We start from the raw sequence: 72,089 nt of genomic DNA on the forward strand, positions 1-72,089 counted from the left end.
TAAAACTTATATTTGTGATGGCTACATATAAGATTTATTTTTATTTTTTGCCCTTTTTTAATAGCACATCTCTGTGGTATTAAGATTTCCTCTTCATCCGGTACACTACGGCTGGTACAGTATTTTATCAAATCATGCTGACTAGTTAACAGTTTTTGTTCTTCAGACTGATTAATACTAGATAGCCAAACTTTAGTCATATATTGCCCTTGAACATAGTGTGAAATATTTTTTCACATAGTTTCTTTCATAACTCCTGGATAAAAGCCTGTATGCAGTCAGATTTAAAGTAATGTCTCCCATTTCTTCTATAGGTATTAAAACAGTCTGAGCTTTTTGGATACGTTTATTAGATTTCTGAGATGGAAACTGTTTTGACATAATAAGTTGTTGGTTGCAAATTCCATGTGGTATAATGCAGAATGTAATTTTTCATCTCATCCTTTTAACAGATATTAAGGAATATTGCTTAATGTTCCACTACATTTTATTCAAAAGATGAAAAACGGCAGCAGCCACTCATGCATCAAGCAACAGTCTCACCACATGCAAAATTAAAGACAAAAAAGCAAAAAATATCCCTGCAACCCCACACCATCTGCTAATTATATGTAGTAAATATCAGATTGCACAATATTGGGAAAAGGGCGTATTCCCCTACCCTGAATTTTGTGTGATCTTGAACACGTTGAGCATCTAATTAGTTATCCAAATTTTGTCACCTGAGCAGATGTCAACCAAGTAGAAAGTCAACAATATTAAGTTTCCTCAAAGAGACGGATAGATAGATGCATAAATATGTGCAGATAGATAGATATAGATTTATTTATTTATTGTCATTTGATTGCATGGAAGTCCAACTGGGTAGGTACCTATTTTCAGCAGAAGCCTGGGGAGAAAGGCTTCTGAGAATTACAAAAACATTTTGAGAACAGCAATTTTACAAGCTTCAAAAATAATAAAAAAAATCTATAGTTTAAATAATTACATAAAATTAGACTTATAATGCAACAACATTGGTTACAAAATAAATACAAAGTGTAGGACAATGATTTAATTATTAGAGACATTTTATACAGTTTTAGAAGTTAAAGGTACGTTAGTATAATACATTCAGGAATTGCAATATGACTGTGGGGGGAAAAGAGGGTTATGGCATGTTTAGCTAGAGATTCAGGGAAAAGAAATTGATTGATGCTAGGAAGTGAGTGAAGAAGGGGAAGTAACTTATTCATATTCATGGATATAGTTTATCCAGTGGTTCAGGAGGAGCACAGGCAGATTATTATTATATATGTGTGTGTGTGTGTGTGTGTGTGTGTGTGTGTGTGTGTGTGTGTGTGTGTGTGTGTGTGTGTGTGTGTGTGTGTGTGTTATGTAATTAGTTTTATTTATATTAGTTATCCAAGGTAGTGGAATGCTCATACCTTTCAACATTATTTTAAGAAATCTCTGGATAAAGCCGAAAATAATGGGAAGATGAAATCTCAAAACTAGGGACAGATTTTAAATATTACTCTTATTAACTCAAAAAGTTACCAGAATACATTTTCTGAAGGATATAAAGTCTGAAACTTAAACATCAGTCATTTATTTAATTACTTCAATCCTCAGCAATTTGCCAGAAAACGACAAACTTTAAGAGAAAGAGACCAAAAGTATGATAGAAAAATCTGGACATTCTGCAAAACTCTGGACAGTTGAAAGGTATGCTCTGGACTGGTTTTAGCCACTGACTCATGGTCACTGTTGAATGAGAAAATATGTTAGTTATGTGATGTAGTGAGGAAAATTCAAACATATAATACAATGTTTTACATCCAAGCTGTGAAATTAAACAACAGTTGAAAGACAGACTAATGTAGATATGATGAAATGAAGAAAATAAGTACAGTGCACAGTTTAAAAATGATGATATTCCTTTTGTACAGGACAGTCAATAAAACCATGAGAAGATGGAGCAAGGCAGAAATGCAAGTTAGGTTATATATCTGAAGATTGTTGAATAGAGGGTAACTTATTATAGGCTTACTCTGTGATATTGAATTAAGTGAGTTGTGAGGATTACTTGTTATAGGCTTACTCTGTGGTATTGAAATACGTGAGTTGTGTGTGCAAAACCTTTGTTAAGGAAGAAAACATACCATTAGGGAAGGAAAGGAAGATGAAAAATATTAGTGCTAAAAAAATTGTTAGCTTTGTTCAAGTTATTAGTGGTTGCTTGAAATAGGTACAAATGAATTTCTTTCTGAGAAAGAATTATATTTTTACTGACTTTGCTGTAGACAGACACATTACAGAGATCAGCAGAGAGAAACTCCCATAGTTAAGGAGCCAGGTTATTAAGTTTGACAAGTAATGAGGCAGCTTTGTTGTTTTTTTCGAAGTCGGTAAGATGCGTTTTAGATGGACAGCCTCTGAGGCACTGGAAGAGTATATTCACTGCAACTGGATGTATACACAAAGGAGAGATGTAGAATACCAACTCTTTCTATAATTTGTAGCCATTTACTTCACTGCAGTGTGTTACAGTGATATTTGGTTTTAAGTGAGAGAAGGACGGAGGTATCTGTATATTTTATTTGAAAGGGTACGGATACCTTTGAGATATTTTGTTCAGGCATAGGTGAGTAAAGGAAAGGAATGGCGTATTCTATTTGAGGCTGCAAGGAATTTTTTGTTGATAATGAGTTTGTTCCCTTTTGGCAAGAAATTGTTAGAGATTGAAACATCCAAAGAGGGTGCCATTAATCTTATCTTTTAAATTTGAAATATGTAATGTCACATTTAAGTTGGGGTCAAGAGTGACCCCAAGGTATTTGAGGGAGATAGCAGCTCATGATAACACACACCTGTATCTGACATTCCCCTGAGGACCAATACATCTCACTGGACAGAGTAATCTAATTTCCTGCTTTTCTAAAACTATCTGTGTCCTTTCACTGAGCTTGTCCTTCTATCTGTCATAGAGTACCTCACCCATAATATTACCTGTTCTGATATGTACAAACTAGTAGAAGAGACAAAAACAATGGCAACAACAACAACAACAACAGAAACAAATCAGTTCCTACTATAGAATTTGGCATACTGGTTTGGGACTGTCAGAGAAGTTTTTACACAATCAGGAGTATTGTAACTGCTATTGCAAGTACACAGTTTTTGGAATCCTAGCAAATATAACCAGTCCATTACTAATAATGCCTGCTGTGGTAATGACTCCCATTACTGCAGCCATTATTAATATCATCCCAGCTGGAATATGTGTATTTTGTGTGGTATTGTGACTGGAGATTTGTGAGCAGCAGCCAAAAGAATCATACTGGATATAAAACACTGCAGGTTAAAACCCACAATCATTTTCTTACTACATTGCTGTGTAAGGACATATATGAGCCAAAATATTTTAAATAGATGATCTACTTAAAGGAAGGAAAAGGATTTCTCTTTTTATCACCGAATTAGATAATCTTCTGGATTCATTAACTCTGTGTAGAGCCCACACAGAGTATACCCATGTACATGACCGCTATCAGACCTTGGCAGCATGCAATGCGTATTAACGAGGCACGGTGTGCCTAAGTGACATTTTGCGGCTTGTGCCATTATTGCCAGCCTCAAAACCTTGAAGCCCAACACAGATATTGAGTTCATGTAAAAGAGGACAGATGGTCTGCCCCGTCCCCAAATGAACAGTATACATCATGTCATGCACACCATTCAGCTCAACCACTTAGGGTAACAAATCTGGGCAAAGCCATACAAAATTGTAAGGGGAAAGGGGCTGAAATAGGGATGTTTTTAACTACAGCTATTACAAACTTAAAAATTGCAAAGGACACTGGCTTTCCAGAAAGCAGCTCAGTTGCCACACCCCTAAGGCACAGTACAGATTGTAAGTCAGGTAGTCCTCTCAACCTATCAGGCAAGACATCTGGACAGATGCTTCAATCAGGGCTTGGGGAAAGGGACAGGCATAGGGATACTTTTAAATATTGCTCATACTAACTTGCACAGTGGATGCACCACTGGCTTTGCAGGCAGAGCTGTCAGTGTCAACCACTTAGGCCAAGACATCTGGACAAAGCATGACATAATGTGGGGACAAAGGGCCAAATATAGAGACGTGTTAAATATTGCTGTTATAAATGAATACAATTGATAGAATAACAGGGTTTGTGTTAGCATGCATTTTCTAAAGGACACGAAGTTTGAAACTCAAAGGCATGTGATTATTTACTCACTTTAATCCTCAGATAATCCTAGTGATTTGTCAGAAAACCATACAGTTTATGAGGAGCAGGCCAAAAAGAAAATGCAAAAAGCTTGACATTCTGTGAAAATCTGGACAGTTGAGAGGTATGCTAGGGGCACACTTATTACATATTACTCTTACAAACTTAGAAAGTTGATAGAATGATAGGTTGTGCATTCCCATGATTTGTCAGAAGGGTATGGAGTGTGATCACCATTTTCTGACTTCAGCACTCAATGCTTTAACAAGGATTTGCCAGAAAAAACACAACTGTATGAGAAATAGAGAAAAATATGAGGCAACATCTGGAAATTCTGAAGAAATCTGTACAGTGAAGAGGTATGGCTGTACAAATAGCTAGCATTCTGTCACTGCAACATATGTGCACAGAGGTCAACTTAATGTTAGGACAAATATCCAGGTGCAGGGACCTATTTGACAGAGATGTCACATGGGAATGTGCTTTTAATGTAATACTCTCACCCTGTTAGAGCGAGATATGCGGACAAAGCCATAAAAATGGGGAAGGGGCAAAGGGCCAGAAATTGGGAAGGTTGTCAATATTCCACGTCCAAACTTATGAACTTGATAGAATATATAGGCTGTACATTAGCATGAACTTTCTGAAGAACATGAGGTATGAAACTCAAATGTCAGTCATAAGTTACTGAATGCACTCTGCAATGACATGCCATTGATTTGCCAGGAAAACAACATGTTAGCAGAAAAAGATCACAAATATAAGTAAAAAACTGGACATTTTGCACTGATCAGGACATTTGAGAGGTATGCGATCAAATGTTCGTAGGTCTGAAGCTCAGCAGTCCAGGGATCATGCCAGTGATATACCAGAAAGCCACATGTTTGAAAATGAAAACATCTGAGCCTCCTGGGAATATCTGAGCAGCTGAGAGGTATGATTGTGAAGTATGTGGTCCAAACATAGTACAAGACAGTGTACCTACAGTGGAGAATATTGTGACATCCAATTCCTGCCATTCTGTAATGAATATGAGTTAATTATCTGTAACAGGGCATGGGACTGACATGTAAAATATTCACCCAAGGGAAGCGTGTGCATTGAATATGGACACACAGATCAATTGTAGGAATGAACACAGGGAAAGAGTACAGCTGAAACTGCTGCATGTACAACAGAGGGGATGTAAATATAAAATGGTTGTAACACCAACACCAAGCACATATCTAAAGTATATTGTAAAGTATGGACAGAACAGTGAAAATGTGTTGTCTGACTGTCACACAAGGTGACATAACAATGGGGAGGATGTGTGTGTGTGTGTGAGCTAAGCATCCTTACATAAATAATGCAGAGGATATTTATCAGGGATCTGACATACAATTGAGGAAGGGTGAATTTTGGGAATCTGTGCAAAATGGTATACCTGAATATTATTGTGCTCTCAGCATAGGTCTCCAGCATGGTGGCCACAGGGAAAGGATCATAGCAAACATTGCAAGAACCAACCACAATCACGTAAAATATCTGAATAATACTACCACTAATCACATGCCTCTGACAGAACATGTGTTACGTGGAGTGATAACAGATGAGCTTGCAACACACCCTGGACAAGTAGTATGAGAAATCCGCGATGTATAAGGTTAACCACGCACACTGTCCTGGTACTGTAATATCTGCAGTATGTGTGAGGATGGACAATGCTATACCTGTATATGACAGTATGGGCACTACAGGCTCGTTGTCTTGTGTGCATGGTATATATCTATAGCATAATTCACACTGTCAGAAATTATATACATGCTATTAATGCTGTGAAACAATGATGTATGCAGTATAAGCATAAGGTGATAAGGTGAGCAGGTAGCACACATGCATTTGGTGTAACAAACTTGATTGGTGTTCTGCACCATCAGACAGTCATGTATATTCCACAGACAGAATACCTAGGTATGGACACTAAGCTGTGTGATAGGGCACTGTGACAAAGCTGGTACACTTCAGTTACACATCACTGGAACATGCATAAGGAGGTGCATGGAGAAGGGTGCATTGCACTCAGTTATTAGTGTGATGAACATTGGGAGCCATGAAGTTATTATGCCTTCTGATGTGCATGTCCTTTGCATGGGTCTATATTACAAGATTCAATATTTAGGTGATCGAACACTTAAACATCGAACTTGTAATATCGAATCTCAAAACGGCAAATGCCTCAGGGAAAGATGTCCATTGGCCACAAAAATTTAAAAAATAATTTTACACCCAAACTAAGTGGGGGGGCTTCACCCCCCACACCCCCAGATGTTTTGGGGGGCTTGCTCTCACACACCCCATAACTAAACATACCAACTCCAAGATCGGTCTACAGTAGACAAAATGGCAAAATCCAGGAATGGTCAAGGGAAATCTTTCCCTATGTTAAATCATCCGTTCACTTTTTTTTGCTTTCGATATTACAAGTTTGATGTTTAAGTGTTCGATCACCTAGACATTCAATCATGTACTATAGATACCCTTTACATAACTTGTACTTGTGTTACAATCAATGGAGGAGTCTGCACATTGACCACATGGTGGTCATACCTCACAACCTCTTCACGCAAGAAATCAGGGCAAAGTCTAAAATAATGGGTGGACAAATGCACAAAAATATTGAGAGATTTTAAATATTAATCTTACAAACTTAGAAAGTTGCAGTAGTAATATAGTTTGTGTTAGCATGCATTTTCTGAATCCTATGAAGTCTGAAACTCAAATTTATGTCACTATTTAGTCGTGTCAGTCCTCAGTGATTTACTACAAAATCACAAATTTTAATTGAGACAGACTGAAAATATGAGGCAAAAATGTGATCATTCTGCAAAAATCTGGACAGTTGAGAGGTTTGATGTTGATGGATGTACCACTTATGGTCTACCCCAGGAAACAGGTCACATACCTACTGGTGTGATTATAGAGTTTGATGTCCACATTATACTTGGGTTTTGTGTCTGTTTCCTGATGCAACACATCCATCCATGTGTGTCGTCAATGCAGGTGTTATCATGGCTGTGGCAGCAGTCTCTGGTATGTGTTGATACTGTGTGTATTATACTAATATCGCATTTGTAGTCAATGATTGTCCACACGCTGTAGTCCTTCAGGCAGCTGTTTGGACACAACATGTGTATGTCATCTGTGATGTCTATTACTTAACTTAACACACATGCCACAGCAGAAGTGTGATTTAGTGTGTGTCAAACAACACTTTAGAGCTGATGACATCACCACTGCCTGGGGAAAATTTGGTAATAACAAAAAGGAACTCTGTAAAGTCAGATTCTAGCTCACAACCCCCCCCCCCCCAAAGTAGGCTGTGGTAAGAATTGAACCCCTAACTATCTAAGTGCACCAGCTACAGAACACAGGACTTAAGGCATGCCCCACTGCATAAGCCTGTTTTCTATATGACTGCAGGGGAACTTATAGTAGATGGCATCAACAGGCTTTGTAGAAGGCAAGAGGTTGGGAAGCCTGCATGAAATGGATCTGTAAGCATGTGTAACTATTGAAATAGTGGCCAACAGAAAAGTAACTGCGGGATACGCACTTATGCTATTCTGTTGAGACACACACACAACGAGTTGGCTGCAGTGAGAACAGAACCCCTATCTGTCTAAGGACTTAATGGACGCACCACAGCACAAGCCTAATTTATACAAGACTGCAGGTGAACTCATAGTAGATGGCATCAGCAGGCCATGTAGAAGACAAGAGGTTGGAGGCCTGCATAAAATGGATGTGTAGGCATGTATAAGTATCAAAGTACTGCACATCCATGCCACTGGACAAATAACTGTAGGGTATACACGTATGCTCTTCTGTCAAGACACACACACACACACACACACACACACACACACACACACACACACACACACACACACACACACAAAGTTGAATGGAGGGAGAACAGAACTCCTATTTATCTAAGTACACCAACTACAAAACACAGAACTTAATGCACACATGAAATCACAAGCCTGATTTGCATGTGACTGCAGGTGAACTTATAGTAGATGACATCAGCAGGCCATGTGGGAGACAACAGGTTGTAAGACCTGCATAGGCACATAGCCCCATAGGTTCATATAAGGCTAATAGCCTATTAGCAGCAGAGTCTGCAGAAGCCTAGCTGTGTAAAAACACAACTACCCTTATTGAGCATACTTGGATGGTTGTTTTTAGCAGAACGTGCTTGTGAGCAGCACCAGCTGGCCTGTCCTTGAGGGACAAAGGTACCAGCTCAGAGGCGACTGTACAGTCACCAAACCAGCAGTCAAGGTAGCCATTGATCAGGAGTACTGCTACACACACTGTGGACCCTATTTCAGCCTCTGGCTTGGCACCTATATCCCTCATAGAGAGGCCCAATTGGTGCTACTCACAAAATTGCTCTGCTAACAATGACCATCTGCATATGCTTAATAAGGGCACTTGTGCTTTTACACAGCTAGTTGTCTATACCTCATGTATAGTAACAACTATGTACTCCTACATATTACCAATACAATGTCTGAGAGATGCAAGTATACAATGAATCTAGAATAAAGGCTCTCACTCTCAGGTAACAACTTACCAGATATCAAACAGGTTGTCAGCACACCCACTTCACCTCCTCAACAAACAAAATGCACAAGACATAAACCCACATATGCAGAGGTACTCATTAGAAGCTTAACAAAACATCAGAGACTTCACAAATGCAAACCTTCTGCATATAATACAGTCCCAACAGAACCCACTACATATAAAAACAAACATGTCAGTGTCTCAACCATTAAGCCCTTAAGGCAAAAAACACCTCAAAATCAATGTCTTGGTCATAGGTGAATCTATAGTGAGACACAGAGATGCCCCCCTCACCAAGTTGTTCAAGGAGAAAGTCATGGTCAGCTGCATTTCAGGTGCAGGGTCCGCAAAGTCATGCATGCACTCAAGTCTCTCAACAACAAAGTGCAGATGTGTAAAATCTTATCATAATGGTAGATGTCATTGCCTCCACTGTTGCAGTATTCTAACATATGGGATTGCCTGCCATGGAAGACTGATGTCTGGCCGTTGTACCAAAGACTCCCATTTCTTTAAAGGTGCCGGGAACATCATCCAAATGCTTCTTGCATAGCATAGGGCATAAAGGTGATGCACATGTGTACCAAAAACAGAACTGATTTCCCCAGTAGGAACATCAGTCCAAGGAACCCAGGAGGTAATTTGTACATCCAAGAAGACAAAGGGCTAGGGGGTGGAGGGAAGGAGCAAATACTGCAGCAATGAAGACAAGGACATCTACTGTTATGGTAGGATTTTACACAACTGTACTATGCCCTTACATTCAATGCTGCAGTATTCTAACATATGGGAGAGTGCCAAAGCTCAAGAGGAAACTTGGGAGGGGGAAGAGCAGAAGAGTTCCCTAAAACTCCCCTAAGAGCAGCACTAGCAAAACCAGCCCTAGAACTATAGATAACATTCAACTTGTAGTGCTTGGTAAAGATATGCACACATGTGTAGGTAGTGGCTTAAAGAATCAAATTAGTATCTAATCCCTTAGAAAAAAGCACCAGAAGAAGCCACAGCTATAGTAGAATGAGCATTAAGTGAAGAAGGAAGGCTCTTGCCATGAAAAGTGTAACAAAAAGAAATAGCCTTAGAAATCTAAGAACAAATAGTTTGCTTGGATACAGCAGGTCTCAAAGATCTTGGATGAAAATAAAAAAAATTAAATGATCAGATTTTCTATTAACCTTAGTGTTACCCAAATAAACCTTGAGTTGCATATGTACATCCAAAGTATGCAGTACCCTCTCACTCTCAGCTTGTGGAGAGGGGAAAAAAGCAGACAGATTAATAGACTGGTTAAGTGATAGCTAATTGGCCATCTTAGGTATAAAAGAAGGGTTAGTGCACAAGGACACTCTGTTCTTATGAAATATCAAAACAGGAGGACAAGACATACAGGCCTGCAAATCAGACACCCATCTGGCATAAGGAATAGCAAACAAAAGAACAGCTACATCCAAAACCTCAAAGGTAAATCCCAGAATTGCGCAGATGTGGTTGTAAATGCATAGTATATAATGAACCTGTGATATTGCTAATCTGTTTTATTGCCAGATTCACTGAGAACATCTCCTGCCCCAGTCTTTGCTGAATGTACTGCAAGACATCCATCCTTCATGTTCTCACCCAGAAATCACTAAGGAACAGGTCCTCAATGCCCTTTTTAGGGCTAAAAATATGGCCGCTATGGGACTAGATAACATCCTTGGCTGCAATCAAAATTGCTTAAAGCAAGAATTAGCTACATCTCTAAGTACCTTCCTTAACCATAGTCTAAGCACTGGGTTTGTTCCTGCTGATTTGAAAGCTGCCACGGCCATCCCCCTCCACAGAGAGGGTTCCTATGCTGTCACTGGGAACTACAGACCCTAAAGTCTGCCAGCTTTATATAAAAGGCAATGGAGAGAGTTAATTTGGACCTTATCAACAAGGATATAGGTGACCTCCATACAGAAGACCCATTCCAATTGGGCTTTGTCAAAGGTACATCGTGCCTACTAAACTTAGTGAACTTTTTCGAGATAGTCACCAAAACCCTGGATGAAAACAAATCTGTGCATAACACCTACTTAGAACTAGTGAAGGCCTTTGACACCATTCCCCACTCAGATATCATAGATAAACTTACCCAATTGCAAGTAAACCAGTACATAGTCAGGTGGGTAGCAAACTGTCTCACAAATAGAGTAGATCCAGTTAACATAAAGAATCTTCTTCACCCTTCAGAACAGTAACCAGTGGTGTACCACAGAGCTCAGTGCTGGGTTCCCTATTGTTTGGAATCTACATCTCAGATGTACAGGCCAATACAAAAGGCATGTAGTTAGCAAAGTTTGCAGATGACTGCAAACTAGGGGCAATTATTGAATCCCCTAGCAACACTGACACCCTACAAAAAAGTCTTACTCACACCAACCAACACCATGGGTTCAAGTTAAATGGTAAAGAGTACATCATCATCCCCTTCAGCAAGGGAGACTCCCCTGCACAGTACAACATTAACAACACCACCTTGAGTACCCAATCTATGGTAAGAGATCTGGGCATAGAGGTTTACAGCAACTTCTCCTTTGACCACCATGTCTCCACAGTGGTAAGGAAAGCTTTCTACTTGCCTTCAGAAAAACAGATTATAATCCCCATGTACTCCTCCCTCATCAAACCTATTGTATTGTACATTGCACACTTTGGTATGTTCCTTGATAGGCACCTGTAGCAACTGTAGAGACCTCAGATGTGCCTTACAAAGACAATTCAAGGTGTCCAACACCTGTCCTATGCTAATAGACTGAAATCCCTGTCACTATACTCTGTGTCACACAGACTGCTCAGGAGTGATCTCTGCCTAGCATATAGGGCAACTGTGGATCTCACCATGATGGAAATGCTACACATTAGCAAGACAAATGGTACCTGCTGTACCCAAACCAGTGACCTCAATGTAAGAAGCAATAGTAACAGAACTTGCTGGAGATACAGGTTCATCTCCCAGAGGATACCCTTAGTTTGGAATAAGCTTCAAATCCAAATAAAGAAAAGCCATTCTTTTACCCTTTTCAAGTGACATCTGGTTGATTGGATGGGGAATTGCAAATTCACCTCTGGAGTGTCACCTGCCTCCCTTCTTAACAGGGGCAGCAGGTGTTAAGCTAGGCCTACTTATAGCACTATTACAAGGGGGGAAAACTTGGCTAAGCTTGTAAGGGCCTCAGGGCCATTACCCTAGTAACCTCCTATGATCCTATGATAAGAAGAGCTCTCATCCCATTGACATTGATGTGCTCCTTCTGCTGATGAGGGAATAACCCCCTGTGTACCGTTAGGGGGCCAAATGGGCACCCATCTAATGTTTGAAGCTTTGAACAAATCCTGAGAGGAGACAAGGGGATGAAAAGGGATCCCTGGATTCAGAGACAACTGCTGAATCTACCACTGAAGTTCCTGTCTGTAACAAGGAAGAAGTGGAGCTACAAAGTCTAGACAATGTGCATGTTGGAGTCACACTGACTTCAGACAACACTGAAGCTTTCTCATGTGAAGTTTAGACAGAGGGACCATCAAAATAGTGGATGCCATGAAAGACAGAGCTCTCAGAAACTCTCTGGCAATAATGGAAGCCAGAGGAAGAAAATGTGAAAGAAAGAAATGAGAGTTAAGTCCTTTGGAAATGTCAGGGATGCAAACATATGCACCATCTGAATTCTGCAATCCAGGAAACACGATGTTGAGAAAGTGTTAAAGAAGTGTTTTTGAATATTATAGCGAACCCTTGGCTCTGAAGAAGGGAAGCAGTAAACTGAAGATATGGCAAAGGGATGTCTGGAGAGGAAGCCTGAATCAATAGGGTATCTAAGTAAGTAACTATTTGTATCCCTTGAAGCCAGTAAAGCGCAATCACATGAGCAAGGCATTTGGTGAACACACTTGGGGTAGAAAGGCCAAAGGGCAAAGCAGAGAACTGAAAATGCCAGGAAGCAACAGAAAAACACAAAACCTTCATGAAAAGAAAATGGTTTGGAATATGGAGATAAGCATCCTTGAGATCCACTATACCATATAGGCCTGAGGGAGCAAGAGAGGAAAAAAATCTAAAGGGACAACATCCAAAAGGAAGGCACTTCTAAAAAAGTGTTTAGATGAGTGAGGTCTAGATTAGATCTCCAAGTGCCTTATTTTTTGGGCAGTAGAAGCTGTCTGGAGTAGAACCCTTTTCCCCTTTAGGACACAGAACTTCTTGATCATATCCTGAGTCAAGATATTTTGAAAAACATCTGGGAAAAAGTGAAGTTGTTCCTGAGGTGGCTGAAGAATGCCCATAAATGGAGGAAATGATTTCCACAGCATGAAGTACTCCTGATGAATGATTGACAGAACCCAAGCATCCTGAGTGATCTAAAGCCAAACAGGAAGAGAAAAAGCAAGGCAAAGAGAAAGAGGAATGTTGCCGGGAATAAATGGATAGTCATACAACACCTGGATTGTCTGGAAAAGAAGGCTTTGAAGTCCCTGCTATTTGCCACTCTTCTTACCTTTAGTAGAAGGGTGTAATTGCATACCAATAAAGGCAGGCTTAGCAGAGTACTTTCTCTGAAATTTAGGGACAGGAGAAACAAACACATTTAAGCTCCTGTAAGGCATTACCCTTATCCTGAAGGGACTTAAACAAATCAGCAACAGCTTCCCCAACCAAAAATCTGGAATCCAGAGGAGCATCCATCAGCTTAGCTCAATATCATCAGGTAAAGGCTGATGCCTAAGCCAAGAATACCTCCTCATCACTGAACCAAAAACAGCAGCCCTAGAAGAGGTATCTACTTCATCATAACTACATATAATAAGATGATGAATGACTTGAGAGTAAGTCCCTTGCAAGGAAACAACAGATGTTTTACCCTCAGAGTCTGGAAAATCAATAATAAGTTGACAGACCTGAGAAATAAGAGCCAACACATACCTAGACATATGTATTTGATAATTAATAGCCCTAAAAGCTAGGGTAGCAGAAGTGCAAACCTTCTTACCCAGCCCTTCCATTGTTCTGCTGTCCTTGTTCGAAGGAAATAACTTAGGCAAAGAAAGCAAATGAGATGGCTTATCAGGCTACAGACACTACAGATGGATCAGCAGACACTACAGAGGGACCAACAGGACATTTATATAAAAAGTAACACTCCTCAGGCACCCTCTAAAACCAGTCAGACTTCTTGAGAGCAGGGAACATAGAATCAGGTGCATGAGAGGCCTTGGGAAAAGCATCCAGCAAAGCAGCCAAAACAGGAGGAATAGCCACAGGTTTAGGTGATTCCAACAACAGCAACTCCTACTACCTCTTATGGATATCAGAGGCCCACGCACATTCCCACTTAAAAAAATCCATCATCCTAGACAGTGCGCCCCCAAAGGAAATTTCCTCAAATGGAACATCGGGTCTAATATAATCCTCCTCCTCTGACCCATAGTGCAAAGGAGAAGGACTTGAATAGAATAGTACAGAGAATCATCATTAGAATCTGATTTATTCTCAGAAGAATCTTGTTCTCAAGACCATTTAGGAGATGAGTGCACTAAAGCGGAGGATAAGGAACTGAAACACCATGAGGATGCTCTAAGGACATTAAAGCAGTAAATAGCCTCTGATTGAATGCCTGCCACTCATGCTGTGAATCCCTAGGAGTAGAAGAAACATGTTTAATTTGTTGTTTTCTTTTTAAGTGGATGTCCTCACCAAAAAATTAAGAAGGCTCAGACAAAGGATGACTGTTGAGGACAGTAGTAGGAACTTATTCTCCATCTAAAAACTGAGGACCTCTCCTAGGCCCTTCGGAAAAAAAAAAACAACTGTAGTTCCCCTGAACGTGCAAGACAGATGCCTGCAAAGCCTCTGTGAATGTGCTGCCAACTGGATCTTCACTGGCCTCCAACACAGTCGCAGCAGATAAATCCAGCAACACAACCAGACAAGCCTCTGGATTTGTTATGACATCAGGAGAAACACCTGGCAGAGGATGGACAGCAGAAGATTCTGGTTGTACTTTTTTCACCCTCTTCTTCTCTAACAGCTGACTCTTGGGACAGGAGACTCCATCCATTGTATCACTAGCAAGAAGCTTAAGACTCTGGTTCTCAAGATACAAGGAAATGGGAGAATGTCTACTGTGAAGGGTTTGCAGGTCAAATACCTGACAAACTGAGCAAGATGTATGGTCATGAGAACCTCCAAGGCAAAAAAGACACATTATGGCAGCCTTTATTGGAAATCTGTCTCTCACATTGACATTTACCCTTCCTGGATGACGTTAACCCCAAAGAGCACAAAAAACAAGAAAAAACAAAATCTCCAACAGGGCACTTAACTGCAACTGCAAAAAAGTCAGCAAACAGGTGTAGGTAGTCACTGTAGAATGAAAATGAGTTCAACTGGCAGGAAATGGATGCAAGTAAACAGACCAACTTTGAAAAATAAAACTGGATTTGTGGCAAAGAAGTTTTGTTTTTGGTAGCCCTGAATGTCACCTTTATACCCCATACTATGCAAGCAGTATTTCGGGGAAATTTGGCATACCTATAAAGCAACAGGAGTCTTTAGTAGACTGGCCAAATGTTGGGCTTCCATGGCAGAGAATCCCACATATGTTGGAATACTGCAGCAGTGATTGTAAGGACATCCACTGGTACACCTATGTCATACTCCATGTTGGAGTAACTTACTCGGGACGTACCTTACTGGACTATATGAACACAGATATGACTAACCTCTCAGATTATGTGTCCCAGACAGGTATGTCCGTAGCCCTAAGCAGCATTCTGTCATCACCCAAGATGATACCAAAATACAAACAAAAGAATTATTGACTTCAACAACTGGCTTAGCTACTGGTGTCACTCCAGGGGGATCCAGTAGTTGTCAGGCTGGGATGATATTGTCAACAGACCATGCTGCTTTGATCTTCATCTGTCACCTCTTGCCTTTTGATTATCCGGCAAGGTACTTGCCTCACCGATAGTGAATGTTTTAGGCAATGTCATAACAACAAACTTCCTAACATGAAAATATCCTCAAAAGACAAACTCAGGGTTATGCTGCTTAATGCTAGGAGTCTAAATCAGAAACTACACTCAATGGAGATACTTCTTACTTGGAAAACTGTTGATGTTTGTGCAGTCACAGAGACATGGTTTAGGGCCACAGAAAGTACTCTGGCCTTGAAAGGCTATAATCCTTTCCACATGTTCAGCAGCAAAAGGAATATGAAAGAACCAAAGGAGGAAGTGTATACATCATAACTCTCAACTGTACAGATTTCCGCAGAATGTCCAGATTTTTGCCTCATATTTTGATCTGTTCCTCATCAAAACTTTTTTTGACAAATCACTGGGATGATATAAGGATTAAAGTCAATAAAAAATGACAATCATTTGAGTTTCAGACTTCATATCCTTCAGAAAATTTATGACTACACAAATCCTGTTATTCTAGCAACATTCTACGTTTATAAGAGCAATATTTAAAATGTGTCCCTATTTTTGAGCCTTTGTTCCCCTATTTTGTTAAGTTTTGTCCAGATTTCTTGCAGTAAGAGGTTGAGAGGTATGGTAAACATACCTCTCAACCTCTTAGTTCAAAAAATGTGTACAAGGCCTGACAGAATGGGCCCTAGGCATGGGTCACTGTAACTATCCTTCCATCGACTGAGATACATATATGCGCTCAAACATGCTCACCCTAAGGTTCTTGCACTTTGTAAACATGAAGGCTCTGGAAGAGTTAGTCTGCAGACCCACAAGGTCCTCAAATCCCATTGGCCTAGAACTCACCAATATGGGAGAATTTTGCACCAACCCATTTGGGAGACTCTCACTGGTACTATCTGACCATAAATAAGTCATGTGCAATGTAACTATCATACCTGCCCCCCCCACAAGATTCAAAAGGTAGAAAATTCTCTGCAAAGCAAAGTATAGCCTCCTTAACAATGGCATATATCATTTCAAAACTACTGCCACCACTGACAGTAAAGACTCCTATACAGAGGTGTGCACAAATGAACTGTATAAACAGGTTTACAAGTGTATAGCCTTAGCTGTACCAGAACGGATCAAAACTTGCTCATGGAAAAAAGCCACCCTAGTGGACATCTAGCATAAATAGATTATACAAAATGAGAAAAAACAGATGTCCAGAAAGAACAGGTAACAGCCTCAGTAAAAGAACACTTCCATAGCTTGACAAGCAAAGTAGACATCTTGTAAAGTCCTCTAAAATGAATTACAAAACTAATTTAGCATCCATAGCTAAGGATAATCACAAGGCATTATTTAGCTATGGCCATAATGTAAAATGGAAAGCCTGGCATTGCACCAAATTCAGAGTGGACAGTACCACTCATACTGGATCAGAGGACACAGCCAACCTGTTAGCACACAGGTTTGGCAACAATTTCACACCCTTGTCTCCACCAATCATACCCCGCAGCATAACTGTCAACAGTTCTCTACCTATTATCTCCTAATAACTGGCCCTAACTGCACTTACCAATGCCAAAAACACAGCCTCTGTGGGACTGGATAACATCCCAGGCTGCTTACTCAACAGTGTAAAGCAAAAGTTAGCAGAACCACTGGGTACTCTCTTCATCCACAGCCTATGTACTGGATTTTTTCCGGCAGAAGGGAAAACAGCAACTGTAATACCCTTACACAGAAGGGGTCCTGAAACTGACTCAGGATACTATATACCCATAAGCCTGACCAGACTTGTCTGCAAGGCCATGGAGATAATCATCTTGTACCTTATCAACAAGGACATTTGTGACATTCAAACTCTTTACCCACTTTGGGTTTGTCAAGGAAAGATCATGCCTGTTAAACCTAGTGGAATTCTTCAATAGTGTCACCAAAACCCTGGATTAAGGAAAATTATTACATATTGCCTATCTTGACCTGCCCAAGGGCTTTGATACAATCCCCCACTGAGGCATTGCAGATCTCACCCACCTGGGGTTTAACACATATTGTACATCATTAAATGGGTAGCCAACAGGCTCATCAACAGAGTGCATACAGTCATAGGTGAGGATTCAACCTCTACCAGCCAGCAGACCTATTGCCAGTGGTGTCTCACGAGGGTCTGTGCTGGGCCCCCTACTGTTTAGAATGTATTCCTCAGGAAATCAGGGGAACAAAGATGGCCTGTGGCTCAACAAGTTTGCTGATGATGACAAACTGCGGGCAAACACTGAATTCTCAGACAATGTCAACACACTACAAAATATTCCTACACACATAAATGAGTGTTGCCAAAGCCACAGATTTAAAGTTTACCCAGATGAATGTGCTATTATCCCTTTCAGCAAAGAAGTCCATGCTAGTTACACTATTAATAATACTCCACTCTATGTTCTAACCCAATGGTGAGAAATTTGGGAATGCAGGTTGTTGGCAAGTTGGCAACCTAACCTTTGATCATCAAGTGCCCACAGTGGTAATGAGCAACCTTTTCGTTGCACACCTCATAAGTGAGGGCATAACATCCAAGACTAAGGATGTTATCACTCCAATGTACTTGTCCCTCATCAGACCAATCAAAGAGTACAATTTTCCCTTTTGCATGCACATCACCAGACACCTGCAGCAGCTGGAGAGACCTCAAAGGTTTCATACTAAGAAAATCCAGGACCTCCATAACAAGACCTACATGGAAATAATGAAACCCAGTCAATGCACTCTGTATCCTACAGATTGCTGAGAGGGCACTTGTGATTGGCCTACAGAGCAGTCTCAAATCCTGCCTTTAAGGAAATACTGCACCTCCCCAAATCACATGGGACAAGAGTCACTCACTGTAGGGACCTTAACCTAGCCTGCAACATCAGCAGGACATGCTGGAGAGACAGCTATTTCTCCCAGAGATTGCCATACCTTTGGAACAAGCTCCCAGTTTACATGAACCTGAACTCTTCAATGACCCAATTTAAGACTAACTGGGACAATTTCATGGGAAATCATAAATTTACCCAAGGGGTTTCACCTATGTCACTCTAAGACATGGTCAACCAGTGCTGATCATGGCTTCACAAATATGTACTACATATCTTTATCTATAAAACAATGTTACAACTTGGATAGGCTAGACAATGCCTTCGGGCTATTAGTGCAATAACCTCCTATGAACCTATAAATTTAGGGCCATTATGGTAGTAGCCACACATGAACCTATGAACCTATGAAGCTATGAGCCTATGCAGACCTGCCAACATCTTGTCACATACATGGGCTGTTGATGTAATGAACTACAAGTTCAGCTGCAGTCTTGTGAAATTCAGACTGGTGCTCTGGCACTTGCATTAAGTACTGTGTTCTGTAGTCTGTGTACTTAGATAGGTAGGGGTTCTATTCTCACTGCAGTGAACTGTGTGTGTGTGTGTGTGTGTGTGTGTGTGTGTGTGTGTGTGTGTGTGTGTGTGTGTGTGTGTGTGTGTGTGTGTGTGTGTGCTCATGCCTGACATTACAGACACCATTTTACCGCAGCATGTGGAACACTGTTATTACCATATTCTCACCAGACACTGCTGATGACATCAGCTATATCAGATGTCTGGATATGCAGTCATTCCACCAGGGCATGGTCAGACACTGACATGGATGCCAGTCAGATGTCATCTCATCTTAAATCAGAAGGATGACAGTGACATGGCTTTTAGTATATACACATACATCATGGCATGATTTGTAGGCCCTGTGTTATCTTCCTGAGAAAGCCCTGTGGTCTCTCCAGCTGCTGCATGTGTCTGTAGAAGTACATACAAAAGAAAGGATTATACTGTACTACCATTCTGATGTGGTTTGACTCCAGTGCTGTTATACAGTCCTAAGATCTGAATATGATGGTGTGACTTATGATGTGCACCATACATTTGTCTTAGAAGATCATTAAAGAGAAAAGTTAGAAAGTAAAGATAAACTTTGCAGTTTCTGACATCAATACTCTTACAAGAGCTAACACTATAACATTGTGAAAATCTGATGCTATCAACTGTCTAATTTTCAAAGGCCAAAATAAGTCAAATGTAGAATGACCAGTTCAACAACAGACATGCAGATATGCTAAGAACTAAGTTAGCTATGCACCCTGAGCATCATACTTACCTTTTGCATCCCTGACTACAAATATAGGAAACAGGAATATGGCACAGCTATTATCACTTATACTGGGTGCTGTGAGGGGGAGGTGGTGATCAGGAAGCCTAGGCTAACACAGAAGGTCAGTGAGTGTGTGTGAGCAGGAAGAAAAAGAAGTCAGACATTGTAATAAAACAACAAATGGCCAGTGAGACAAACCGAGTAAGTGATGTGTCTGTGTCTGTAAGGGTCTTCCAGGAGAAACCGGTGTGTGAGTGTCTGCATGAACACAGTCAAGCTCTGTGCTACCTCTAAATCTTGGTATGTTGGACACATGTGAGCCATGCATGGTAGAGGTGAGTAGAGGTGGCAGTTCATTTTTCTCATCCCTGTCAATGAGAACTGGCTCTGCCAGGAGTTGCACTGGCATGCCCATGCCCATGGTCAGATGCATTGCTACTACCTGAACTTGAATGATGTCTGCTGGACAAGCTTCCTATAAGGTGATACAGAAGATCATGACCCCATGTCCTGCCATGTCTGGGTATGGGCAACAGAATCACTGATGGAGCTGTGGAACAACTGCCCCTATGGGAGCTTGATCAGTCACTGCCACATTGGCTGACAGCAGATGATGTGGCTGACCTACGGCTATGAGGATGCCATTCCCCTCACAGCAGACATTCCATCACAGAAACTGCTCATTCCATGACAGTCACCCCTCAGTCCATCACAGACACCACTTGTTCCAATGTGCAATTCACCCAATGCAATGAATCAGCAACACAACAGAGGCAGTCACATTTCAGACTGCGCCACATCCAGAAAGTTATGCATTTGTCCGGAGCAGCTATGGGATTGTGTCTGCACCTTTATTTTATGATGGGCCTAAACATACATTTAGTGGCATGTGAGTTAACACCTGCACCAGGTGGAGGAGGTTCAGCAGGGTCTCTCCAAGCACCTCTATCAATCTTCCTATGTAGCAGCGCGCCCACACTTTGGCTGCAGACTGCCTCAACAGACAATGAATCTTCAGTAACCTCACTTCCATGATCAATGTCCTCGCTCTCCACCTGTCCAATATCTGTGGCTTCAGTGGATTGGGTTGGTGTAGGCCTACTGGCTCTGTCCAGTGAAAATCCATGTGATGGTTGTATGTCAATCTCTGTGTCAGATTCAATCTCTGAACCCCCAAATTTGCCTCAGTTTGTCCACCATCATCATCAGAGTCTGCAGATCCACTGTTATTGGGTGACACACGGCCCAAACGCCCACTCACATGATCACCTGTGGTAAAAAGCATGTACCACAGGGACACAATTAATGCCTGTACTACAAATAACAGTGCTGCTACTAACTATAGAAAGTACAGCAATACACACAACAGGCCTCAGATCAAAATCACAAACTAGAATATTTCTTTCAATTGCTCAGCACTACTGACATAAAAAATGTGGCTTTCCATCTGCAGAAGATGTATGGCACTGTACTCCTGATGATCCAGGAAGAGGTTAAGGAAGAGATAAGGGTAACATCATCACAATTAACAGTAACACAAGGGGTATTACATTTACCCATGCATATGTACATTAACTGTACTTTGAACAAGAATGTGACTGACAACTCCAGAGTAAGGTTATAACTGTTGCAATCTTCAATTCCTGACCCAAAACAAGACATGTTGATACATGACTCACTTATTCATTTAAATTGTTTTACTAAGCAACAGTATTCAGTTGTTGAGATATCAAAGCTTATCTGGAAGCTCCTCCTGGGATGTACTTGCTATCTCGGAAGGTGTTGCACCCACAGCCAGGGCATGCTGTACTACACTGTCCTGGGATCTGTCTGAATCTGTCAGATTGGGAAGGAACTCTTCATTGGAGGTTAATGGTAGTTCCCTAGCAGGGCCTACTCTGGTAACCAATTTGGTTACAGACCACTGCAGCTGCTCACCTCCTTCCAGATGATATCATGCCAGTGGTCCTGTGGTGCACCTGTTCATATGTTCTGCCATGGCCACCCACAGAACTGACATCATGAACAATCTGTTGCATATTCACATCCTACGGGCTAGATCTCCTCATCCCCTTTCCAGAAGAAAAGCAACATGTTGCCAGAACCCATTGACTATGACTTGATTTTCAGTATCATTAAAGGGGGAGGTCTCCCTGGATTGACACACCTGAGTGATATACTTGTAGGTGTCCTAAAAAAACAGAGGTATTGTACACATAAGTATCACATAACTACAGAATAACTGTTTCCATATCAAACAGAAAAGGCAGCCAGTCAGTATTACCCACTGGAGAAACATAAAGCAGTCCAGAGATGTGAAATAGTCACAACAGGTAGGATACAAAACAAGGAGAGTAACAAGAGCAACATATCCTTGTTAGTGCCAGAACAGTAAAGTCACTTATGCCCCCCCAAAAGCACAGCCCATTCTTGTTTGTGCCATAGCAGTAACTCACCCCTCCCCCACCCCAAATAAGAACAGGCACATTACCCGTTTTGCTAATAAAATGTCTGAAATGCTAAAAGTGCTATCAAAGGACTGTCCCTGACACATTTGTACATATTTATCAAACAGCATTTCATTTTCATGAATTGTCAGTCATGTGTACCTCTGAAATGGCTTGACAGTCAGGCCCATAACATCAGTACACTTCAAACTAATGCATACAGATAAAAGTGTAAAAGCCTTTGCTTTACACTAGTCTAAAATGCATTCCAGTATATGCAGTATATAGTTGACAAAAGGGGCTCTTACCTGCTGAGGTTCAGTATTCCTCTGTACATAGAGAGCCTTGTAATCGAAAGAGCGCACAGAGCCTTGCGTACTCGTTAGGATGGTGCTCCACCTTGTCTTGTATACACCAAGTTGCTAAATTTCCAAGACACTCAGAAAATCTTGGAAACAGCTAGGAAAACAAAGCAATTTGAGTGGAACAAACATAAACTTTCCTTTTCTCAGGATTTACCTGCACAAATAAAAACAAATAGACAGAAATTGGCCCCTTATTGTGCTGACTTAATAAAAAGAGGTATCAGATTTCAGATGAGATACCCCAACACATTGTCATTTACCTATGATGAGAAAAGACACCTTGCCAGCAGTCAGCAGGAAGCGAAAGTCATTTTTCTCAAGTTATTCAAAGAAATGCCTGATACAATAATACAAGATAAATAACTGCTCATTTAATTGTACGACAGAGATGTCTTCACAGCACTTAATGTACTTGTATCGGATGTTTTCGTTTTGTTATGGTACCAAACACCTATTCAGTCACGCTTAACATGTTTTATGGAATAGGTTGAATTCGACAGATATTCCTTGGATCATCCCAGATTGCTCAGATATATTTATTTTAATTTACTGTATCTCCGATAATAGAAGGTGGAACTGTGTATCTGGAAGACCTGCGACACTTCGGAGATACAGTTAATGAACACTCTTGAGTAATTTTGTCAAGGAGAGGATCAAAGTTGTGATACCTTACAACGTATCAAAAACAACTAATTTAATAATTGGATTGGCCTTATAATATCGCTCTGGTTGCTCTGGTTAATTATTTAAGCTTATCGATTAAATGGGAACCTTTGCTGGCTAGTCGCTTAGTTAAAAAGTGCGACTACATTTACACTCCCACTGACTTCCGGTCTAACTCAGAAAGACTCACATATCGTACTTCTCTAAGCTTGTATTTATTTACAGATTTGCTGATTGTATATACAGAATTTAAAAGTTGTGTTATTAATATAAAAGTGTATAAGTAAAGACTAATTTATCTCAGAGATTTTAGCTGTACAATATATATTGACAACTGAATTAATACTAACATTTCCCTGACTTTTTTCAAACTTATGACTTGTTGTTTAAACATAAATTTAGTTTATTTTTAAAGTCCCACATAAATACTATAATAGATTTTGAAGGTCAGGTGATGTTTCTAAAGTTGGGATGGTGCATCAAGCTACACTTAGTTTATGATTAAATTTTTATCTCTGATTTTTGCTTTGTTATAAATCCTAGTTATAACCTAATTCAAGATGTACAGTAATAACATTTGGTTTTGCATATCAATATGTTATAATGCTAATTATCATAAGTCTAGACATAATAGTCTCAACCAAAATTTCTCAAACTTCATAAAAGGTAAGACACATATAATTTCTATGTATATAGTTTTATAATTATTTACACAGTTTTATTAATATCTTTAAACCTAATATTTTACTGCTAGTTATTTCTTTAATTAATTATATTATACAGGATATATAGTCTATTCAGGAGCAGAGTATATTTGTTGTTATAGGGTCCTAGTATGATGGAAATCTTGTTTTTTTGGATTTGTATATATGTATAGTTTTACTAAAGATGGTAATAGTCCTTTTTAGGACTACAAGTAGGTTTATTGCAGTTATTGTGTTTATTTTGTTAATCATAAATATTTTCTTAATTCATCTATATATTTCTCCCTTAGTATGGGGTGGGTGGGTAGGCACCGGGGTAGTTAGGGAGGAATATTATGAGACAAGTACACCTGTTTCTTTGAGAGGTTTAACTATTCAAGCTTATAACTACAAGGGGACTTGGTTCTTGTACTTATACAATACTTTGATAGTTCCTAATAATCCTTCCAAGCTTTGTCAACCCATACATTATTATTTAAATGACGTTAAATATTGATTCATGGAATGTGAGAGGGCTACATAACAAAAATAAAAAATCCTTATTATTGCATCTATTATTTAAATCCCAGGCTAATTTATGTTTTTTACAAGAAACACATCTTCTTAGGGAAGATTGGCATAAAGAAGAAAATAAGAAATGGATTAAAAAGATAATAGCTGCCGGTAATAGCTCTAAATCAAGAGGTGTGGCTATTATAATCAAAAATAATTTTCAGGGGAATATCATAGATTTGAAATATGATGCAGATGGAAGATGGTGTTATTTTACCTCTTGTCTTCAAAACGTAGATAAGCCTATATTATTTTTGAACCTGTATGGTCCTTGTGAACAACAACATATTTTCTTTCTTAAAATATACAATATTCTCTCCTCATTCAATGATCATTACTTTATTTTAGGGGGGATTGGAATGCTATTATTAATCCTGATGTTGATAGAACTAGTAGTTCATCTTCTTATAATTATCACGCATCCATTGTGTTGGAAGAATTAATGCTTGACCATGACCTTATAGATCCTATTTCATATATAAGATTTTTCCAAAGAAAAGACATTTATACCTACTACTCAAAATGCTATAAAGTTTGGTCTAGATTAGATTTTTTTCTTGTTTCCAATTCTTTGTCACATCTAAAAACTGATTTTTCCATAGAGCCCAGATTTTTCTCAGACCATTCTAGAATATCCCTCAAAATCTGTCTAGATCTAAATATAGCACGTAAAATCACTCATAATAGCTGGACACTCAATAATAATTTACTTCTAAATAAAGACATACATAAGTTAATCAATGAATTAATACAGGAAAGATATCTCAACTTAGATACAGAGAATGGGCCGCATGTAAAGCAAATCTTAGAGGCATGTTGATTAACAAAGCTTCATTTATTAAAAAGCAATATAAGGAAAAAGAATCCCTTCTTAAAATTAAAATTCAAACTTTGGAGAATCAATATAGGTTAACACCTAGCCCTTTGGCTTATAAACAGTTTCTTGAAGCTCAGAAAGAATTGCTTTTATTACATCAACATAATCTGTCTATAATAGAGCAAAGGTATCTAGCTACTTACTCCGAATGGGCACAGGTCCCTTCTAAAGTTCTAGCTAGAATAATTAAAAATAACCAAAATCTTCCTAGAATACCATTCATCCAATATGAAAACAAGATATATAATTCAGATTCGGAAATTATGCAACTCTTTACCTCCTTGTTCTCAAAAATATATTATAAGGGAACTGACCCTAGGCCTGAACAACACATAGATAGTTTCTTATCTTCTATTAAATTTCCTACGCTAAATGAAAAACAAAGAAACATACTTTCTGCCCAATTAAGTCTTCAGGAAATTTCAGAGGTCATAGACAGACTTAAAACTGGCAAATCCCTGGGTCCAGATGGCTTTACAGCGGAGTTTTTCAAGTCCCATAAATTAGTCATATGTCCCTTCCTTCTAAGAATTTTCAATTATATAATATTAAATGGTATATCAGACTTGCATTGGAACATATCCAAAACTATCCTAATTCTGAAAAACAACAAAGATAAAACTGATCCTAACAATTACAGACCTATTTCCTTAATCAATATAGATATAACATTTTAGCCTCCTTATTAGCTAATAGACTGAAAAAGGTCCTTCCATCTTTAATTTCCTTTGACCAAGCAGGTTTTATGTCCCAAAGACATATATGGGACAATACTTTGACTCTTGATTCCCTTAGACATTTCACCAAATCAGATAGGAATCCATTGTATGCGTTGATTCTTGATGCATCAAAGGCATTTGACAGAGTCAACTGGAACTTTCTTTTCCAAACTATGATTCATTTCAATATTCCTAACACTTATATAGATTTGATTAAGGTCATATACAAAAATTCCTCTACTTTTCTATACATAAATAGACACTCATCTAAACCTATAAAGATCACTAATGGCACACAGCAAGGTTGCCCTTTATCCCCTTTACTTTTTAATTTATACGTAGAACCCCTATTATTATATATTATACAGAATACCTTTCATAAGATTCCTAAAGTTTTGAACACAGAAGTGTTTTTATCTGCATTTGCAGATGATCTAGTGATATACTTCCAAACGCCTACCACAGACCTTTCAAAATTAATCAATTCTATTAACAAATTTTCACAGGTGTCGGGATATCAGATAAATACTCAGAAAACACACAATTTTCCTTTAAACCCATTGGCTCACAAACCACATTTATTCCCTGAATCTCCTTTCCAAATCACATATGTCATAAAATATCTAGGGACCCATATTGAGCAGAATAATCTCTCCATCTTTCAAAATAATATGCCTAAATTATGGGCATCAATAATGCTTGATATTCATAGATGGGAGCAGCTAAATCTATCACTTATTTCTAAAGCTGACATAATTAAGATGAACATACTCATCAGACTTTTATTCCAGTTCAATGCCACAGATCAGATAATTCCTAAATGCTTCTTTTCCAAAATTAATAAAGATTTAGCTAGATTTATTTGGTTTCCTAAATCAGTTAGGATTTCATACATCAATTTAATTTTTCCCAAAAGTAAAGGTGGTCTTGGTCTTCCAAATTTTCACCTTTACTATTTGATTATTTCAGCCAATAAATTGTTATCCATTTCAAACTCAAGACCTAAGAGCTGCATTTATCTCCCTATCTGGACAAAGTTATGGTATCAACATATTCTAACCAAGGATATTAATCCAGCTGCTCTCCCTTTTCTTTCTAGGGAGGTCAGAAACTCTTTAAAAATATCTAAATCATTAAAACTTAAAATTAATTCCTTCCAAACATTGTTAAAAATCACCAATCTTGATAACACGGCACAATTATTGCAACCCCTTCATTTAAACCCAAACATTAAGTTAAATAACATGCCTATTAACCTTTCAAACTTCCCTCTCATTAAAAACTTCATAGTCTGGGACCTGTTACAATATAACGATGAATCCTTAACCAAATTACATAAAATTCTTAAAGTAAATGTTATTTATATTCCAATCCTACGCCAATTGAGAGATATACTTACTGTGAATTTTGCTCACATCAAGTCAGATAAACAAGCCTTCAAGAACTTTGACACAGTTATTCATGCCTTAACACTTTCCGAAAAAATGCTATCTAAATCATATAATCTTCTAATTCAGATAATTCATAATTCAGATTGCCTTTTCTCTAAGTACTGGGACAAATACAATGCTCAAATATCTGTAGATCAGAAACTTTCAGCTATTAAAAATACTATAGAATATACTCCCTTTAAGAAACTTGTTTACACACAATTAATGATTAACAATAATGCGTATCTTACTCCTTCCAAACTTAATAAGTTTGATAATAGTAAATCTGCATCATGCTCTTACTGCTCCTCATCCAATGCAGATCTTTTACACATTTTATGGTCCTGTTATCACTCACACAAGCTTTGGACCTCTCTGAAAGTTCAATTACAGGAAATGCGATACCATCAATCCACTTTATGCTGGGAATTGGCAATACTTCATATTCCAACTACTTATCTTCCAAAGTTAGACACACAAGTGATAATTTACATCTGTTTGCTTTTAAAACTTTATATCACTCAAAATTGGCTAGATCGTACCAAATTGAATTGGAATAATTTTAAGAATGTAGTCTTCTCATATATTACAGCCCAAAAAATATTAGTGAAAAGTCCCAAGAAAATTGCTCAATCTAATAAAATTATTGAGAAAGTTCTATATATTATAAACAATGATTAAAATTTAATCTTATCTCTAGATATTATTTCACCTAGTTTGCCCTTATGGATAGTTACTTGTTTTTTTTTTATATATTTTACTTATACTTTTAGCCTCTTGGTTAACATATGTACATAATGTATATAGTTGTTGTTGGTTTATTACATTATTTGAGACAGATTATCTACCCTTGTATAAACTATGTGCCTTAACTGTCTCATACACGATTTTAATGTATATCTCATGTTTGTGGTTGTGTTTGATACACTTTAAAATATAATAAAAAGTTTTTGGAAAAAAAGAAAAAAAAAGTATTCCTCTGTACAGATATATCCTGAAGAAAAAGCATTTTTGCATTCTTCCAAAAATATACAGTTCTCCTCACCATCATTTTGGCTAGATACATGTTTTTTTATAGTAGTATAGATTATTAATGAATTGTACCTGTCTTTATGTATCATAGATGTAAATTACAGCATAGGCAGCTGAATTGCATGCTAATCAACCAGTCCAATACAATGGAGCTATTCAACAAGCTGTTAAGCATCCATGTAGACTCCATGCCAGTTTCTTCTGCAGTTGTCAAAACTTCTGAAGTTCAGACACGAAAAGTCTACACATATAGAATGCTTTAATCCATTTGTATGTGCAAGAGGCTAAAGCCAATGTCATTTCTGCTGCCACTAGGCCTATACCAATAAGGAGAAGAGTTGTCAGGCCACATTTAACACACAACCTACATGACATGGAAATTGTAGAGTGCTACAGGCTAGACAAGGACATAGTACAGGAACTCTGCAACATCTGTCCGCCTGAACTCGGAGCCAGAGCGAACTGCATGGAACCCATCACAGTGGAGACTCAGGTATGTGTAGCCCTTAGAATATTAGCTACAGGCACCTTTCAGAGACCAACAGAGGACATGCTGGAAATGTCAGAGGTATCAGCATCTGGGATCCTCCACTAACTCATGGATGCTATGCTCCAACATGCCAGTGTGCACATATATTTTCCCTGTAGTTCTGAGGAGAGGCCCAAGGAAATGCAACAGTTGTAGCAGGTAGCACACTGCCCTGCAGTACTGGGTGCCATAGATTGCACTCATGTAGAAATGAAGGCAACACCTGGGGAACAGGTTAGGCTCTACATTAACAGAAAGGACAACCACTCTATCAGTTGGCAAGCTGTGTGTAATGCCAAGGCAGTCACATTGAACGTGTGTGCTGGCAAACCTGGCACTTACCACAACTGACATATCTGGCACACCTCCCAACTGTACTATATGTTTGCTAGGGAGATATCCCACAGGGTCATCTACTGGGGGATGCAAGTTTTGCACTGGAACAGTGGCTGATGATATGCATCAGAAATGCACACACACCCATGGAGGAATGTCAAAATGATGCACACAATCTAAACAAAAATGTTATACAGTGTGTATTTTGCCTTCTGAAGTGACAGTTCCAGAGTCTAGATACATGTGGGGGAGCCCTGCAGTACAATCCACAAACATGTACAGAAATCATCACAGTATGTACCATGCTGCACAACATAATCCTGAGTGAACAGCTACAGCAGGCTCAGCAAAGGGAAGGGGCACACATCCCACCACCAATGTCAAGGTCACAACAACCACAGACAGATGGAGTCAGATGGGGAACCCCAGCTGCTGTGGGTATAAGCAGATATAGGCATGGTCAGTATTCTCTTGCATTGGCTAAGAGGAAATGTATAGCACACTCACTCACCACCTAGGGGCAATAAACCTTCCTCTTACTTACATGCATATAGTAACACTGATGCCAGGCAACTCACACAACCTTTACCTCCCCATGTATTGTCTGTGTACTGCTTGCATCAGACAGAGACAGCCCTAGACTAACACTGCGGCACTTGCATTTACAAGGTATGTCCTGAACCCAAAGTGTATTGTTTAATAATATTATGGTATCTCTAAGTATTGACAAGACCCCTATACAAATCATAACTAGCTACCGGCCCGCAAATCTGACCCAAGATGCCCAAACTGCCTGTCTAGACCTCTTCAAATCTATCAAGATTTAACCCTTTACCCTGATCCTGGGTAACTTTAACTACCCAAACATAGACTGGAAGAACTACTCTTGCCAGAACACAAATGCCCAAAAATTCCTCGATTTTGTCAATGCAAATTCTTTGGAACAGCTAGTCGATACCCCCACAAGAGGTGATAAAATCTTGGACTTGGTATTAACCAACATGAGTAACCACAGCATCATCCCTGCAGTATCATCCTCCCTGGTAAGATCCGACTATAAAGTGGTCACATGCAAAGTCACCCCCCCCGCCCCCCCATAGCTAGGGTCAATCAAAAAAAACTTCTCCAAAGCTGATTATAGCCTCCAGAAGGATGGTATAAACAGCTTTACACCCCTCCTCCTCTCTAGGAACTGGCACCAATATCCAAAACTATACCAAATTACTATACGAACATTTATATAGAAGCATGGAATCAAGAATACCTGACAGGACTAAATCATCATCTGCAAGGAAGAGTAAACCAGTCTTGTGGACATCTGCAATAAATAAACTCTTTAACAAAAGAAAAAAATTGTTGTCCAGGACCAAGAAGGAGTAGGCCCCAATTGGAAGTAATCTCTCCTTAGCCTAAACAAGCAAATAAAAGCACTAGTGAATTCCTCCAAAGCAAACTTCGAGTTCAAATTGGCCACATCTACTAGAGACAATCATAAGGCCTTCTTCACATATGTCCATAATCTCAAAGGTAGCACCCAGATCTGTTCAGAACTAGTAGTCAAGGATACCACATATGCAAATGCCATAGATATAGCAAACTTGCTGGCTGACAGATTCAGCAAACATTTCACCTGTCTTTCCCCTCATCAATAAATCATGACATTCCCAGTACTTGTCCCCTTCCCCTTATATCTAGGGGTCAGGTCATCACCGCTTTCTTAAAGGTAAAAAATACAGCCTACATGGGACCTGATAACATCCCAGGCTGCATCCTACATGACCTCAGGCAGGAACTTGCAGCACCATTAAGCGCCCTATTCAACCAAAGCCGAGTACTGGTTTTGCCCCAGCTGAGTGGAGGACAGCCACTGTTATCCCTTCACAAAAAGGTGGAGCATCCACTGATCCAGGAAATTATAGACCCATCAGCCTAACTAGCCTTATCAGCAAGGCCATGTAACAGATTATCATGGACCTCATTAACAAAGATATTGGCGACCTCCAAACACTCAATCCCACACAGTTTGGCTTGGTCAAGGAGAGGCCATGTCTGTTAAATTTGGTCAACTTTTTTGAGACAGTCACCAAAGCCATGGATGAGAGGAAAACAGTGCACACCACCAACCTTGACCTGGCAAAGCCTTCAACACTATTTCCCACTCGGGCATAATAGATAAGCTCTCTCAACTAGGCATCAATCTGTATGTTACCAGATGGGTAGCCAACTAGCTCACTGATAGAACCCACCTAGTCAAAATAGGGGAAGCCACCTCAAGCAGTAGACCTGTATCGAGTGGCATACCCCAGGGTTCAGTCTTGGGGCCTCTGTTATTTGGAAAATACTTTTTTGAGGTGCAGACCCAAACCAGTGGGCTATGGCTGACCAAGTTTGCAGATGACTGAAAAGTTGGGAGCTGTCATCAATTCCCCTAGTGATGTGGGCATCCTCCAAGAGGGTCTCACCCAAACAAATGACTGGTGCCAGAAACATGGCCTCAAGCTGAATACAACAAAATGCATCATCATCCCCTTTGGGGAGAGAGATGTCCCCACACATTATCACATTAATAATGTTCTAAGCATGCAGTTAGTTGTGAGGGATTTAGGCACCCAGATTGATAGCAGCCTGACTTTTGACCACCATGTTGCTTTCATTGTACGGAAAGCTTTGTACATGGCCTACCTCATAATTAAGGGTATCTCATCCAGGGGTAAGGAGGTCATAACATTCCTGTATTCTTCCCTTATAAGGCCCATTATTGAGTACAATGCCCCACTCAGTATATACCTCGCAAAGCACATGCAGCAGCTGGAGAGACAACAGAGGTTCCTCACTAGGAGAATCCAGGGCCACAAAAATCTACCATACACAGATAGGCTAAAAGCCCTATCCCTCTACACTGTTTTATACAGACTCCTCAGAGGTGACCTCTGTCTGGCATACAAGGCGATCTCAGACCCCGCCTTGATGGGACTGCTGCATATCCACAAGTCAAGCTCCACTTGAGTAACCCACACACATGGCCTCAACCTGGTCTGTGACATGAATAGGACTTGCTAGCAGAACAGATTTGTGTCCCAGAGACTCCCCCATCTATGGAATAGACTCCCTCTCAGCATCAAGCAGAGTACCTCTTTACCCCTTTTTAAGGGCAATCTGGATAACTGGATGGGAAATAGCAAATTAATTCCTGGGATTCCACCTGTGTCCTTGCTGGACAGGGGCATCAGTTGCCAATTTGTCTATGCATGGGATAAACTGTTGGTTAGGCTTATAATGGCCTCAGGGCCAATAGCCTAGTAACTTCCTATGATCCTATGATTATATGAACTCCTTGGATTTCATCAGCTGTTACAGTAAGCAAGTACAAGGGTGGACATTACCATAACATGTGACAGCAGAGACTTATTTGACTTATATGTGTCCATTAGTAAGTAGTAGGCCTCAAACATGAAAGATTCATATAGTCATACCTCTCAAAAGTACAGATGATCACTGCATTCCCTCAGTTTAGCATGATACCTTTGTACTGAAAAATCATTGAAGAGAGAAGTTAGAATCTAATGACACAAATATCAGTTTCTGACTTCACAACCTTCACATAATCAAACAACAGGCAGAACGCACAAGAAGTGAAACAAGAGCCGAATATCCTTGTTTGTGTCATAACAGCAAATCCTCTTTGCTTGCAGCAAAACAACAGTCTGTGTTTGTATGTGCCATAAAAGTAACTCAGATTTGCCCCCTCAACAGAACAGTTGTGCCCCTGTATGTGGCATAAGAGTAACTCACCTTTACCCCACCCAAAAAAAGAACAGTCTATACTTGTCTGTGCCATCCGACCTGACCTTCATTTGGTGGCAAATGCATATCATATTTTTGTCAGTTAATATCCTCACACATTTTAAGGCCAATGATATAGCATGGCTTACAGACTGCATATCTCAGAGTGCTGGGCAGATAAATGAAGAATGACAAGGAAGAATACAAAGGTAAGACAGAGCTATAAATATGCCAGGAATAATCATAACAGTTTGTTTGCTCACTAAGTGCACTTAATTCAAAATACAATAACACATGTGAAAATAACAGTTCTATGGTTTGATATCAGTGTGCATTCTGTTGTAGTTGGTCGTGTGAAGAATGACATCAGTTCTTTATTGCAAAGATGTTTGTGTGGCAAAGAGGATAAGGCACCCATCCTGTTTACTGAAGGCACATTGGAGTGAGAGTTAAAATGCAGACCTACGTAGACATATCTCATGTGTACTAACATTTTCTACTGTGTATATGTCATAGATTGTTTTCCTCATTTCATATATATATATATATATATATATATATATATATATCGATCTCGTGATTTACATCAAATGACCAAAACATAACCATTCATAATGTCAACAATGCTACTATGCATGCATCAAGCAACAGCCTCACCACATGCAAAATCAAAGCAACAAAAGAAAAAAGAAAAAACACCCCCGCACCCTCTATCCCCACCCCATGCCACATGCACAACACTTCCTAATTATATATATATATATATTAAATCTGAGATCGCACAATATTGGTGAAAGGGAATACTCCCCTACCCCAAATATTATATGATCTAGCACAACTGTCAACCATCAAATTAGTTATCCAAATTTTGACACCTGAGCAGATGTCAATCGAGTATAATGTCAGCAATATTAAGTTTATGAACTAGAGAAATCATACACTCAGGCATTTGCAGACACAAAGTTAAAAGTGCCTGTTAGTAATGAGACCTTTTTTAATTTCACTAGTACAAAATCTGTGCATCATTTTCATTTGAAAGATGCAAATGAAATCTAAATCTTAATTTTACTTTGTATTCTAAAATCACACAATTTCCACCCACAGGACTACCACAACCCTAATTGCCTATTTAAAACACTGTTCTATTTTTATGTTGCTTTGCCTTCCACACTTGTAATAAAGGGACTCTGCCCCAACCCCATCAGTTATATATGCTAGCTACATGATTGCACAAGTATGATCACATGGAAATAACCAGCAAAATGGAGGCAAGGAGAATCAAACACTTGACTATAGAAAGTGACTGATTCAAAGTTCTTAACCTTAATCCTCTGACAGATTTGTTTATTTTATCTATTTGTCTATCTATCTATCTATCTATCTATCTATCTATCTATCTATCTATCTATCTATCTATCTATCTATCTATCTATCTAATCTATCTATCTATCTATCTATCTATCATCTATCTGTCTATCCATCTATCTACCTACCTATCTATCTATCTGACTTACAGAACAACTCATCAGTCATGCTCTGTGAGTTTCGGTTATTGAATGCAAAAGTTGTAAGACATAAGAAGGATTGCATTTCTACATATTCCATGTTGGGTTTCATCAGGAGACATGAAGAGGGTAACTGGATGCAGCCTCCCAAATTTGTATAATTTATGATGCTTTAAGTATTTTCAGGTATGTTTATGTTATGGCAGTTTTGTGTGCTTTGTACATTGAGGCCCCAGTTCAATGTGCTTATGTTATGTGTCTGCAGTAGGATGTAGGGTTATACTTACAGTTAGACATCAATGATGTAGCAGATAGGTTTGAGTCAAATGGATACGTCCAGATGGTTGCTCAAATAATCAATGTCATGTTCTCATCTATTGCAGTATAGTTTTGGCTGAGCCCTTTAAATGTGCTAATTTAGAAGTGTAGGTATAATTCAATGGTCTGATAGACTTAGACCATGAAACAATCTAGTGTTTGATTCCCACAGCCTCTATTCACCTACATTGTGACTTTGAGCACATCACTTAACAAGACATTGCTACTAGCTTTTCCCTGAAAAGGGGTTCTGTCTCCAGCTGGTACACCTGTTTTTTTGTTTTTTTTTCTTTTTTTGAGAATAGTAAAAGAAGGTCCTTTGAAAGAATCTAACCCAGAAACAGGTAATAAGGTTAGAGTTAATAACAGACAGATTCACACAGGGAAATTTAATTTCAAGTGCCCAGGTGTATAGCAATGTCATGACCTTGGGTCCCAAAGGGTCTGGGAAAGGGAATTATGTAAAACAGCAGGTTGAAGAAATCCTATAGAGAGGGTATCCCTATAAGGGAAGGAATTACTCCTTTAGAGGAAAAGCCAAAAAGATTTACCCCTGCCTGGGTGAAATAATATATTTTGACGTGTTTATGTCTATGGAACTGTAAAGAGAGCTTTTCTCTTGCAAGACCTCCATAAGTATTCTTCATTCATTTTGCCAGCTACTTTACCAGAACCCTTTCTGTAATGAAATACTGCATCTGGATTTAAAGAAATGTAGCTTTTGACTTGAATTGTGGAAGTATTTATAGTAAAAAAAAGCGTAAGTTTCAAACAAGAAAGCTGGATCTAGTTATTACTTTCTTTACTACAAACAAATCAAAATACTACACTATCTATTTATCTATCTACTTGTAGCAATATTTATATCTATATTTATATATATTTCTGAATCTCTGTTTTCTGTCTCTCTCTCTTTCTACACACACACACACACACACACACACACACACACACACACACACACACACACACACACACACACACACACGCACACACACACATGCACACACATGCACACACGCACACACATACACACACATATACAGGCATTAATTACAAATTTTGGAGGGCAGGGGAGCCACTAGCCATAAGGGATACTACACGTGTGCCACAATGTCACCTACAGCAGTATGGAGATCAGGGGTAGGAGGGAGCAATAGATAACAGGGATGCTACACTTGTGCTTTAATGGTAGGTAAACTAATGGAAACAACTCATTGACGGGTACAGGGACCATGATGTTCATGTGTATGTATATGTGTGTTTGTGGGTGGGAGGGGTGTGGGTGGTGTGTGTTTGAATGTGTACTAACATGTTTGGGAGAGTGACTGAAGGGAGATGCATATGGCTACACTATGCTGCCATAGAAATTAACTACCACTGTGTGCAGATCAACACATAGCTGTAGAAACTGTAATTCAGAGTCATGCAAATTAGCCAATAATGAGGTCTTTCCTCATCATGGCAAACATGTCTCTGAACTGCAAAATATTGCAGCATGGAAACAGGACCTTGTATGTTTCCTAGGCCCTTTCATGAATCCCCTGGATCATATTTTTTTTTCTTTTTTTTTTTTTTTTTGTTAATAAAAATGTATATAATGACAGAGGACACTTAAATGAACACATATTGTGTGCCTTTAACTTTAGGCAACTTTGGCTGAAGCTTGCCATATGTTTCAACATACTGTTATAGTGTAAGTGAGGGAAACTCTCACTGAACAAGGAAGACTTTCAAATGGATGTGCCTTTTTTCAAGGATCTGTGGCTAATGTATACATAGTCTGCTTATGTTGGACAATCCATACTTTGATTTTACAGAATCAGAAGTAAAGAATGGGTCCACACATAAGGGCTTGTACACTTCTTCCTTTGCATGCATCATGTAGGGAAGTAAGTCTCCATCTGGAATTGTGGTCATGACTTGTATGAGAACATACCTGAGGCAGCATTTTACTCTGTTTTTTAATATCCCAACCTTATAAACTGCATCATTTGAGTGTAGCAAATCATCTTTTTTACTTCAGATGTTTTATATCAAAAATGTTGTAAAGCTCATACCTTTACATGTGAGTCTATATGCTTGTTATTATTTATTACAGTTTTAGGTGTTTTAATTAATACTTTTTATTGATAATATAAAAACAAAAAGAGATGGAGTGAATGGGAGAGAGTAGCATGGGTGGGAGCCACAAATAAGCAACATGGCATCTCCAAACATTAACAGTCAAGGAAATATTAAATCTTATTCAGCCTTCTAAGTTATTCTATGTAAAACATTGGTCATATTAATGATTGATGAATGATTAATATCTAAGTATAATATAAGGGCAACACTTCAGCTTATTGTGTGGTATCTTGTCACAAAATGTTATATATGAAAGATGCTTGCTAATGTTGGCATGTTTTGTTGCATTGTAACTGTGTTTGTCATGGATGCCTTCCTTTGTTTTGAGGTGGTGTGAGTAATAGAAGCGAGAAAGGTAAGTCTTATTGATTTTTACACCTTTTCACTTTTCTCCAAGTTTGTATAGGCTCAAGGTTGGTATGTATATTTACAGATTGTGAGGGATGGGCATGTTGTTTTGTTCCAGGAAAAAAATGATTTTGCTTAGTATCTCAGGGTGTTATTTTTAGCAGTTAGTAGGGAGTATATGCATGCATGCGTGTGTGTGTGTGTGTGTGTGTGTGTGTGTGTGTGTGTGTGTGTGTGTGTGTGTCTGTTTGTTTCCATTATTTTATCAACATTTCATGTCTTGACTTAGAGGGATACAAGTTTTCATATTAAATCTAAGTATAAGGACATTGTTTTTTTTTTGGCAATTGTAATAAGTTAAACATTATATAAAGTTTAAAAGTTACTAGCATTTGAAATGAAAAAATAAACAGGTTCAAAAATATGTATTTACTAGTAACCCATATAGAAAGCATCATGGACATATCAAAAAGAATTAAACAAATAAGCAGGGGATTAAATAGGAAGGTCAAATATGCTAAATGAGAAATGGCTGATGTCTACAGTATAAATTGGTTATGATAACTAACCTCCCCACCCAAAAACAGTCGTTACATATGTTTTTGAATCTCAAACCTTATTTCAGGTCAGAGTCCCAAATTAAGAGGATTCATGTCATTCATTTTCACATACTATTTAACTTCATAAGTTCATATTGTGAATTATTATTTTACATTTGTTAACCGGGGTAGAGCACTGATGCCATTGGGCATATTTTAGTCTCAGCCCGAGGTAAGCAGAACAGACGAATGACATTATTATGTATTTATTATTTATTATTTATATTATTTGTTATACACAAAAAGAATGACAAACTGCAACATATTTATTATCTGCAGTGTGAGTATCAGAGTGTGCTTAAGGCTATAAAGGCAGTACATAGATGGTAATGTATAGAGAGTAACTGACAAAGGACAGGACAATATACACACATTATATGCAAAGTGATTATCAAAGTTGACACACAAAAACACACACAAAAGTAAAGTCAGGGGAACGCATGTAGAGAAATAACAGTTGCATTTCCTAGAGTCTTGTAATATGCTTTTATTTCTGATGAGAAAATGAGTTATGAAGAACGGTATTTAAGATACGAAAGGAGAGAGTCCCACCATTTGGGACCAATGACTGAGAAGGCATGGCATATGTTGTGAAGCCTAGTTTGTGGAATTTGGAGGAAAATACCTGAGAGGTTAAGATTTATAAGGCTGTATATAGGTGCATCTCTAAACAGTCAAGGACCTGGTGGGGAGAAGATCTTATTTTTGATAAGTCTAGATATCTAAATAATAGAATTCTGCCTGTGTTGGAGAAGAACGGGAAACTTTTTTTCAGGTAGTATTGATATTAATAAATCATATTCAACTTAAAGGATATGCAATTAAATATATCTATATCGGTTTGCTATCATTATGTCGACGTGCATTTGCACAGCTATGAAGTATTCGAACATCAGATGTTCGAATACTTTATATTACGGCAGGTGACATGAGCGAAGGTTTGCATTGTGAATGAACTGTGCATTCGCAATTCTAACTTTCGCTCATGGGAGGGGATCATGGTACAGTGCGGTTAGGGAAATGCATCCCTTTCCTCACTGTAGTGCAATCTCGGAGTTGGAATATTAAGTTAGGGGTGTGGGGGCACAGCCCCTCAGAGGGGTGCAGGGGCGCAGACCCCTGCAAACTGTGTGTTTCGGTTAGGTAGGTAGGTGATTATGGGAAGGGTGGGCGTGCTGTGTATCGCCGTAAATGTTGCAAGCGACATTTTCGACAATACACCCTTGTTTTGAGTTTACTATTATTCGAAAATGTTCATTTTCGATGCATACATTCGAAAATAAAGGCATTATTTATTTTTACTTTCGAATTTATGATAGTAAACCATCTATATCTACCTATATATGAGCCAGAAATTTGTAGGATCATATGCAGCGATTCAGAAAAAAGGCCATGTTTCCGCATTTATTTATTTTGTGTTTCAAAGACACTTTAGCCACAAAAAGGATAGGCATCATCATCGGTAAATTTGTATGTCTCTGAACCACTCAAGTACAGCAAGTGCAGATCGGAATTTTCTGGCATCAGTTAACACTAGTGACAGAAGTACTGTATTGACACATGCACCCCCCTCAGTTCACTCTTCCTCACACATTCACTCAGTCGAACACCACATGCATACACACACACACACACACACACACACACACACACACACACACACACACACACACACACACACACACACACACACACACTCACAAGTGCCACATATTCTGCACCTGTCCCTGTGTTAACATTTCTGATGTATCCTTTTGCTTGCTTTCATAAATCATTAAAGTCAGACATTGGAATTTCACACTTCATATCCTTCAGTAAACCTTTACCTGTATGTGCTGTTAACGTAGGTAACTAAAAGGTTATTCCTGTTGTCTAATGTCCCACCCCCAGCTCACATCACATGTAAGTGCAACTTAGACAAGTAGCTAAAGAGTTCTTCCTGTTGTCAGGTGTTACCCCTGACCCACATTATAAATAAGTGCTATTAAGGCGCACAGCTAAAGAATTCTGTCTGGTAGCTAGTGTTCCCTCGCCCAGTGAGCAGGTCTCATAAATATAATTTTGCCACAGTAAATCCTATATAAATACAGTATTCTCTTTTCATAGACCCATAAATGAGTCTAGGGACAGTCACAGAAGCTTAAAACCTTGAAAACAAAGCATTTGGACTACATTTTGCATCCAGGGAAATACATTTAAAAACATTTAAAATACTTCATTTATCTTACCATTTAAATCAGATGTGTGTGTGTGTGTGTGTGTGTGTGTGTGTGTGTGTGTGTGTGTGTGTGTGTGTGTGTGTGTGTGTGTGTGTTTCTTGATGTGTTTGTTCTGTATCTGAAGTTAAAGCTATTGATTGAAGGCATTTTTATAGCTGCAGTGTTTTATAGTACAATATTTTCAAGCGGTTTATCTGCTCTGCCTAGGTATGTAAATCATTTCTGAGTGGGTTCTTATTTTATTACATTTTAACTATCTCACGTTTCTGAATTTTTTTGTAATTTTACTGTCTCACTTCTGAATTAGTATGACTATGCAAAGTTAGACCTTTGATTCTGCATGACTCCATAGCTGTAGAAGTATCTCGTCATGTTAAGTCTATGTACCCTGAGATTGGATACTCGTGGGTTCAATTCTACCAATAATAAAAAAAATGTCACCGACACTTGATTTTAACTATCAGAATAGTTAAACTTGTTAAAATAATGGCTAACATGTTAAAATAACTGTGCTGATCCTGCATTTTATGATTATGAAGAAGTAATTAAGAATGTACTTTCGCTATTCTTTATGTCTTTTCCCCACTCACGTTGTCAGTATATTGTTGGTTTTTTTTTCATGTGCATTGCTATTTTATATAGCAGTACAGACACCTGGACTAACCACTAAAACATGGGATGTCATCCACCCCAGAGTGTGCTGCAGCAGCAGCTGCACCACTACCAGAGGCACCCAGGATATCTCATACCCTGCCTACCAGAGTTCTTCCACTCCTTCTGCCCTACCTGCACCACCTGTGTCATGTAACCCTGCATCAAAAGATGGAACACTGGTACCTGCCAGTAGCAGTGTAAGTAGTGATGGCAATTATATTACCCATCAGCAACTGACAGAGTTTGTTAGGGAGATACCAGATAGGAGGTTCAGTGCTCACATGTGCCATATAGAGAAAATGCTCCAGTGACTCATTAAATAATTTCCCTACCAAGAGCTACCTCCAGAACCTGAAGCAGGACCCAATAGTGACAGCTCACAGGGTGAGAAGTAATCTTTCACTCTGTCAAGTCTGGCAAAGATTGCATCTCTGAACAGCCACTCCTATCCCCAAACACAGTGCCTCCCCCCCGTGTCTTTTCCAACAACTTTTTCATACAAATTCCTTCCTTACCACAGTCTTCAATCTGTTTGTCTGATGTCTCCTTCAACATTCAGGTGTTCCTCCCTTATTAGGTTATCCAACATCCCGACAGTCATGTCTGTCTTTCCTTGCAACCCACTATCCACCTCACTCAAATCTCTGACTTCCCCAGCATACTTCCTAAACTTTCCTCTTTCAAAAAAATGGCTCCTATCATGCAAAAAAATGATCCCACTCATAGTTCTCAACTTCACAGACCTTTAATTAATGTGCACAATGGTTGACTACTATACATCATAATCAGAAGTACATTTGTGACAAAACATTGAAGATTTCTTTCAGTAAATAATTAAGGATTGTAAGATCAGGTCAGACATCACTATAATTTTTCCAGAATAAATCCTATATAGATAGAGTATTCGCTTTGCATAAGCATATAAATGTGTCTAGAGATTGCCAGAAGTGTGACAGCTTGAAAACAAAGCACTTGGACTACATTTTGCACCTAGGGAAGTATATTTAAACAACATTTAAAATACTGCACTTATCTAACCATTTAAATCAGTTGTGTGTGTTTCCTGCTCTTTTTCTTCTGTATCTGAAGTTAAAATGATTCAATGCATTTTTATAGTTGCAGTGCTTTATGGTACAGTATTTTCAAGTGGTTTATGTGCTCTGTCTAGATAGATATTTAAATAATTTCTGAGTGGGCTCTCATTTTATTACATTTTAACTCTCTCACTCTTCTGAATTTTATTGCATTTTACTGTCTCTGTTCTGAAATTTTTCCCAGCTACCCACCCTTTTCCTGATATGCTTTTAAACTTGGTGGCTTTTGAGTGGCCTCTCATTGGAAGCTCCTCCCAGTCTCATTTTTGTATACCTGGCCCTAGAAGCTCCCACTAGTTTTATCTTCTCTATTCATCTTACTGGGTACTGACAGATGAAACTGGGAAGCCCCTTCACTTAGACTATCTGTGTACACTGAAATTGCTTTAAATTGTGTGTGTTCCTCATCACTGGTCTGTCTGCCTTTGAATCATCTTATAGATACTTAAGCTAGTTGTTAGATTTGTTTCTGGTATTTATTCACTCTTGGTTAACTAAAGTGTGCTTTACATTGAGAAGCTTTGGACTCTAAGTTTGAGTTGGAAAACACACAGGGAGGCTTAAAGTTAGTAATACTTGTTGTAGCTAGTTATTTGTTTAGTTTCTGATACCTTTGCACTTTTGGCTAACTAAAGGGTGTTTTTACATTAATAAAACTGGGACTGAAATTCTAGTGGCAGTAGAAAGGTAGTCTGTTCTGTCCAACTTGACAAACACACAGGGATGTTTAAAGTGAGGATGCTTCATCAGCAAGAAGGCTTTATAGAGACTTAGTTGTTTGGTGTTACTGTACACTTAAGAGCTACTTTTGCTGTGTTTTTACATTAGGAAATTCCAGGATCATCCATTTTGTGGCAGATGGTGTTTACAAAGTCTCTCTGAGTTGGGAAGTACTCCGGGGAGCTCCAAGTGTTGTCATTTATTGGACAGAGGGCCCAGGAATTAGTTTTCAACACTTTTCTGTCTGCTATTCATTAACACATTTGTGCAGTGCTGCTCACTGTGCAGTGGCAGTTAGCAGTGCCCTGTACAGTAGCAAACACTTAGTTTGTAAAATGTATTTATATAGCTAGTAGTTAGGACTTTAACCTATAGCAAGGAAAGGCTTTGCATGAAATGAAGCTTAAGGCAGGTAGTTAGCACATCAAACAGCTCTAATGCCATGTCATAGCACTAGCTATCATCTTAATACTAGACAGTATTCAGGTGACCCCTATAAAACCAAGTCCCTGAATCATGATAGCCCAAGACTAATAAAAGTCTTTACAACATGGATATGCAATTTCATAATTTTTTCTGTGGCCAGCTTGATTGATATGGACATTTTGAGAAAATGTGTCAATTGCCTCATGTTCTTAGACAACCTTTAAATCCTTAAAGAAACTAACACAGTACGTGATAGATGTATGTACATATCTTCATTGGAGGCAAATCCACACTTAAAAAACAAGGTTGTTAAGAGTACACTCACTACATCCTTTACACATACTGCTCACCAGACACAGAAATACCTTCTTACACTGAGGCACTTAAAAGAAACCTTCTCAAACTTCAAAGACCTCCTAAGCAGCCAGTTGGCAACACCAGTTCACAGCAACCACTAAAGCACACAAAACCAAAACCTAACACCACAAACAAGCCTACACCCAACGATCCCCAAGAACAAAGGCCATAAGGCAACCTAATACTTTACTAGTACTCTTATCAAAGGGGATTATATCATGTGATACACAGATGCCCCTCTCACCAGGCTGGACAAGGAGAAGATAATGGTTAGTTGCCTATCACAAGTCACTGCACCACACGTAGCAAAATGATCCAATCATAATCTATGTGGCTGTAAATTACCTGAAATATATGTCACTGGACTATATGAAAACAGACATACATGTATCTCTCTGAATATGCATCACATACAGGTATGTGCCTTACATTGATCAGCATTCAGCCTTCACCAAGGATGGTGCCACAGTATGAACAGAAAATAATTGATTTTAATAACTGTCTTAGTTTCTAGTGTCACTAAAGGAGGATCCAGTATCTATCAGCATGGGAGGACATGGCTAACGGACCATGTTGCTTCCTAAAGATTGTCTGCACCTATCCCTCCTGTGCTTTTGGATAATGGTTTAAATTTTATCTACCTTCTTAGAGCTTTTTAAAACAATGTCAAAATGACAAAACTACCAACTTAGCCAAAACAAACCCTCAAAGGAACCTTAAGATATTACTGCTTATGCTAGGAGGCTAAACAAGAAAATCAACACCCTACAAGCTCTCCTCACTCTGTAGAATTTGGACATTTGTGCTGTTACCAAGACTTGGTTTAAAGCTGTAGAAAGTAGCCCAGCAATGGAAGGCTACAGTGCCTTCCACACATTTAGGCCAACCACAGCACAGATAGGTGCTAAAGGTGGATGTGTCTTGATCTATGTTAGCAACAAATGTATCTCCAGCATGATTAAACAGGATGATGCCCTGGGTTTTATCCTCATCCAAATCTCCATAGACAAGGTTCTTTACCACTTCCTGGCCAGCTACAAGTCACCCCCATGTCCAACAAAGCTCACTAATGTTATTCAGACATAGTGGGGGTACTCACCATCCAAGCAAATACCCTTTTTATGGGAGTCTATAGACTGGGAAATGTACATTGCCTCTAATTCTCAAGCATGTTTCCCATTTTTTTTATCAACAAAAACACCTTGGATCAGATAGTGCAGACTTCATCCACAGGATCAAACATACTGGGTCTAGTAGTCACTAACATAAGAGAGCATTGCACCCCCTCCCCCTGTCATGTCCTCATTGGTGAGTTTCGATGGCAAAGCTATTTTCTTTGAAATTAAAATCAACCAGAAAAATCCAACTAAGCTCAAATTATTCTAAAGCAAACTATAGCCTATTAATTTATAATTTGTCAAAAGACACAGCTCCCTAAACCCTGAGAACACAGTTACTTCTGCAGAATTATTGACAGAAACCCTGTACAGACATGTAAATGGCTGAACTGAAGCTGTCTTAACTACCAGAAGTAAGACCAAATCTAACATCAAAAACAAACCCCACTGGTGGAATCCTTTCTGTAACAAGGTATATAACAAAAAAAGTCATGGTCAAAATCAAAAAGAGAAACTCTCATTGAGATAAGGGTTCTCTGATTCAAATAGTCAAGAAATGGAAGAGTCTAATGAAGTCTAGAAAGGCCAGTTATGAGGTCAGGATAGTCCCCCAGGCTATGGACAATCACAAGGCCTTCTTCAGTGATGTCAGGAACATTAAACATAACACTCATTAGTGTAAAGAACTGGTCATAACCTTCACTGACCAGGGTGACATAATGAATGCACTGGTTGATAAATTTATCTCTAACTTCATCCCCCACTACCCCCTATGACATCCCATCTAGCATATGCCCCCCCCCACCCATCTATCAACATTGAACAAGTCCTGGTGGCACTCACTAAGGCCAAAAATGCTGCTTTAATGGGCCCTGACAATATCCCTAAATAGCCTAAAACATGACTTATCAGGACAACTTCAGGTACTCTTCAACTACAGCCTCAAAACAGGTTATGTACCAAGTGACTGGAGGGCTGCAATGGTCATCCCTCTTCATAATGATGGAGTATTAACCAAAGCTGTGACCTACAGACCCATCAGTTTGACAAGTCTAATATGCAAAGCCATGGAATGAATTATCATGGAAATAATCAACAAGGACATTGGTAATGTACATGCCTGGACCCATCCCACTTTGGCTTTGTTAATGGAAGGTATTGCCTACTTTACCTGGTATACTTCTTCAAGATAGTCATCAAAGATATGGATGAGGGAAAAAGGATGTATACCACCTAGTTTGACTTGGCCAAGGTGTTCAATACAATACCCCACTTAGTTATTATTGTCAACCTCTCAGAATAAGGGATAAATCCTTACATAACTCACTGGATTGTTGTCTGGCTCACAGGTAGGAATCAAGAAATCAGGATTAGTGAGATGACCTCAGCCTGGAGACTGGTCATCAGTGAAGTACCCCAGGGCTCTGTGCTAGGCCCAGTCATGTTTGGCATCTACTTTCAGATGTCAATGCCAATGCCAAATACCTCTGCCTCAGCAGGTTTGCAGATGACTGTAAACTGGGAGCTATCATAGATTCTCCCTACTACACAGGCATCCTGCAAGAGGGTCTAACACAAACAAATTAGAGGTCACTGATTAAAACCCAATGCAAAGAAATGCATTAGAGTGACATTTGGGAAATTATCCACCCAAGGTAATTCTGTCCATCCATCCATCCATCCACAACCCATTTTTTCCATTTTTGCACATGGGGTTGTGGTATCACTTTAACAATGACAATAATCTAGAGCTAAGGTTTACACCACCATGTGGATAACCCTGCCACAGTAGTTTTTCCACACCACACACTCACATGCGCACTCATACCTATGTCAAAATTTGAGTGCCAATCCATCTACTGCATGTCTTTGGAATCTGGGAAGAAACTGAAGCACCAGGAAGAAACCCATGCAAGCACAGGCAGGACATGTAGACTCCACAGAGAAGGCACTCCAGCTGAGAATTGAACCAAGAAACCTCTTGCTTTGAGATGACAGCACTACCAGCTATGCCACTGTGCTGCTCCATCATGTAATGTAATTAGTCCATCAATAAAACACCCTTAAAAGTTGATCCAATATTTAGGGATCTGAGAACATATGTCAACACTAAACTGGCCTTCGACCAACATTTAGCCAAGAGAGTACGAAAATCATTCTGTTTCCCACCTCAAAGCAGGGATATGGCATCCAGGACCAAGGAAGTTATATTTCCGATCTACTCAGCCCTTATCAGGTCCATCATAGAGAACAATGCCCCCCTGGCAAGTACCTAACTAGGCACTTGCAACAGTTAGAATGCCCTCAAAGGTTCCTCACCAGGATAATCCTGGGTATAAATACCCTGTCGTACATTGGTCGCCTTAATACCCTATATCTGTACTCAGTCTCCTACAGGTTAATGACAGCCCAGTCTATGCCTGGCATATACAGCACCTTCAGATCTAGCTCTGATAGATCTCTTACACATCCACAAAACAAACAGCAGCAGAAACACTAAATCCAAGTACCTGCACTTTTCCTGCAAAATAAATAGAACATGCTATAGAGACTGATATATGTATGAAAGGATCCTGCACTATGGAATAAACTTCTTGTCCATATGAAGCAGAATTCATCTGTGACCCTGCTCAAATGAAACCTTGATCACTGGATGGAAAATCACAAATTCACTTCTGGTCTGGCATCTTGTATATGATGGACTAAAGTCAACAGTAATTAATTAATCCCCAAGTAATATACTCTCCACACCTTGCCCTTAGCTATCTTCTTACTAACATACCCCACCATATAGGTGTTCAAGATGTTCAGCGGAATAAATAGGTTGAGTTGCATGGTTAGGCTTATAAATACCCTGGTGGACCCTGGTGGTCATTACCCTAGCATAAGTATGAACTTATGAACCTATATTAAAACAAGCCTATAACTTCATTTTATAATTTACAACCCCCTTTGTTTTTAGAGGTTGCCGGCCTATTCTGGTTGTCAGGTTAGAAGACCAATGTGGTTCTATTTCAAAGAAAAGGTCTTAAGGAAAAAAAAGGGTTACGCCTCATCTTGCTAAGTTATGTCATCTGTCTCAGGGGCTTGGTGTATGCTTCTGGATTATAACTGAAGATGCAAAAACCAAATGGCTGCAGGTACACTGAGGTGCCCAAAACACACAACAACAGCAAAAGTAAATTAAGGCACCAAAGTTACACACTGGAAATCAGTCACTGTACTTTATTGCAGAAGACAAACGGTAAGCGCTTTCACAACTTAATGTTGCTTCATCAGACCACATCACTGCAACTGATGCTTGGTTAAATACTAGGACAATTAGTATGACATCACAATTTAAAGAGATATTACTCCACTAACATAAGAACATATATCGATATCCATAAGAAAAATGCATAAAATATATAGAAAGGTGTGTATTTACACACAATAATATTTAAAAAAGGGGGAATGTCATCCCTGATGGTTATTAAAATATATATATATATATATATATATATATATATATATATATATATATATATATATATATATACACACACACATTTGGTGCACATATAACCATAATAGTACAATAAAAAATATATAAAAAACTCATATTATCTGGTTAACATATAAATCTTTGTCTATTAATACAATTTTACACCTTTATCTGCTTGTTTAATAATAAGAGAATGTAAATCCTGCAATTTATTCTACAGAAGATTGTTGTGGCTATGGGCACTTCGTGTGCAAATAGCTACGCCAATCTATCACTAGTACGATGGGAAGAACAATATGTTTTGTCGGATGTTAACCCATTTTTTGGCTACATTCTCTGGTACGTCCGTTTCGTGGATGATGTTTTTGTCTTGTGGAAAGGGCATGGTGAAAATATCAGTAATTTCATTGATTACCTGCATAGTACTACAGACTTTTTGAAGTTTACTTTTACTTTTTCTGATACATGTGTTGATTTCTTGGATGTGAGTGTCACCCTTACTGATTTAAAGCAGATAAGAACCAGTATTTATCACAAACCCACAAGAACCAATGCCTGTCTTCACAGGTCAAGCATGCACCCGAGACACATACCTAGGAATGTCCTCAAAGGACAAGTCTATAGAACCCTATGCCTACATATTAATGATGAAGAGGCAGTAGTTGCTTTAAATAAGTTACAAGACGAATTTCAAACAAGAGGCTATTCTAGCTCAGAAATCACTAGAGTGATAGCAGATGCATGGAAATTGAGATCTACAAGATGTAAACCATACATGAGCTCTTATAGTGCTGATACAAGTATACCTTATGATACAAGTATTGATAGAAATAAGTTTAGAATAGTGTTTAGATTTGCAAGTGACATCAATAGGTATACGGAAATTATTAAAAAGAATTGGCACTTATTACATGAAATACCAGGTCTGGTTTCCACAGTTGGTGACACCCCAAACTTCAGTTTTAGAAATAATGTGTCTTTAAAGCAGCAGCTCTGTAATAGAGAACATCAGTCTTTTAGAAAAAATCTCTCAAACAGACAGGGCACCTTCCCGTGCAGGAATTGTGCTGCTTGTCAGCATGTCTACACTAAAAATGAGTACATTCATCCTGTGAAATGTTTTAAACTTTATACGAAGAATTACTATGATTGTAAAAGTGTCGATGTTGTTTATTTTGTTTTTGCCAAGCATGCCATGCCTATTATGTAGGCAAAACAAATAGGAGCTTTAAAGAAAGAATGTTAGAACATATAAGGGACATACGGAACCAGAAGCAATCAAATGCTCTAGCTAATCATGTCCTGAATACAGACAGTAGTCATTGTTTTAAATTTTTAATCTTACAACAAATAGTAAGGACAAACAGAGGTGGTGATGTAGAAAACCACACTGAAGAATTAGAACAACGATGGATCACTAAATTACAAGCAGATAGATATCCTGGTTTGAATGGCTGCATCTCATTAGTTCCTTACCTTAAGGCAAGGCGCCTTAAACACTAAAGAGTTTTTTATATATTTTTTATTGTACTATTATGGTTATATGGGCACCAAATGTGTGTGTGTGTGTGTGTGTGTGTGTGTGTATATATATATATATATATATATATATATATATATATATATATATATATATATATATTAATAACCATCAGGGATGACATTCCCCCTTTTTTAAATATTATTGTGTGTAAATACACACCTTTCTATATATTTTATGCATTTTTCTTATGGATATCGATATATGTTCTTATGTTAGTGGAGTAATATCTCTTTAAATTGTGATGTCATACTAATTGTCCTAGTATTTAACTAAGCATCAGTTGTAGTGATGTGGTCTGATGAAGCAACATTAAGTTGTGAAAGCGCTTACCGTTTGTCTTCTGCAATAAAGTACAGTGACTGATTTCCAGTGTGTAACTCTGGTGCCTTAATTTACTTTTGCTTCTGGATTATAACCTGCAGCACCAGAACAGGCCTGGGGCTTCCAACTTTCTGCCCTGGTTGTTTTATGGTACTATGTATTTAGCTGTAATACTAGGTTTTGAATCTAGAGGCTTAATGTTTATCTTGCTCATAAATGGTCGCAGAGGAAATTTTTGTCTAGGTTTATGACTTAATCAAGTGGACAAAAGCAGTTTGTTCAGAAATGGATTTGCCCACCAGTGAGTCAAACAGGAGATGTAGTCCCAAAGGGTTTAAATAACCCCTTCCAATAAGTGATTTCTACACCTCAGTGGTGGCTTAACAGAACCCAACCCAGCCTTCACCAAGTTTAGACTGATAGAAGTTGACTTGGGGCTCTGTCCCTCCCTTAACTTATCACCCCCTTTTAGTAGAGATGGCAGTTGTTTTGCAGTCTCAAAGCTCCTTAGCTTCCTCCCATTTAGAGGTCAGTGGCCTCTTGTGGTTTTTAGGTCAGGGAAACCAATGTGGCTCTACAAATGCAAGTTCTGAAGGATGATTAGGGTTAAGCCTTATTTTGCTGGGTTATGTCATCTGTCCAAGGGGATTGGTGTACACTCCAGGACTATATGCTGCAGTGCAGGAATGGGTCTGTGGATACCAACTGTCTGCTCTGGTTGTTTTATGGTAGTGCATATTAAGCTATAATACGTTATGTTTAACCAGTTTTCAAATTTGGAGTCATAATGTTTATCTTGTTAATAAATGGTTGCAAAGGCAAATTTGATATGGTTTTATGACTCATTCAAGTGAACAAGTAATGCTAAAGACATCTACATTTTCTCGTGATTATTAAAGTTGCAGATGCTATTAGAAGACTTTGATACTTTTTTTTTGTATTTTTACAGATATTATACCAGAAGGACAAGTTTGTCACAGAAACTGTTTTTTTTTTGGATTTAAAGAAAATTTTCAGTTACAAGTTTGCTAAAGGTTCAAGAACAACTATTATATTGCCACACAACCTTGCCATAGATGAATGGGGGAGGACTGGAGGCCAAATCATTGTATGAGAGAGAAAGAATGAAAAAGTATAATAAAGAACACTAGGGTGCTCTTTTCCAGTACCTCAGCAGTGACTGGGATAATGCAGCATAAGGCTTATTCTATTTTGAATCATCTGGCAAGAGCTGTGTTGGACAAGTCAGTTATCACGACTACTGGATTTTTAATAGAAAAAACAGAAGTAAAAACCATAAGACTATTGTTTTTTCAATCTTTTGTTAAATATAAATGAAATGTAGTTATCTGTATAGATGATTCAGTACATGAATAGTATGCCGATTGAATTTATGTATATTTGTCTCAGACATCTAAAAAAAAGTGCTTTTTAGATAAGACCATGCATATAATACAAATGTTAAGTGTGCATTTATGCAGATTAGTTTAGATGTAGAACAAGGGTAGTGCAGATATATATGCAGTTGTATATTCATGCAGATTAGTGATGTTATAACATGAAATATTTTAAAAATGAACTCAAATTTCAACTTACATTTTCAGACAACTGAGTGGCAAAAACAAAGTATTAAATTTCAGTTTATACTTGCATTAGTGTTCAGATGCTACTGGTAAGAAATGGCGTTCTTTTAATGTCAGTTTCAGTTAGTTACAGAATATAACATTCATGCATATCTGTTTCAGATATTCAGTATAACACATTTCTAACAGCATCATTAGACAGTTTCGATAGCATGCATAAGTAATATGCATATTTAATCAGAACAGATTTTGCAGGATTACAGTACAGCTCACATTATAGTCATTTCTTTAAGGGTAAGGTGGCAGAATTATTTGCAGCAAGCTTATCAAAATAAGTTATATAATTACCTAAATAATAAGTAGTAATAGTTATTCAATATACATCAAGCATCTCTAGCTGTTATCAGTAGTTGCTTATAGTACCTCTGTTATTTTTGTTTTTCCTTAGCTTTTACACTCAACACACTCTCTCCCTTCATCGTTCCCTAGGTTTTAACAGCAAAGTGTCTTCCCTTCCAGACTGCTTCTACCTTCTTTACAGATACTGCTCCAACTCCTGGAATAATGCCTGTACTGTGCTGCATAGCAAATTTAAACTAAAATATGTTCCAAGCTCATACCACAAATTATTCTTACTTTGTCTACTGTAAATGCTACCTGCATACCACTAAGACCCCTCTAACACTCACCTCTTTGTTAAAAACCTTGCCTCTTTGTCTCTCTTTGCTATCAATATGTTAGTCACTACCCTAGTGCCAACTCTCTTAGCTAGCTATTCTCTTTTGTTTTCTGTTTGTGGTTTCCTTTTAACTGTTTTAACTGCTCCTTTTAATATTTACAGACCCTGCTGCTCTGTTACTTCTTTCTGATCCAAAGGATCTGGCAGAACCTTTCCCTAAGCTAACAGTCCAGTGCTCAAGCCACTAGCCAGTTACCTTCAAACTGCTGCTTAGCGGCTGTAACAGACTGAAAATTTTAAAATTCCAGCTAAAGGCATACAAATAACACAAACATTTGGCATAACTGATACCTACATTGTTACTAGCAATCACTGATAGTTTTTCACTCACCTCTGCTGGGGCTCTACCCACTTAATTCGCCCTGTTGGCTCACTCCACTCCATTACCCTACCCCCAATTCATACCCACTCCCTCTGTCTGTGCATTTATTCATCCCCAACTCCTCCCACACCCCCTACCATCCAATTGCACTACACCCCACCCACCACACAAATTCCACTTTTAAACTCCTCACCCAACCTAAACAATGCACCCTACCACATCATATCTACTAAACCTAATAGCCCTGCTAACCTCCCTCACTTGTCTTACTTATCCTACACAACTCCCAAACCCATACCACACCTTCACATTACACAACCACTTTCCAACATACTTCCACACCACCCTTCATCTCCATAACTCATGACCTCTAATCTTCTAACCCGACCCTACTATTCAAACACAAAATCCTACCTATCCCACCCTCAGATAACACACCCCTTCAACCTCACACCAACAAATCCACTGCCTACCACCGCTCACTCTCCATCCACATTAAACTACCTTATACTCATTCTCATTCTCCACTGAATTTACTTCTCACTCTCCAGTGACATCCATCCCAATCCCAGGCCCACTACCAACATGCAAACCACTAATTCTTTTCCCACACACCCTTAAACTCCTTAAACTAATTGCCTCACTAGATTCTATACCCAAAGCATTCAAAATAAAATCCCTAACCTCCATGCCTGGCTTGTCCACAACCACCCTGACATAGTAGCTGTCTCAAAAACCTGGCTTAAACCCTTCATACAAGACAACAAAATCTTCCACCAGGCTACCAAATGATTTGCAATGACAGACTTAACAAGAAAGGTGGAGGTGTAGCCATAATCTACTCCTCCTTCTATACCATTACCCCATACACCAATCACATCCCAAACTTTGCCAATGCCAAAATAACTATAGTTCTACTAAAAGTCAATAATCACAAGTCCACATGCATAGCCACCCTCTATATACCCCCAGGCAATAATATCTCAATACTTGAAGATATCCTCTCCTGGTTTTCTATAAACTCTCAAGTCACATCTCACATAGTGAACCTCTTCAACTATACCCAACTAATAAACTTAATAAACTCTCCTACCAGGCCAAACAAAGATCTTAACATCCCATCACAACCTTATCTCAAATGCAGGAATCCTCCCAGACCCTCTCAGTGACTACCTGCCATCCTTTGCTGACTGCCATCTCTCTGCTCTTCAAAAGCAACATCACTACATTCAAACTCATAACCTCTCCTACTTCAACTCTCAGACTTTCTCTGAATGTCTAAAACTTACTGACTGGACCCCCTCTAAGAACCCTGCCCCTCGACAATGCCATCACCTACTTCAGTGAAACTTTCTTAAACCTACTCAACAACCACGTTCCTCTAAGAAACCAAACATGTCAAGGCTAAAGTCTCTCCCTGGCTATCAAAAGAAACTAAACTTTTAGGATTGGTGTGAATAAGGAATATAAACCACTAACAAACTTGTAAAAAATAATTGCAAAAAATGCTGAAAAATGACCACAGGTGGCAAAGCAAATCCAAGGAACAAAGTATAATGCATATAGACAAGTTTTAATTCATAAAAACATAAAAAACAAGTTTTAAATCATAAAAACAAGTAAAAACAAGTATAACGTTTGCTTTTAGAAGCTAATTGATGTTCAGCATGTGACATTTTAAATCATTGCATTTTGCATTAGTTCTGTTTGTCTGATGAAGTCTTGCTCACAGAAGCAAAACGAAAGTGCTTACACTACTTGTTTTTATGAATTAAAACTTGTTTCTGTGGATTATATTTTGTTCCTTGGATTTGTCTTGCCACCTGTGGTCATTTTCCAGCATTTTTTGTGATTAAGGAACATCTCCAAGAGGGTGAAATTAAAGCTTGTGACTGAATTTCTAATAGAGTTTTATGGAAGAGGGATAGTATCTTTGAAGGAAAAAGTTTATATATTTGATAATTATGCTATCTATACCTTTAGATTTATAATTTTTACCCTCTTTTATTGTATCTGTAATGTCTTTGTAGGATATGGGTGGTTGGAGATCTATTTTTATTTTTCTGGTATTTTTTTATATTGGAACATTTTTCATCTAGATTTAATTGATCAGTATGTATATTTTCTTTTTGGAAATGTTCCATATAGTGATTTCTATAGACATCAAGAATGTCACCTATATCCGAGACATTTTCCCCTTTCTTTTCATGAAATATACTTTTAATGTTATTAGCTTTTGATTGTATTTTGATTCTTGTAGATAAATTATGTAGATATTTGGGAGAAGTGGCCAAAGTATTAATTTTAAGTTTTTCTAGAGCTAAACTAGTTTTATGTGTTAGAATTTCATTGCTTAATACTTCTACTTTATTTTTCATCTCCAGTTGATCCATCTTGATTTTTTTTCAGCTTTTACTGACAAAAGTTTGGATTGTAGATGTAATAATTCAGAATCCCATTATCTGATTTTTTATACCAAGTTAGGGTTTTGCCATATATATAAGCTTTTAATGAGTCTCATATCATTATTTTATTTATCTCTGTGGTGTAGTTAATATCTAAGAAGAACTCTAATTCAGATAATGGTCAGGGTTTGAACTCATTAATTTTAGTTATATATGCTAGAATTCTGGAGTTAAAGATCAATGGTTTGTACCCATTTTGAAGTTTTAGTATCACTGAATTGTGGTCTGAAAAGGAGCAGGGAGTGAGTGAGAAATTAATGATTTTAGGGGGTAAGTCATGGGCAGTAAACATTTTATCTATTCTAGTTTGGGTACCAAATCTGTGATCTTGATGGGAAAACAACAAAGATTTGTCTTCTTTAAATTTGAAAGTATCTTCAAGATTATTCTACCCACTTGTTTAAAGCTTTTGATACAGTAGATGTATGGATCAGTCTTTTATTTGTAGTTTCAGAAGTATTACAATATACAATTAAAATCTCCTCCTAATATTAACTTGCCTTTATAGTTATTGGAAATGATATCCAAGTGTTTTTTTTTAACAGTTCCTAATCCAATGTCTGGGAACCAATATAGATTGGCTAGGGTCCATAATCTGTCATTATATTTAACTATTACAAATGCCATAAGGCCTTCTTTATCTTCATACTTATAAATGATTTCTGGGTTAATTACATTTGTTTTCCATAAAATTGTTACCCCTTTTGACTTTGTTTTATAAGTGGACTGTGCCAATATTATATATTCCTTGGGATTCCATTTGTAGTTGTCATTTGTTTTGAAATGAGTTTCTTGAGGGAAGACAATTTGTGTTTTGTTCAATTTTAAATATTTCAGTAGATTTGATCTCTTGCTAGGATTGTTTAAGCCATTGGTATTTAAAGATAATAAAGTTAAATCCATCTTAGGTTATTTGAACTATGTATTTCTTGTTTTAATGTAACTAGTAAACATTTTCTATAAAGTATGTTTGAGCTTTTAAAGGAAATTATCAGTATTATACTTTGAAGGTTTATCAATAAAGTAATGTTTTGGTCAGGCATACTAAAAATGTTTTTGTAAAATAACAAATTTAAATTAATAAATGTTAACAACCTAACATCCGCACTAGCCATGGAATGAAAATCATTCCTAATCTGATGGATAAACCAAAGTCCATCAGATTATCACTCATACCTTAACAAATCAGAACATCTGAGCTTCATCAGTTGAATTATCATATGAAGACTATTTATAATAAGAATACGCTTCATTTATGTTGTTTTGAACAGATATAATACTATTGTAGATTAGACAGAATTCTAATACAATGTAATGTCTACTTGTTATATAAGCAATTAATATTTACATGAAAGATAGATAACAAGGAATTCAAACATAGTAAAGAAGGATGTAGCATATATAAAACCTCAGGAAAAGATTATAGCATAGATGATAATAATATTTATACCTGTTGTACCACTGTACCTCATATAGACCTGTATAATTATTAAATAATGATTATAAGATATTTATGACAATATTAAGTAACAGAATGAAAATACCACTATCCAAAACAATAAATAATGATCAGACTAGATTTATATATCATAGACACACACATGACAATATTAAAAGGATATATAGATTCATAGATTATGTTAACAAAGAAAACAAAGAAACATTCATAATTGGCTTAGATATAGAGAAAGCCTTTGATTCCCTAAATTGGGACTATTTATTTAAAATCCTAAATCTATTTGAATTTCTGGCATCCTTTATTCATCTCCTAAAAATATATATCTACAAATAATTTAGCATATGTCAAGTTAGGTCCTTTTACCTCTGAATCTATACATATAACAAAAGGCACTAAACAAGGATGCATTATGTCACCAGTACGATTTGCTCTGGCTATTGAAATATTGGCAGATTTAATTTGTAACAATATAAAAATCAAAGGAATAGATGTTTATGAACAATAAAATTCTAAAATAATGCTATTTGCTGATGGCATATTATTAACATTATCTAATGCAAAAGAGACATTAGAAGAAAAATGAACTAGTCTCAAAAAACTACAATAATATCATTAATACAATTAAAGTCTCTGTGGGAAAATGGAACAAAATAATATTAACATTTGAAGATAGACTACAGTTAATAAAAATGGTTTTACTGCCCAAGATCCTATATACAGCCTTGGCAATGCAACTGTTACCAGAAAAGAATATACTTAAAGAAATAAATTCATGCCTAATAAAATGTGTATGGTTTCCCCAAAAGAAACAGAATAGCATTAATACATCTTATCAGACCATGGAAACAGGGAGGATTAAACTTTCCTGATATAGAATCATATAAAAAAGCATTAATATCTTAAACAATCTCAGACTGGATAAGTCCAAATTACTCTGAAAATTGGAAAGAATTACTAACTGTAATATCAATAAATTAATTTTATTTACAAAACAAAATGTCAAATAGATATAAACAATCTGCCATGGCACATATTATGTATTAGTCTGCAATATCACATAACTAAACCCAATAAAACTTGTATGATTAATTATTACATTGACTCATTTAGGAAAATTGCTAATGCAAATATAGACTGGTTTGATCTTTTAACATCATTTATAGTCACCAAGAACTTTCCACATAAAATATTTAGAGAAAATATTAATTCCTGAGAACAGAAAGGGTTTGTTTGTTAGCACCAATGTATCAAAGAACTAAAAATTTTAGATATGCAAGTAATACTAACAACATACAAAATTCCACAACAGGACTGGCTAACTTTACAGAGTAGTCTATCATACTCACAAGATTTAAGTAGAATAATTAATAATTCTTCATTTAAAGAAATACTTAAATTTATGAAATACATATATGAAATCATATATAATGACTTTGACCCAAAACCTCATATTGGATACATATAACAAAATGACACTCAAAACAGTTAACTGAAGATATTAAAACAAATATATTATTATCAATAAAATATACATCCTTCACACAATGCTGGAAAGTTTTTAACTGGAAATGCTTGCGCAGAGCATTCTTAACCCCAGACAGAATCAGCAAAATTAATTCTTCCATTAAAGGAAGATGTTGGAGACGTGAGCAAGTACTCAATGCAGATTGGAACCACATTTTCTTTGACTGCGTTAAAACTAAGCCATTTTGGAATGGTATTAATAACTTTTTACAAGCCTTATTTAATAAATCATTTTATTTAACTAAAACTCTTATATTATTAAATGCAAATGAAGGTTCTCAGTTGAATAGGTCAAACATGTATATTATATGGACTATACTTGCAATCTCAAAGAAGTGTATAACAAGAAGATGGAATACAAATACAACACCAGCCTTGGAAGACTTCTACAGCCTACAGAAGACCATAGCATTACTGGAACCTAAAATTAAAGAACTATGATTGTATCTAAAGCCATTTATCAACACGCCTTGGGGAAAACATTTATCACTGATTGACACCATACAATGACTGATTAGACACTCTTATGATGGATTGGAAATACTTATACAGTAACTGTATATATTAGATTTGTTATAGTGTCAGGCTAGTGCAAATAGTTAATTTAGATTATATTTATAAATATTATGGAATTTATTTAATTATATTTGAAAATAAAAAATGTTTTTGAAAAAAAAAAAGAAATTAAACTAACCATGCTCCAGAGAGACAAAAAAATGGAAACAATACCAAAGAAACAAACAACCTAACTCCCTGAATTCAAACAACTCTGCAACTCCATAAAAAAAAAACTAATAATAAGAGACCACAAAGCATACTACTTCAAACATCAATCCAAACACTCAACCAACCCTAGAAGATTTTGGAACACCATCTCTTTTCTCCTCCACCCAGGAAATAAAGGTAACCCCTGTCCCAACCCAAAACTCACCAATCTTGAAACTGCCACCCTATTCAACTCCTTTTTTGTGGATTGTATAGCTAAATTGTCCTTCTCCTTCTCTCACCCCTCCAATCCTAACCCCCTTCACCATCCCTCTGATCTCATACCTCCTTCCTTCCCCTTCAACCTAAAACCCATCTGCAAAAGTACAATAAAAAAATACTCCTCCAACTTAAAACTTGCCACAATGCAACTGATATTCTACCATCAGCCTTTCTCAAAATATCCGCTGATGGCATTTCCTTTCCCATTTCCATCTTAATAAACAGATCCTCCAAGAATCCTATGTCCCTTCTGTCCGGCAACATGCATAAATCATCCCACTCCATAAGGGAAGTAAAAACACTGACACCACCAATTTCAGGCCTACTGCCATCTTTTCCCCACTCTCTTAAATCCTGGAAAAATGGTATCCATTCACAACTGATGCCATACCTAACACACAATAACCTTCTCACCCCCATGCAGCATGGCTTCCGCCCTGGCCATGGTACCATGACTGCTCTACTTTCCTTTCTTGAGGCCATTAATCAAGCACGTGACTCTGACAAATTCATATCTATCCTTTTTCTAGACCTATCCAAAGCTTTTTACACTGTCTCCCACCCCTTACTACTATCTCAACTCCTCTCTCTCAACCTCTTTCCTTCCAAAATAGCCTGGTTCTCTAGCTACCTCTCCAAATGACAACAAGCTGTACAATGGAAATCTTCAACCTCTCCCTTCCTACACACCCCCGCCATTGTGCCCCAAGGTTCTGTTCTAGGCCCTTTACTCTTCAATATATTTTTCAATAACTATTACCACACTATCCCTGATTCCTCACTAATCCACTATGCTGATGATTCAACAATCATCTGCTCAGCATACTCCTCCTCTGACCTACTTCTAAAAAACTAATCAGCCTTCTCTAAAACTGAAACCTGGATGCAAAACAATCACTTGGCCCTAAACACAAGTAAAAATAAACTGATGATCTTTTCTCCCTCTAGAAACTCCCTTATTGACAAAAACACCTTCTTTATACTCAGTCAGAATAACATCCCCATCAAAATTGTATCAAATACTAAACTGCTTGGTGTTATCATTGATGAATATCTAAAATTCAATACCCATATTTGAACTATCATAGGAAAAACACCAAAAACTAGGACTCCTATACAGACACAACCATTATCTCACCCCCCTCCACCAGAAAAACATAGCCTCCTCCTACCTTCTCCCCTCACTCATGTACAGTGCTCCTCTGCTAACCAATCTCCAACTCCACATGCAATCCAAACTAGAGTACTGCTACAATAAAATAAGCAAATTTCCCACCAATTCGAAAAACTCATCCCACCATTGCCACTCTCTCCATACTCTGAAACGGCTCAAACTACCTAATTATCTGAACTTTCTCAAACTCACCACTGCCCACAAGCTCATCTTCAAACCTTCCAGAAGCCCCTCTCTTGCTCTAATGCCTTAACCCCTATATTCCGAACTCCTCACTCAGATCTGAAAACCAAAACCTCTTAAAAATCTACAAACCCTCACGACCCACTGGCCATCTCCTGCTATTCTACTCTATATCTAAACTATGTAACTCTTACCCTCTCTCACTTTGCAATACTCCAAACCAAACCCTCTTCAAATTTCTCTTGTTCTCCCACCTATCTTCAAAATGGACATGCCCATGCCACTCTCCAACTCTGCAACACAACTTCCACCTCTAGTTACCCTCATCTCCATCCGCTGCTACACCTACTTCTCATACCATTATACCATTACTTCGTCTACTACTGCACTCCATTAAACCAATACTGGACAGCCTTCTGTTGCACCTTGGCTAACCTTGTTAGATTTTCTTATATCGGTAAATGTATCTAACTCTGTGCATACAAAATTTTCAACAATGTCCTATTATTTGTGTTTCTTTGCATGATTGTATTATACCTCATATGTATTATGCTGTATTCTCAGCCTAATTTAGATGATTATACTGCTTTGTGTATGCTTGTAATTGTTCACTGGAGCTTTTCTCCCCAGGCCTCCACTGAAAATGGGCTCTTCTTGACCCAGTGGACTTCTCTGATCATCGAACTGAAAATAAATAAATAAATCACAAGTCAGGCTTTATTTGTTACAGAATAAAGTGCATGTTATATAATGATTTAGGTTTAAAGGTTCATAGATGTATACTAGGCTAATGACCACTAAGGCCCTTATAAGCTTAGCCATGCCACCCAAATGTAATACACAATTTTGATTTATATATGGGATGACTGGGGAGGCCATGGCAGTGCAGAGGTTAGCGTTGCCACCTCACAGCAAGAGGTTCCCCGGTTTGATCCTTGGCTGGGGAACCTTCTGTGCGGAGTCTGCATGTCCTCCCTGTGGCCACATGGGTTTCCTCCCAGTGCTCCGGTTTCCTCTCACATCCCAAAGACATGCTGTAGGTTGATTGGACACTCTAAATTGGCCTTAGGTTTGAGTGTGTACATGTGTGTGCCTTCGGTGGAAGGTTGGGCACCGGGCTGGCAACTCGACACTGTAAAACTCCACTGCCAATCATGAGTGGAGAGGTGATCTACTGTGGCAACCCCTAACAAGGAAAAGCTGAAAGAAGAAGAAGAAGAAGATATGGGATGATTTACTGACTACTTCTGTCCAACAGAGATGTAGGGGTCAGACAAGGGGTGAATTTCTGATCACCTATCCATCGGTCCAAGTTGTGCTTATATTGGGAGAGGTAGGAACTCTGCTTTACATGGACGTGGACCTGTTCCAGAGAATGGAAATTCTCTGAGAAACATATCTGTCTTTTCAACGTGTCCTATTTATGTCACAAGAAAATGTAGGTCTTTTAATCTAGTAGTTCTGAAGTTGTTTGTCTTGCAGATGTGCAAAGTGCTCATCCAAACAGGGTCCAGGAATGCCTTGTATTCCTGGCAAAGATTACCTCTCAGAAGACTGTGTGATGCCAAGTAAAGAAATAGGACTTTGAAGCAATCAGTATAGGACACTGTGTTTACTCGCTGTATTCTTTTTCTACGGAACCTTTATGGGCATCTCATTTGCTGCGTGTGTCTGGTGAGGTACATACCAAAGGAGATAGCATGTTCTTTGATGAGTCTGATGAGAGCCGAGCACAGTGTTATGATGATCTCTCTGGACCTAGATGCCTTTCCTTTACTTATAAATTGAGCAACACAGACAGATTTTCTTACTACATTGGACAAATGTTGGTCAAAGGTTAGATTACTATCTACATTAGTTCCCAGATCCCTAACTAGTGAAGCAACTTTAAAGGTAGTTTATTCATGTAGTAGCCCAGGGTGTCAGATGTCTGACATCATATTAGACAGAAAATTAAAAGAACACAAATAGGGAATGCAAAAACACAAATCTGGAAGGCAGAAAACATAGGTTCCAGTAAATGTACTTCTACTATTATAGCACATAGAGATCTGAAAGGTAAATATCATTGGATCATAGAAGATTACTAGACTTGACTTGGAGTTCATTTTAAACCTATCCGTTTCATCCCAATGTAAAGCCATAGAAATGCTAGTCAATACCCAAGACTGCATTTAGTGATGACTGCCCATGTCCAGGAGGCTTCTGGGCTCTATCCCCAGTAAGAATTTACAGTCCTCCATCCATGCATTGAGGTTCCTCTTGATGTTCTGTTTCAAGATTATTTGTTAGCACTTTAACAAATCTAGCTGAAGATTTACAAAAACAAGTTAAGAAAGTATATGATAATTATGCCACAAAATAAATATATATATGAAAAAAAGAGTTTATAGCTGGTTATCACCAAATTAACATACATTTTATTACACAGAATATGTAATACCATTTATAAGACACATGATAAAATTGTCCAGACAAATTAAATCATAAAGTTAAGAGGCTTAAATCCAGAAGATTTTCGAATAGCTGTCAGATCATGAATACTCAAGCAGAAGTGTAGCTGGTTTAACCAGCACCCTACGACAGTACTTGAACTAGCTCCCACTTCCTTAGTTCTTCAAGTGACGAACAATAATAAAAAACAAAAAAGCTCCTTTTCTAGAACACCAACCAGGTGGCCACGTGTACAGTACCCGTCCCCCTCTTTCCTGCCCCAGCTATCTAGGTCCCATTTCTTTACCTGCCCCAACCCCAATTTAACATATTTTATTTAAAAAAAAATCTTCTTTTAAACTATAGCAAACTGCTAAAAATGTAGTTAACAGCTTACGGCACAGAGTGCTATAACACTCGTGTTTTAGTTTTAAAAAAATCTTTTTAAACTGTAGCAAACTGTTTGCTACAAATGTAACAAACAGTTTCTGCAATTTATGTTCTGCCTGCAATGAGTGCTAAGGTGTTCATTTTATTTATTTATTTATTTTTATTTGCAGTTTGTTAACAGGGAAAGTCCATTGGGCTGAGATGAGCCCTTTTTCACTGTAGGCCCAGGGAGAAAAGGACCATGTACAGTCATACAAAATATTATGCAACTTAAAAAAGTAACAAAAACATATTAATATAGTAAAATAGTAACAAAAGGATTTGTGTAGTATGCCATAACAATACATTCTATACAAACATGAGATAACAAGCATTCTGTAGTATGTGGAATGCAAATGCCTATTCTGTCTAAGGCGTAATGGGAGTAAGTAGTTGTAAGGGAAAGTGGAAGGTGTGAAAAAGAGTATGGCTAGTGTTAGGTAGAATTTTAAGAGAGAAAGATTGAAGGAAGTAAGAGTCAAGCAGACTGAAGTTATAAGGGGTGAGAGCAGCAGCATTCCCAATTAGAAGAGAGATAGGAGTGGAGCAAAGTCTTAAAAGTGTAGTGGTTCAGGGTAGTTCGGATATTGGGTGGAAGTGAGTTCCATTTTTGTGCTAGTGAAAATGACAATAGAAATTGCCCAGTATGGGTTTGTATACTCCAAGGAGGTTCTGATTATTGGACCTGAGTGATCTGTTAGGGAAGGTGCATGATAAGGATGGAGGAGGGGGAGAGGCAGTTAAAGGGCTTAAAATGAGTTCATGGGCAGTAGACAACTGAATGTAAAAGAGATAGTTGGGGAGTTCCAGCCAATTCAAGGAGTGTAGGGCATTACAGTGGTGAGAGGAGGATTTGGAGTTGGTAGCAAACTTAGAGATTTTGTTGTAGCAGGAAGCCATTTTAGCCTTAAGGGTGGTTTGTAGATTAGTAAGGAGAGGGGCCTCATACATGAGAGAGGGAAGGAAGTACGTGGTAGAAAGGGTAAACCTAGTTGAAGGGGTAAAGAAACAATTGTGTCAATAAAACATTCCAAGCTTCTGGTGGGTTTTCTTGATGTTAGTTTGTAAGTGAACATCAAACTTTAGTTGTTCATCAATAATGACACCTAGAAGCTTAGTAAAGGGGACTATTTCGACAGGTGTCATGTTTTGACTAAATATAGAGAATGAGTTCTTGTCTATTTTGGTATTTTTAGATGGGGTAAAGATCATGATTTTGGTTTTGGATGCATTGAGAACTAGGTGATTGCTTAGCATCCATGTCTCGGTGCTGGTGAAGGCATCCTGAGTAATTTCCATTAGTTTTGGGAAAGATTTGGCAGAGCAGATAATGGTAGAGTCATCTGTGTATTGAACATGTTTAGCATTTGGGATACAATGATGAAAGTCATTAATGAAGATGTTAAATAGTAAAGGACCCAGGACAGAACCTTGGGGAATGCCTGTCAGCATGTCAAGGTAGGATTTTTCCACTTGATGGCCTGCTGTCTATTTGAGAGGTAACTGGAATACCAATTGATGAAAGAGGACAGAACCCACATGGTTAGAATTGCTGGAGCCATGTCAGACTCCAAACCAGTTACAAGTGGTGTTCCACAAGGCTCAGTCCTGGGATCTCTCTTGTTTGGTATATATTTCTCGGAGGTGCAGGCCAACACGGAAGGACTGTGGCTGACGAAGTTCATAGATGACTGCAAACTGAGCACCATAATCGACTCTCCAGCCGACACAAGCATCCTCCAAAAGGGCCTTATAGAAACAGACAACTGGTGCCAGAGCCATGGCCTCAAGTTAAATGCCAAAAAGTGTATAGTCATCCCCTTTGGCAAAAACAAAGTTCCCACAAATGACCACATAGGTGGTAATCCATTAAGTACAGAAGAAGTAATTAGGGACCTGGGGACCCAAGTTGATAGCAATCTCTCATTTGACAACCACGTGGCCAAAGTGGTTAGAAAAACATTTTATATAGCCCACCTAATCATGAAGGGATTCACATCTAGATCAGGGGAGGTCATCGTGCCTCTTTACTCATCCCTCATCAGGCCCATAATTGAGTACAATGCCCTTTTGGGATGTACCTTACCAGACACCTGCAGCAACTGGAAAGACCCCAAAAGTACCTCACCAAGAGGATCAAAGGGCTCAAACAGATGCCATATGCTGCCTGGTTAAAGAAACTCCAGCTCTACTCAGTGGCATACCGCCTGTTCAGAGGCGATCTGTGCCTTATGTATAAAGCCATGTCCAACCCGGAATTAATGGGCATGCTGCACCTCAGAAAATCCAAATCCCATCGAGCTACGCGCTTGAGAGACTTGAACCTCAGCACTGAAATAAATAGGACATGCTGGAGGGACAGATTCATAACCCAGAGGCTCCCTTCACTCTGGAATAAAATCCCAGTCCAGGTTAGGCAGAGTCACTCATTGACTCTCTTCAAGAGGAATCTTGATGAGTGGATGGGAGATCATAGGTTTACCCCGGGTATCACTTCTGTGTCACTGTTAGACAGAGGCACAGTATACTAACCTCGAAAAAGGGCATAGCAAAATAAATTTAAAATAGGTGGCGAAAGCCAAACACATTCTGGCTAGGCTTATAAATGCCCTAGGGCAGATAGCCTAGTATGAACCTATGAACCTATGAACCTATGAGGAAAGATTAAGACGAGAGAGCTTGAACAAAGTAATTTATGGGAAATGGCCTTAGATAAGTCTAGGAGAAGGGTAGATACAATATTACCTGAGTCGCAAGTGCAGTTGATGATATCAAGGAAGGACAGAAGAGCTGTGGTGGTACTATGAACAGGTCTGAATCCATGCTGCATTGTGGCCAGCAGATGGTTGTCTAGGAAGTAAGGTAAGAGTTGCAGGGGAATGCATTTTTCAAGAATTTTAGAGATGGGGAGAGAATGGCTATCGGATGGAATTTGGAGATGTCAGTGTTGTTGTCCCCTTTGTGTAAGGGAATGATAAAGGCTTTTTTTCCCAGAGGAGGGCTACATAGGATTCTCAAATGGAACAATTACTTATGATGCAGATGGGAAGAGCTATGCTATCAGCAGCTAGCTTGAGGAAGTTAGATGGTAGGTTGTCTGGGGCATTAGACCATGGTTTTAATTTTTGGAGGAGTTTTTTTATGGTGTTGACAGGAATGAGCTTGAGGGTGATGGGAGGGGGGTGGGTAGCACTGGAGGCAGAGGGATTGGAGTTGTAGGTATGAGATATGATAGGAGCTAATAAACTGTTAGGGAAAGATGTGGTGAGCTTGGCTACTGAGTCTATGAAGAAGGAGTTAAATTTAATGGCTATGATATGATCTGGAGAGCTAGGGTCAGGGCAAGCATTGTGTTTTCTTCCAGGAGTTAAGAGGGTAGAGATACTATTCCAAAATTTCTTGGGGTTGGATTTGTCATTGTTTTGAAGCTTAGAGTAGTAGGATTTGTTGTCACTAGTATGAAGTTGTTTGTATTCGGTAAGGGGGTTAGGTGTTTTGTATTTTAGGTAGTTTCCATGATTTATCACAGATATGCATGAGTGTTATAGTATATGTTTTAGATTAAAATAAAAATATTTTTAATGTATAGTAAACTGCTTGCCACAAATGTAGCAAACGGTTGCTATAGTTTATACCCTGCCTGCACAGAGTGCTACAGCTCTCAGATTTTAGTTAAAAAAAAAGAAAAATCCTTCTTTTTAAACTGTAGCAAACTACTTGCTACAATGTTGCAAGCAGTTGCTACAGTTTAGACCACACACAAAGTGCTTTTGTGCTCAGGTTTGACTGAAAGCCTGTATTGCATTAGAGAGAGATTGGCATCAGCTGGTCACACAAAACCCTAGCCTTTGCACCCGGGGCAGCTGCCCATCTTGTCCTGCCCTGGCTATGTTACTGATCTCAATTCACATTTAGGGGTCAAAATTAAAATTGAAAGTTTACTTATCAGGTAGAAATACATTATTTTGCAGTTTCTATATTAACTGTAGTAATTATTATAGCATCTTTTTGCAGACTATATTAATACATTTATAAGGTAATTACAAAAACAAATTCCACTTTGGGGAATTCAGGAGGGTGTGTAAGATCAAGCCTAACTTTGTCAAAATAATCCTATACAAATACAGTACTCTATTTGCATTGGTCTGGAAATGCAGCCAAATGAAAGCAGAACTATGTTTTCATTTTATATTTCACATTTTTCATGCAGCTTTGGTAAATACAATTTCAGTGAATGATACAAACGAGCTCAGTAAAATAATCTTCTGGCTAAAGCATTGATATGGATGAGACAAGATGTGCAGAAGATTTTGCTCTGTGTCAAAAACTTCACAGAGATACAAAGCAGACATTTCAGAGATAGGCACTTGCAATAATAAACCTTATTTAGATTGTATAAGGCAAGGCCTGGGACCCAAGGTTATGAAGGCATGTAAAACTGTAAGGAAACTGTACAGAGTTTTGGTATTAATACAGATATTTTCAAAACAGTAGTGATTTTAGAAGTTCAGAAGTTTTAAGTTGAAGTAACTAAAGAGAACAGTTCAGAGTTACCAAAAAACAGTTAATTTATTTTTCAAAGCGTCAGAAGTCTAAATATTCCATTTTCAATTCATCAGATCTGTTGTTTGAGACAGTTTCAGTAATATATGTCTATATCTACCTCCATCGTATTCATGCTGCTATTTTCATTGCATTTTGCTGCTCACTACATGTTATATAATAAACTACCTTTAGAAGATATCCAGTAAATTGAGACTTGTATTTCTTCCAGGAATATAATTGCAATTCACTATGATATTTGAGCTACAAAATTGTGAAGTAGGCCTCTATCCAGCCTCCATCTTGCATACTCCTAATTTGTTCTATGCTGTGCTTGCTTTTTTTCATCTCTTTCCTATACTCCCATTTCAGACCTTTACTCTGGTCAATAAATAACTAAACCTATTGTAATCATGCCCCAAAATGTCTTATATATTAAAATCATCCTTCTCTGCTCATACATTGCACATTAATTGGCAAAGAGCAATGTCTCTGCTCATGTACAAGCACAGGAAAATGCTAGTTCCTGTACTATGGTAAAAACTGAAAAAAGTTACTTTGAATGTGCTAAGAGCTTGCAATAGACATGCAATTGAACTGAACATGCACGTGTATCACCAAGCAATAGTGAAATATGGTAAAGTTAATACTATTCCTGTGAAGGCCTCTATGGTTTATTGCATTCATGATGAGATGAGTCTGTTCTCATTGTACTGGATGGAGGGTTCTAATCCACTATGGGTGAGACATTTTTGTACAAATATTATATTGTCAGCATATAAACTGTATGTTATTCCTTTACAATAGATTGATTTATTTTCTAACAACTTTCCTATAAGTGCTTTGATACCATACCTGATTAATGCTCTGGTCCAGGGGATGCATGTAACACAGGCATGGATTCAAATCTAGTCAGGTGCATTCCTCTTTCATTTCTGTTTTATTCTGTGTTGCCCTGATACATGACATAAAAACAACTTCTCTATACCTGATTCTTCAGTATACAATGCCAATGCTCTGTTTTGATGAAAGTGAGTGACATAGAGGTGGTTTCAAAGACATGCAGGTGTAATCATCATGTCTTGCTAATCATGTATTTCTTTCCCCTGAACTGAAACTTGGATATCATCATTGTGCACATTTTGTCATGTAGTTCAGCACTGTTGATCCTAACTGTGGGTATGGAGTCATCCATCACTGTTGAGTTAAAATGCTGATTTATATACTCTTAACACAACTACAACCAGCTCAGTCCTTCTTGGTCAACTATCATGCTAATCTGTTTGTTTTTTCCCTTTTTAAATTTAATTCTATATTCCTATGTCCAACCCCTACCTAATTTAAAAACAAATACAATGCACACACATAGCCAAATTACAGTTAAGTGACAAGCTGTTTTTATACAGTTCAGTATTGAATCTGCAGATGTGCTAAATAGCACATATATGCCTCTTCTTTTTTTGTAAAAACTTTTATTGTATTTGCATAACAGATAAAACAGATAAAATATTTATAAAATCAACATAGCTATTTGCATAAGTCCATGGCTGAGCAATATATCAAGTTATACATATCAAAAACAGTTAATACTTATCAAATGAATCTTTAAGTTTAAGCCAAGACTTATATGAATGTGTAAAATTTGAAGTTCTCATTTTTATATATATAGTTCATTACAGCAAACTATTTTGACATACTGATAAATTCAACATTAGAGGGAGTAACTTTACTTTTCCAGTTTTTAGTTATTATTTTCCTAGCTATTGCAAGACTAGACCATAGGAGAGGCACTTGAGTTTTTGGAATTATCTCAGGAATCAGAGCGTTAAATAAGATCAAAGATTTAGAATGACTGTATCTGTCATACCATAGTGTTTGAATTAAGTTATTAATTTCTTTCCAAAAGGGGAAACAAATCTCACATTCATATATCATATGCATCCAATCAGCTATTTTTTTTCAGAGCCACATGTCTAGCATTTAATGCTATCTAACTTGTACATAATTGTAATTTTGTTAGGTGTAATAAACACACAACATAAAAAAATTTCCAAGTGAAAAAAATCTTCCAGTATAGTGAAATTGTTATTTAATTTGCAGATTTTAACATCATTTTCTTATTACCTTTGTTGAAGTCTTCATTATTTATTTTTGAGGAGTAATTCCAATAAGAATTATTTAAAATTTGTGTGGTCTAATTGAAGAATACTGTAGATTTGTGACAAATGTGATTTATTTTTCTTTGTATTGTTATTAATATTTATTAAGAATTCCAATATTTTAGGGAATATTTCTTATCTCGATTATATATCTTATTTACCTCTGTATTAACAAAATATCTAAATATTTGTAATGTTATACAATTCTTAGAATCATGATCATATCTAGATCTTATATTTTCAACCGTATGTACTTTGGTGTCATTCAAGAATTGATGCCAATAAATAAAGTTACTTTGTTCTTTCAATTCCATTACTTTGGTGAAGTTGTGGGTTTCTAGGCATTCATTTGTATATGCTATTGGGAATATAGAAAATAAATAAATCTCTAATACAGTGGTTAGAATATGTAAACTTCCTGAAAGAATAGTATTTATCTAGGGAATTTGATTAGAAGGAGAATTGCCATTAGCTCAAAAATCATTTAACAGCCAAATTAAATCATTAGTGGCTCTTTGTTTAAGATTGGTTGTGATACATTTATTGCTTAGAGATAATATTTCTTGATTTATTTGTTTCCATTTTGCATCACATGATGATTTTATCCATAAAGCAATACCCTTTACAATTGTTGAAGAAGCAGATAATTGAATATTAGGGAATCCTATTCCCACACTGTCCCAACCTTTTCTGTGCCAGTCAAAACAATCTCTTGTTTTTTAGGATGCCAAAGAAATGTAAGTAGAATATTATTTATCTTCAATATTTTTTTATGGAGATTGTATTAAGGATTAAATGACAAATACTATTTAAATTAACATTTGTTGTTCTTCCATAGTGAAGAAGAACTTATTCCAACTTATGACTAGACTTGAGATTTTATTGACTACCTCCTGAAAATGTGTTTGTATCATTTCTTTACTATTAGATGCTGTGGTTATACTGAGATATTTGAGTATTAGTCCAATTAAAGTTGAAATATTTTTTATATGACTTTTTAATTTATTTTTGATTAATATTGTACTTGTCTTATTGTGGTTGTATTTTAGATTCAACATTTCTTCATACTGTCTCATGGGACTGTTTATATGTTCTAAAGATTTTTCTGTATCACCTATTTTTAGTAAAATATCGCCAGTAAAGAGTTGTATCTTTATTTCAAAACTGTCATTTATTTTTAATCCATTTATGTTTTTATTGGATCTAATACTATTAGCAAAAAGTTCTGTTGCTAATGCAAAAAGTAAGGGGGATAGAGGGTAATATTGCTTAGTACCTTTTTGTAATTTGAAAGAATTAGAAAGAAAAGAGCCTATTTTAACATAGACACAAGAATTATTGTAGAACTTTGAAATTAATGCAATTCGCTCATCTGAGAGGTTATATATTTTGTTTTAAATAAGTAGGACCAATTGACAGAGTCAAAAGCCTTATCTAGAGCAAGACTAATTATAGTTATTTTTTATTTTTTATTTGCATAGTTTATAGTGCATGTATTCTTATTATATCATCCTGGACTTGCCTATTTTAAATCAGCACAGTTTGGTCATTATTAATCAAATTATGTATTAGTAGGTTAATTCTACATGCTAGAATAGGCATGAACATTTCATAGTCCACATTTAAAAATTAAATGGGCCATAAGAGAAGCATTCTATGACATCTTTATCTTGTTTTAAAATAGGAGATATAAGAGAATACTTCCAAGATAGGGGGAATTCAGCAGTTGTTTTTTTACTTTTTTTATACAACTTATCTAATAATTTCACTGCATCAGCTGGAAGTATTATATATAACTCCAGTTATAAGACCATCTAAGCCCAGTGACTTATTATTTT

The sequence above is a fragment of the Protopterus annectens genome, chromosome 8.part0 (genome assembly GCF_019279795.1).
Source record: "Protopterus annectens isolate FY-2018-M chromosome 8.part0, PAN1.0, whole genome shotgun sequence".
NCBI classification, from domain to species: domain Eukaryota; kingdom Metazoa; phylum Chordata; order Ceratodontiformes; family Protopteridae; genus Protopterus; species Protopterus annectens.